The 69,302-nt window shown below is 54.9% G+C and overlaps 4 long non-coding RNA genes across 4 annotated transcripts; 2 read left to right on the top strand and 2 right to left on the bottom strand.

The window, feature by feature from the left end:
- Positions 1 to 23,014: 23,014 nt before the first annotated feature.
- Positions 23,015 to 23,793, bottom strand: LOC132318495 (uncharacterized). The gene is made up of 3 exons (XR_009484331.1): positions 23,758 to 23,793; positions 23,533 to 23,646; positions 23,015 to 23,052 (listed from the first exon to the last, which is right to left on the bottom strand). It is a non-coding gene; the product is annotated as an uncharacterized LOC132318495 (long non-coding RNA).
- A 2,094-nt stretch (positions 23,794 to 25,887) lies between these two features.
- On the bottom strand, positions 25,888 to 27,101 carry LOC132318497 (uncharacterized). Its single transcript, XR_009484332.1, has 3 exons — positions 27,012 to 27,101; positions 26,318 to 26,483; positions 25,888 to 25,915 (listed from the first exon to the last, which is right to left on the bottom strand). It is a non-coding gene; the product is annotated as an uncharacterized LOC132318497 (long non-coding RNA).
- An 8,922-nt stretch (positions 27,102 to 36,023) lies between these two features.
- Positions 36,024 to 46,972, top strand: LOC132318489 (uncharacterized). Its single transcript, XR_009484330.1, has 3 exons — positions 36,024 to 36,072; positions 38,961 to 39,131; positions 46,562 to 46,972. It is a non-coding gene; the product is annotated as an uncharacterized LOC132318489 (long non-coding RNA).
- Positions 46,973 to 59,655: 12,683 nt separating this feature from the next.
- On the top strand, positions 59,656 to 60,523 carry LOC132318557 (uncharacterized). Its single transcript, XR_009484334.1, has 3 exons — positions 59,656 to 59,692; positions 60,132 to 60,239; positions 60,446 to 60,523. It is a non-coding gene; the product is annotated as an uncharacterized LOC132318557 (long non-coding RNA).
- Positions 60,524 to 69,302: the final 8,779 nt, after the last annotated feature.

The following is a 69,302-nucleotide window of genomic DNA, read 5'->3' as shown; positions in this document are numbered from 1 at the left end:
AGAGAAGGACTCCTGAGGAGGAGAACCTAGACAAGGAGAAGTCCTGAGTAGGAGGAGGAGAAAAGGGTCCTGAGGAGGACGAATCATATAGAGCAGAAGGAGCACTCATGAGGACAAGCGGGAGGACTCCTGAGCAGGATAAGGTCTTCGGAGGAGAAGGAGAACTCTTGAGGAGAAAGAGGGAGTGGACACCTGAGGAGGGCAGGGAGGAGAATTCCTTAGGGGGAAGAGGTAAAGTCCAGAGGAGGAGGTGAAGGAGGACTTCTGAGGAGGAGGAGGTGGAGGAGGAAGAGGACTCCTGAGGGGGAGGAAGATAAGGAGGAGTTCTGAGGAGGAGTACTCCTGAGGAAGAGCAGCACTCCTGAGGAGGAGAACTCTGAGGAAGGAGGCATCCTGTGTAGGAGGAGAAGTCCTGAAAAGGAGGACTCCTGAGAAGGGGGAGGAGGAGGAAGAGAAGGAGGGCTCCTGAGGAGTTGAAGGAGGAATCCTGAGGAGGAGGAAGAGATGGACTCCTGAGGAAGAGGAGGACTCCTGAGGAGGACTCCTGTAGGTGGAAGAGAAGGACTCCTGAGGAGAACTCTGTTGAAGTCCTGAGGAGAAGTCCTGAGGAGGTGGAGGAGAGGAAGTCCTGATGAAGAGGTGGAGAACTCCTGAATGGGAAGAGAACTTCTGAGGCAGGACATAGGAGGACTCCTGAGGAGGAGGACTGCTATAAAGGAGGAGGAGGAGCAGGACTCCTGAGGAAGATGAGGACTCCTGAAGAGAAGGAGGAAGAAGAGGAGGACTCCTGAGCACAAGGGCTTGTGAGGAGGAGGAGGAGGAGGAGGGCAAGGACTGCTGAGGAGGAGGAGAAGTGGAAGAGGAGGAGGAGAGCGGGCAGGAGGCATCCTGAGGAGGGGGAGGACTCTGGATAGTCACGCCGTCGATGATGCAGTCGTTACCCAGCGCTCCTCTAGTGACGGGTGGCAGCGGCAGAGCCGCGGCAGAGGCCGTTTCTCGGTGCCGGTCCCGCTGCCGCACACGGCCCCTCCTCCCGGCGCACTTCGCTCCGTGGCGGCGGGCAGCAGCCCCGCTGCAGCGTGTCCCTGCGGGAGCCCCCGCCCCGCAGCTCCCCGCCCCTCCGCCCCTCCGCCCCGCGGCCCGGCCCGGCTCCGTCCCCGTCCCCGTCCCCGTCCCCGTCCCCCCACCGCCCCGTTCTCCCCCGGCCCCGCTCCCCGCCGGGCCGCGCTGCCGGGGCTCCCCGCAGTGAGCGGCGGCTCATGAATATTCATGATATCAATATATGACATTCATTATATCAATATGATATCAATATATGACATTCATGATATCAATATATGACATCAATATTCACGGGCGGGGCTGCGGCGGGGCAGGTTTTTGGTGTCCGTAAGGGTACGTTGTGTCCATACGGTTTGTCGGTCGGATGAACGGAGGGAAAGTTAATTTTCGCCCTTTAGGTCAAGTGTGGAAAAAAGGACACGTTTAATGCTTGCTGCTCTTTGTGGTGATGTGAATTGGGTGGTTTTAGGGTGATGAAGCAGCCTCAGAGTGGTGTTGCAGAGGGTGGGAGCTCCCGGAGCCAAGGTGCATCCATCAGAAGCCGCCATGAAGCCGGGAGGCGAGAACTGGCCCCGGGCGGGTTCTTGCCTTCTGCCTGCGGGAGGGGTTCCCACAGCTCGCGGGTGCTGGGAGAGGCTGGGGGTGGGCACGGGGGTGTCCTGGGGCCCAGCGCCTTTGCAGAGCCTTGCTGCTCCTCTGGCTTCCAGGATGGAGAGAGTTCCGTTTCTGCAGTGAGCTTTTCAGTTGCACGTTTTTCAAAAGACAAAGTCTGTTTTTTCGAGTTCGAACATTCAGAAAATAATCTCCTTACACCTGCGGATGGAGCAGAAACCTGAAGTCATTAATGTACAAGAAGTAATTGGAACGTGCTGAAAGTTTCTATGTGCTGGGAAGCTGGGAGTGCTTCTGATTGGGAAATATGGCAGCAGCACTTGCTCTGAGACTGGAAATAACTGCAGTAACGTTGTGGCTGTTGATGGCTATAAATGCGATGTCACTAATTGCCATCGTTTTTCTCTGCAAGCTTGTACCGCCTGATGTGCTGCCAGTCTGCCGGTTGTCACCTCGCTGCTGGGTGACCGCTCCTGGGTGCTTCTCTGGGGTCCCCTGTGCACCCAGGCTTTTAAGGCAGCCTTGCTGCTGCCCCTTCCCGGTACCCAACCCCTGACCCAGCCCTCCTGCCCCAGTGACACACATCCCTGGGCATCCTCGGCGAGTCCCCGGTTCCTTCCTTGCAGCGGCTCCTCTGCACTTGTCCTGCACCGTCCTTCTGCCCAAAGGCAGCTCCTGGGGCTGCTCCTCGTCCTAAGGAGACAACGGGGACTGTCACAGGCTGCTCTGTGCTGTGCGCTTCTCACAGCTGCATCTTCTTAAATGTTGAAAAAATGCCTGTGTGAAAATTAATAATCAGAGGAATTGATAAGGATTTACTAACCAAGAATTAATTGAGATTTAAACAAAATAGTTCTTCTTCCGAACACTTCTGTAGTTCAACTTGCCTATCTTTTCTTCACCTCGCCTTCAAGGTCCTGCTCAGTTCGGCTTTGTCCTGCATCTCTCGTTGTTTCTCGTACCGATCTCATGTAGCCAGGCAGACCGATTTCCTCCTCCTTTTCCCCCGTTTTCGCCCTCTGAATCTGTTCTGTCATCGCCTGGTCTTTGTGAAAAGACGTTTAAAAACTGCAGTTGCATGCTCTGGCCTTCCAGGAGGTGCCTGTAGCTGCAGGGATGCCGTGTGAAGCAGGTGGGACAGGCCTGGTGTCTGCTCCGGGTCGGTGTTTCCTCCCCTCTGGTGCTGCTGAAGGCAGGGTGCTGTGGACACGCAGCTGCAGCTCGGGTTCAGAGCAGAACCGGGTCTGCGGAGGGAAGAGCTGCCGGGTCCCGCTGGGTGAGCCGCCGTGCCGGGCTGGAGCAGCGCCGCAGTGCCGGCAGAGCTCTGGTCCCTGGCTGCCTCCTGCCCCGCAGCCCGGTCCCCCAGCAGCGTCCTCTCCCCTCTGCCAGCCTGCTTGCCCTGGGACTGAGCTTGGGCTCAACCTTTTGTTCCTCATTAGTGCGTCAGGGGTTTACCTGGGGTTTTTGTTTGTTTGCTTGCTTTTTCTCTGCTATGCTCTGTTAAAAAAAACCCCAAACCCAAACGCTTACTGTAGGTCTTTGGATTTCTGGCATTAAATTAGGTGGTGTTTTATGGGCTGAACTAAAGGAAGTCTGTAGGATTTCTACCCAGGAGTGAAGTGACCAGAAAGGACTGTCCTGGTACGCTGCTGCCAGCCTTCAGTCTAGTGAAATGGCTGGTCGTGGTGTATGTTTGTTGCAAATACTCTGCTTTTTAAATAATCAAGATTTGATCATATAGAAAGGTTAAGTTTGATTAATAAATAAAAGAATAAAATACAAAGGTATAAGTTAGGATTGTTACGTTTGAAACAATAACCATAGGAACCTCACCAGGGAGTCGCTGTTCCGTATTAAGGACCTACTTGTAGCGAGATGGAACGATGAAGAATCGAATAGAGCAGTTTTGTCGGGGTCCCGTAACAATGTGACCTGGCCAGTGATGCTGCTTGGAAAGTTCCTTACCTTTCCCACCTTGATTCGAATATCAAGAATGCCAATCAATAAATATTAATAGAAACAACCATTGATTATTTTAAGTATGGCTATTGATAGAACAGTATAATCCAGAGAGCGATTAATAAACATTAAATTATATATATTCTGTATGAAGGTAACAAGGTATGATTGATCTGTGATTTAATCATAAACTAACTGCTGAACAATGTAGCATTGTGAATAGGTAGGATTTGCTTGTCAAGAGAATGATAAGTTGTAGGCCTGGTCAGTAAACTGAGGAAAACTTAGGAAGATTCCAAGAATGGAATTTTGCAACCAACCTGAGCATGTGCAAAGATGGGGTTCGACTAAAGGACACCATGAGGAAGACTATGGACGACCACCAGAGGACCTTAGACGACCACCTGTGTACCTGGAGGCGCATGCGTCACGAGCATTTACATATATTAATGAGTTCTCGGAAACGGTATGAGTATGTTAATTGTTTCTTGGAAATGTGATGAATATGTATACTTTGATTGTATATAACTTTTGTAGCAGAGAAACTAAGCACGCACACGAGGTGGAGCGATCCCCTGTGCGTCCAGCGCTGCAATAAAGAAGTGTCTGCTCACCCTCGTACATTGTGTAGGTGAGTTTTTCTATTACAGATTTGTAACATGTTTAACAGTCACGTAACCCAAATGCATATTAAATATACAAGTTTTGCCCTTGTTGCTGATCTGTCTGGGAGATAATTCTCAGGAGGTCATAAATGGTATGTTCTGCTGTGCTTTAAAATAACCTGTCGCCAGAAATGTCTTCCTTTGTGCCTGCGCAGAGCAAGACCCTCCAGAAGCGAGGGCATGCTGACCCTCGGGCAGCTTCAAAGCAACGAATACTTGTAAATAGGTTAAAAATCCAGTCCCCTGGTAGCAGCGTGTCTAAGTCCACCTGACTCCACATTACTCAGCACTCAGTCAAAAGTTTTTGTGGGTAGGGGTGGATGAAGTCGGTATACTCTAGAGGGAGGTGCTAAAACTGGCCAGGCAGTTCATCTAAATAAATCAAAATTTACCTTTGAATGGAGTGGCATGCCTTTAGATGTGGGGGTGGGGTGTGTATTGCTTTTTCCTTCCTTGGTCTGAGCACAGCGCAGTGAGAGGTGTTTCCACCTGGGGGAGGGAAACTCATCCAACAGCCATCATCAGCCTCAGGGCTTGTGGTCCTTGATGGAGGCCTAAGTGCTTGGGATAGCTTTAGTTGTGTGGTGCTTCTCATTCTGCTCCCAGCTTTTCCCATTAATGTTTGCTCTTTGGTTAATTTGTCTGTACAGTGTTTAGTAAACATTCTCCATTCATAGCTCTGAGTCCCCCTTTTTTTTTTTTTTTTTTTTTTTAAAGGCAGGTAAACTACATGTGCCTTTCTTTGAAACCCCATGAATAGCTCTGGAGTTTACCTTGGGGGCAGGGAAAATAGGGACCCTTTAGAGTAGAGAAGAGAATTTAATAAGGGAAGCACTTCAGTGATATGCTGCTTGTGAGGAGGAAAGTACCTGCTTCAACTTCTTTTGGTAGCTTCTGCATTGTTTAGCAATAACTACTTAAAAGACTGACTACTTCAGCAAAAGAAGAAGAAATCACTTCTGATTTCTGTGTCTGACTGAAAGAACTAACCTGAACATACAGAAAACTGATGTGAAGAGCCATTTTTGTCATTATTGGGTCATCAGTGGTGGCCTTTGTATAAATTGGATGATGAGGAGAAATGGCCCTTTAATGCAACCTTGAATTATACCTTGGTGCAATTGATGTTGGTTTTGAACGGGAGCCGGTACCGCGTTTCCCGGATGGGGGGAAGCAGGGAAACGTCCCCGCGGCCTCCCCCGGCTGGGGATGGAGCTGGAGCCCAAAAAAACCGCTGTGACGAGGCCCGAGCGCGGTGCTGCGTGGTGTGTGCCCCAACCAGCGCCCAAGGGGGCCCCTCCCGCCTCAGCGGTGCTTCTCGGAGGCAGCAGCCCCGCTGCTCAGAATGACAGAGAAAGGGCAGACCCCGTCCTTGATTTTATTTTCTCAAGATGAAACCTATCAACCAAGCTTTAACACCTACGGATGATGATTTTGTAACGGTACAGGAGCTACTGGCCAAAGTGAAAAGGGGTATTTTTTAAAAACCTTTTTAATTTAGATTGGGAAAAGAATTGGGAATACACAAATTCTTATCTGTGTCTAACTCACCAAAACCTCTGTTGGGGTGAGACTTATTGGAACAACTAAAAGTGGAGATAAAATTTGAGAAAAGAAAAATAGAACTTCGAGTGGGGGATGACCAGCTAATTGAACTTCTGAGTCTGGCCCTCAGAGATACTCCTGTTAGCTCAGAAGTACCTGAGGAAATCCAGAACCAAGTATATCCAGGGGTATGGGCCTCAGAAATACCAGGAAAAGCGAAAAATGCCTCCCCAGTAATGGTCAGGCTCAAATCAGGGGCGCGGCCTGTAAGAATTAAGCAATATCCCCTCAGAACTGAAGGTAGGGAAGGAATCCGACCAGTAATCAACCGATTATCAAATAGAGTAAGAACAGAGGAGGGGATAGAGGGTCGTCAGTGGTTTCAGTTTTGATCAGTTTTCTTCCCAGGGGCGCTGGTGCTTTGTGGGCAGAAAACTCTCCCTGGAAGTCCTCCTGAAAGGTCTGTTACGCACTGTACCTCCTGCCTAATTTTTGATCTTTCTTTAATAAACCTTTTTTGTTGTTGTTGTTTGGGGTGTTTCCCCCCTCTCCAGGATGTGATATGCCCCTGTTTTGGAGAAAAGCAAGTAAAAGAGCAGAAGCTGGGACAGGACTAGGTAAGCCGGAGGAGTGGTAGAATATCATGGGCAAAAGTGCGTTTGGATTTTGGTCTGCTCCGAAATTTTCGTACTGGCCTTCCAACTCGCTTGTTACTAATGTGGAGGTGATTGTGAATGAAGAGAGGAGGGGAGAGACAAAGGAGTGGAGGGAGCGAGGAAGGGCTCAGGGGATTTGCAACACCTCGTGCTGCATTAATCCATTCAGCAAGAGATCCTCCCCACTGCTCCCGGAGCTGTAATGTGCTGCTCCTCTCGTGTCAGAAGGGGTGACTTGCCAGTGACACTGGAGCTGTCACTCCTCACCCCTGACTTCATGATTCCCTTGGAAGCCAGGGCTACAGCCTTCCTCTTAAGAACGTGTGTTAGAGGTGCGAGTGCACAGGGGCAGCAATGTGAACGGCGGGCAGTGCGAACAGGCAACGTCTCAGTCCATGGACAGGGAACTTGTTATTCCTGTCTTCTGGTGACGGGATGTCATGGGCTTTAGCATCTTGCAGAAGGTTGTTCTTGAGAGGATGAGAAACAGGGGAGTGCTCGTCCGTCTTCCTAAGGTGCGGCATTGGGGAGGCACAGTTGGGCTCCCAGCGTGTGGGAGAATCTGCTTTCATACTAATTAGTTAGTATGTATTAAAATGAATTTGTCCTATCCTGCCCATGTAAAACCAAAGTGGGGCTGGTCCCTGTGTGGAGCTGCTCCAGGCAATGCTGAGGCAGCCTAGTGACTTCATCCCCAAGGCTTTTCCTTATTTACCTTTTTGGTTCAGACTTCCCACCTTGTTTCCTGAAGTTTAAGACCCATCCCGAGACCGTGTTGCTGTAACTGTGGTTTGAAGAATACCCAGTGTTCTTGCAAGTGGTTGCAGAAATTGCTCAAGTGATGTCCAGCTTCCTCATTCAGGGCTGTTCTGGATGGAGTAGAAGGGGTGGAAAATTATGTTTCCTCTCCTGGAGTTTTCCTGGGGAAGGTTTCCCAAACCCCACATGTTAAGGTTGAAAATTTTCACGGTGGAAATTCATTTACAAATAATCTGGTTCTCCTGAAATCAGAGCGCTCTGTGTTATGCCTCAGTTTTGATGTTTTTCAATGTTGGTGAGTCACCACAACGTTAAAGACATATTTTGGTTTGTGGCACACTTGCTTCCCTCTCAGGCTTTCCCCTCCTGACCCCGGGCTGTACTTTCCTCCCTGTTACCACCTGCGTGAGGGTCCCTGCGGCAGTGTCCGAGGGAAAGGCTGTGCGGGTTTGTGTGTTGCAAGCCCTGCGGCTGGCCTGGCCCACAGCGGTGGGTCTGAGCCAAAAGTCTATTTTTCATAAGGCGATGGAGGTGATTTGGGAAAAAAACTCCACTTGTTCATGAGACTTGATATAAAATTTTTCAAGGTGTTTCAGGAAAGGAAGCAATTTGAGTTGGAGCTACTGTGTCAAGTATTTCTGATTGGTGAAAGTCTAATGATTTTCTCGCAAATACAAAACTTTCCTCCCAGAAAAAGCTTAAGCTTTGCAGAATATAAAATCTCTGTCAGGAAGATCTTACCGGCTGGTAATCTGCTCCCGCGCTGTGCGTATACACCCTCGTAGCACAGATCAGTTTATTCTATCATTCTGCAACCGCTAGTTGAGCGTTATAATCTCTGTCCAAGAGTAATTGAGCGTGCATTTGTAAGATAAGCGTAAGTGACAGTATCACATTTGTGACAGCAAATAACGCTGTCTTGGCCCTATTGCTGGCAGATGGGCCTGTTTGCAGGGAGATGTAATTTGAGATGGCAGACACCCTGCTTCAGAACAGGAGTGGTGCATGGTGCATGGTGGAAATGGTGGCAAGCTTTGTTTACTTCTTCATTTCTAAGCCCTGCAGCTGAGTTCCTACCTTAGAGATGGCAATTCCGGTCGCGGCAACAAATGCGGCACAAGGTTCTTGTTCTGGAGGTGCAGCGAGGTCAGTAAGGGACACAGCCGAGGAGCCTCTCTGGCCGTCTGGGCCGTCTTTCCCCAGCTGACGGCAGGGTCGTGGCCTTTGACAGATGTGGAGTTGTTGTCTTTGGCAATCAATACCTCCCCTGCTCAAAGTGTGAGGAGCAGCCAGCCTGCCTCTGTTACGATCCCAGGTGGAGCGGGTCTTTGCAGCTGAGCGGCCGTGCTGTAAATGCAGCTCTACCTCCTGCCCGGTCTGTCTGGCCGTGCTCTGGTCTGGGGCAGGAGCCTCAGTTCACATCTGGGGGGTTTGGGCAGCTGGGTGCAGGCTTTCTGTCCTGGCTTTGGGTGAGACGTGCTGTGCCGTCGGTTTCAGCCACTCTGTTTTAGTGTCTTGGAGGCTGCACCCCCACGAGCCAGCCCCGTTCAAGAGCAAACGTGTGCAGGTCCGTGCATCTGGACTCTGCTCTCCTCGCCTGTCCTCTTGCAGTGTGGAGGAAGGTTACTTTAATAAAGTGAGAAGCCTCTTCCATGGCTTAGTCTGCTCCTCTCTGGTTACGCCCAGGGATGATCTCCAGGGACTCCACTCTGCAGGGACCTCTCTCCCCATGTCTCTGGCTTCTTGGTCCTTTGCTTTCTTTCAGGAGATGCAGCTGAACCAAGGTGTCTGGTCCGTGCGAGCGGCAAGTCAGGGGGAAATAGGAGTTACCGGCAGGGCTGAGAAGCTCTGTGGGGTTGGGAGGAGGCTCAGACCATTTGAGGGCAGCGCAAAGCCCGATGTGCAGGGAGCCAGGGCTCACACGTGCCTCAGACTGACCTGCAGCAGTGGGGCAGGACAGGGGTTCCTCCGAGCCCCCCTCATACAAATGCCTGCTGCTGGAGAAGGTCCAGCTCAGTCGCTTGCCCCGTGCCTGGCACACTCACCTCCCAGGATTACCAGAGCCCTCAGCACTGCTGGTGCCCAGGGAAACCCCCAGCACCTCGGCCCTTGCTGGTGCCCCCTCCACAGCAGGACCCTCCCCAGGCCTGGTGTTCCACCCAGTCAGGGGCTTGACTGCCTCTTCCAGCTCCAGCCCCACCTCTGTCAAGGAACGTGACTGTGGCAAGGCAGGAGCACGTGTTTGAGCAATCTTTGCAGGGTCTTCAGTTAGGAACACAGGGATGGTGGGACTCCCAGGACAGGGGACCAGAGGCTTACATGGGCTCGCAGCGGGGCCAGGGTGCCCAGCAGCCTGAGGGACGAAACCGCATCTCTGCTGGTGGGCTCCCTGTGTGGAGCTGCCCCTGCCCCACGCAGATGTGCCCAGGCCTCCCAGGTGCTGGGGACCAGCACCAGTGGGGCCTGTGTTAGTGGGCAGGGGTCCGATGGGCCAGCCAGAGCCCTCTGCTACACTCTGTCCCTCTGCTCAGCCCCTGATCCATAGCTGACCCTTTAAGATCCCCCCGACATTCCCTACTTGTCCCCCAGTGCCCCCCTTCTGCCCCCTGACCACAGCCCTCTAAACTGCTGTGCCTCCCTTGGTTCTCCCCACCCATCCTCCAGTGCCCCCCTTTTCCCCTGATACCCCCCCACTCTGTCCCTGGGCAAGTGCTGCGGGGGGGCCCAGCATGGCAGGACACCGGGGAGGGCAAAGCCTGCTGTGGTGGTATGGTCAGGGCTCTCCTGGGCTGTTCCCTGCGCCAGCCCTTGCTGGTGCCAGAGGTGGTTGTGCCATGGTGGGAGGGGTGGCAAGGGGATCCCCACGGGCAGTGGGAGGGCACGGCAAGGCCCCAGGACCCCATGGGGAGACCCCTGCTCTGGGGTCTGTCCCAGCATGACTGCGTTGTGCCCAGCCCACGAAGATCCGGGAGGGGCCATGCAGCTGGCAGCCCCCAGCCTCGGTGTCACCCACATGTGGTCCCGCCAAGCACAAGGGTGCCATCGGGGGAAAAAAAAGATACACTGCCCTTTAGGCATCTTGTGCTGAGCTTTATTTAATTAACTCCTTGGTGCTGGCTGGGGACAGGTATCGTGGAGAGACTCCTCTAGCGCCTGCTTCACTCGCGGGTCCTTGTTGTGCTGCAGTCTCAAGAGAGCTGGAAGGACACAGGCAGTGCTGTGGGGACCTGGTCCTGGCCAGGCGCTCCCCTGTCTGCTCCGCTCCAGGGATCTTCCCACAAAAAAAGACATCCCAAGGAGCAGGATCTCACTAAAACCCTCTGAACCCTTCCTTCCCCACCCCCTGCCTTACCTCAGCAAAGAAGGCTGTAGCTGTCACCCGCAGCTTAACTGAGCAGGAATCCAGCCATGGCAAGAGGGTCTGCCTCAGACAGGGTGATAGAAGCCCAGCCTGGACCAGGACGCTGCGCAAGGGAGCACAAGCGAGGGACACACAGTTACCCAGGAAGGCCACAGGCCAGGTTGCCAAAATTCACGTACACCGATGCAGACACTATTCGTCAGCTCAGGACGGCTTCCCAGGCACACTGGAAGGGTCCCGCAGGCGTTTCCCTGGGCACAGCCCCGCAGGAGGCAGCCACGTGCATCCCTGGGGCTCTTACCTGGTCAGGAGACGCACCCCATCAGAATGGGTCAGGGGGTCTTCAAGGTGAGCCCACGCTGCCCGATTCATGAGCAGCCGCATCCACTTCTCTGCCATGCATTTGCCTAGCACCAACTCTAAAGCCATAAGGAAAACCCTGGCAAAAGAAACAAAACACAAAACCAGTCAAAACACAGTCAAACTAAACAAGAAAAAATCAAAACAGCAGCAACACCACAAAACCAAAGAAAGATCAAATCACTGCAGCTTAGGGGAAGATTTCTCCTTAGCAGAGCTAAATACCCCGGGAATGATGCTTCGTAGACTGCAGCTAACGACACTGGCATTTTCATCATGCCCCAAACCCACTGAAGCAGAAGAAACTCCACGCCCCTGGACTGACTCCATGCTGGAGAACCAAGGCAACACCTAATACCTCTTCCCACCAGCATTTTGTGAAGAATGATGCCATTGCCCGCAAGAGTCACGCTCCCCCCCCGGTGGGGGTCCGCTGAGGGAGTGCAACGCTATTGTGCATGCAAGGGTATGCAGAAGGCAAGATGACAGCCGTCCACAGCACGAGCTGCCTCAGACCTTCCTGCCTGGGAACTGGAGTTTCCCCATGAAGGAGCAGAAGTACACCCAACCACGACGAGCAGTTTGCTCATCTAGGAAGCGGGGCAGGCGAAGCCCTCCCTCAGCCCCACAAAGGCACGTGCCTTGGCGAGGGGAACCGAAGCCAGCCCCGCCATCTGCCCCTTCGGCTCCTTACCTGCATGGCTTCTCCTCAAGCACCTGGCCCTTGAGGAACAGCTGTCTCCAGCCTTCTCCCAGGGGGGAAAGCAGCCTCTCCTCGCCCAGGGTTTCGCTGGCCCACCTCAGGAGGCTGGGAAGGAGGTGGGGAAGCAGCTGCCTGAGCTCCTCCGTGCTCCTCAGGGCAAGCACCACTTTGGAGATGGCATGGGTGATCTGCAGAGAAACGTGACCAAGAAGCCCCTCTTCAGGCAAGGCCTTTTCCCACCAGCCTGGTTCCCCTGCCTGCCTGGGGCAGGGGGGTTACTGTCCGCAATTGTCACTTCTGCAACAGCCTTGTGGCTCAGGAGCAAAGGCTGTCCCAGCTCCCCACACTGCTTGAGGCTGGCCCAGCACAGCGCCCTGGGAGTCTCCAGGGGCATCTGCAAAGGGCACCTGACTCCCTCGTGCCGAAGTAGGAGTTACAAAGCAGATGCAAAGCTGCAGAAACGTGTCTACTGTTGAACGTACCATCAAAGTCTCCAGAGCAGTCTGATGGTTGTGCCGCTCACAAGGGGACGAGTCAGTCCCCAGGCAGTTGTTTCCTGCTCTGTTTAGTTTCTCCACTAGGCACCTCAGGACCTGAATCCCAATGGTGCTTCTCCCCAGGCTCCTCCACAGCTCCACCGTGTCACTGCAAGGGAACAGATGTTCACCCCTGAACCCCTATCTTCGCAGTCCTGCAGTGCCCTCAAACCTTCTCCTCGTCCGCAATGGGGCTTCCAACGCCCCACTCACGGCAGAGACACAAGCACGCAGTCTTGCAACACTCAAGACAGCTCAGGCAGAAAAAAGACCTGCTTCTTAACTGGACCACCCCAGTGCACGCAAGCTGTGGGGTCTCTGTTTGACTACAGTGGGGAAGTGGCTGGTGCACGTACCTGTCCATGGGCAGACCTTTCCGGAGGAGACTGCTGACGACGGGCTCCTGGTGAAAGTGGGCGAGGAGAAACACGGCCCGGAGCAGGAAGGGCCTGTGGGTGCTCTGCCGCATGTAGGTGCAAAGGGTCTTCAGGATTTTTGGCACCTGAATGGAAATGGAGGAGAAAGAAGGGCTCGGTGCATCCTTTACCCCCTCCTGCGGGGCCCAGACACAGTCATTCAGCACAGGAGCAGTGCCTGCTCCATTGAGACAGAGTCCAGACCTAGCTTGAAACCTCACCCCTTCCACCCTGCCTGGCCCTGGCTCACGTCTGGAGCTGGGTGTGCTCTTGGCAATTGTGCGCACATACGCACACATGCACGCGCTCACACGCACAGACTCAGTCACTGCATGTGCCTGGGCCCAACCGTACGAGCAGCTGCGCGCCCTTGTGCACACAGAGGACACGGGCACGTTTCACACCCAACACTTGAAGAACTCTCCCCACATATGTGTAGTGATGCAAGAGCAAAACCAAACACGCCCTTTGAGACCCTAAAGACGCCTTGCAGGGCCTCTGCAAGGGCACCTGACTCCTTCAGCAGCCCCTTGGCTCGACACACAGGTGGCATTTCTTGAGCCTGTGCCAACTGCACAGGGTGTCGTTAAACAGCCAACAGGAGCAAAGACAAAGTCAAATGGGAAAAAGGTCGCCTTTACCTCCTGGACTATTTCCTTCCTGCATTCCACCAGGAAGATGAACACCCACTTCCATAGTGGCTTCACACACGTGGGTGTGACGTGCAGCAAGCTGTCCAGGACCGCAGTCAGGAAGTCCGTAGCCTGCGCTGGAGGGATGCACTTGCAAACAGCCTGGAGAGAAGTCAGGAACAAGAGAGACCACGTCACAGCTCTGCTCCAGCAATTCAGAATGGAAAGGAAACTTGACAGAACTGTTAGTTCGGCAGTCGTGCAGGGGGCAATCACTTTTTCCTCCTGCTGTGCATACAGTGCTGTTTACATCTGATGCAGCTACCCGATTGGGAAGTGTCGCCCCCCATGTTGTTTGCTTATTATGTACCAAATTTGTATTCTGACAAGAGCAATCACACACGCACACATATACGGTATATACTCCAGCATGCCTAAAGGACAGTCTTGTCTCAGAGCCTCCTGCTACTTGCTAACAACAGCCATCCTGGACAGCTTGCTCTGGAGACAGCGAGACACTCTGGAGGGGAGCAGGGAGATGTGCAGGAGCCCAGGAGCTGGGCCCCCACCCCGCTCTTTTGGGGCCAGTTACCTTTGCTATTTTGGCACAGGTCTGCACGGTGTCTGGGCTGTTCAGCTCCTCACCAAGGCACCTGATCTCATCTGCCTGAGGCACCACCTCCATGGTCCTGGCTGGAACAAACACCAGGAGAAAAGGGGAGTCACGCCCACAGAAAGGCAACCTCTGGCCCTAGATACTGCTAAAGGAGAACGCAGGGGGTGGCAGTGAAAGCCACAGGGAAACCCAGGGCCCTCCTGAACTCGGTGCAGCAGGATTTCCCGAGCTGATAAATGGCTGACAAATCCCAGGCTGGAAAGAGCCCTCTTCCTCCTTCAACCATTTGTTGGGGCTTCAGGGTTTCAGCAGCTACTGGCCTCTGATCCCAGCAGCTGTGTCCCCTATTCCCACACAGGCCACCATCATCTCTGGGAGGCAGGAAACCTCCCCGTGACTGCCTCAGCACAGGCAGACCCTGCTGCCTGAAGAGGAAACGGTTCAAACACAACTCTTCGCGGCACGCCCCGGGCCTGCAGTTCAGATCCCTCTTCCCTGCCCAGTTTGCTCTGGGCAGCAAATTGTTTTCCTCTCTTGTGCTCGGCAGGAGATTTCTTCCCTGGCGGTGATGAGTTTGGATAGTTTGCCTGGGGAGCTGCCTGTCTCTCCAGGCTCAAGGCAGGGAGCAAGGGGGAAGGCACCCTCTGGAATGTCAGGGGCCTCATCCGAGCGAGTTGTCTGACCACCCTCTGTCTCTCCTGGAACGTGGAGGGGGGCAGACATGGAGGGGGACAGTCCCCAGCATTGGTGGCAATGTCCTGCTCTCAGACAGCAGTGGGGGATGGCCCTGACCAACCGCACACATGCGCTGCAGAGGTGGGCCTCAGCGACCCTCTCCCAGGGATCCTTCCTGAGATGGCCAGGGAGGCAGAGGGCTAACAGAGTGGGGACACAAAACCAGCCAAGCACGTTGCCTCCCCCTTCCCTCCTGGGGACAGGGCCTGGCCCTGCAGGATCCCAGTGGTGCCAGGCCGGGAAGGGAGGGAGGATCAGGCTGAGCAAGGCTGGGAAGCGCCCACTCTCCTTACCTTGCATTTGGAGAAGGTAGCCAAGGCAGACCCATGCCCTCTGGCGGGACGTGGCCAGGCAGTCGCTGGTCAGAGTCGCCAGCAATCCCACCAGGGAGCCGAACCGCTTGCAAGGACGTCCTCTCTGCAGGGGAGAGCAGCAGGAAAAGGGTCGCAGGCAGCCCCAGCACCCACTCCCCTCTATCGCCCATCCTGCTCCCTGAGCAGCGACCGGGCAGAGGGGCAGGCAGAAGGGCTGCCCCGTAATCCCTGGAGCCCCAAAACCCAGCACCCAGTTGGGCAGGGCTCCCTTCTGGGGCCATGAATGATGGGAAAAGGGCGCCAGGGCACGCGAGGGGGCTCTACTCACCATGAGCTTGAATCGCTCCTTGCAAGCTCCCAGCACGTGGGTGCAAACCTGCAGGGCTCTCTCCCGCTCCCATTCTTTGGCTGAGGTGAGCCAGCCCTTCAGGACCTGAGGCAGGGTGCATCTCTCTCACAACAGGCATCTTTCTCTCCCTGAGATCCCTCTCCAACTCCCTCCTTCTCTGGCCCCTTCCCAGTGCCATCCCCAGCCCCACCGAGCACTGGCACTGCTGCCTCCACCGCCTTGCTCCCTCCAGCCGCCTCTGCCCTGAGCCCGCTGTTGCTACCCTGCCAGCGTCTCCCCACTCCAGCCTTCCTCCAGGCTGCTCTCAGCCAGCTCAGGGCTGGCTCTGGGCTTTCCCTCTATCAGGGCCCACTGCTCTGCCTGGCCTGAGGCTGCAGTGGCCGGGCGCTCCCGTCCCCCAGCTCAGCCCCTCGCCCCGGCCAGACGCACAGCCTCAGAGCAAGGAGCCAAAGCCCCACGTTCCTGCAGGAAAGGTATCCACCTCCTAACACCCTCTAAGGCCTCCACTCTCTGCCCCTGCAACACTTTCCCTCTTGCCCCATGGCTACTCACATGGACCACGTCATCAAAGCAGGCAGAGGTCACCTCTGCCTCCAGAAAGGTTTCTAGGAGATGGCCCAGATCTTCCATGCATCTCCTGTGCAGAAGCTGAAAGCAGGAAAGCAGAGCTGAGGTTCTGCATCATGGGGGCTGCCGGGGCGCACTGAGGTGGGATCCTGACCCAGGGGTGGGCAGGCACTGGCCGGCGGGTACCTGCATGTTCACAGCTGCCCTCACTGTCTTCCTGCCCTTTTTCATCTGGTCCTCGGAAGGACAGGACAAGACACTCTGGCAGCACACTGACAGCAGCTTGCGATTTTCCTGCCGCCTCAGAGGTGGCCTCAGCTTGCTGGCCAGAGGAAAAAGGAAGAGAAAACACAAAGGAGATTTACTGTCTCCAGAGTGGCTCAAACCACACCTGGGTTCCTCCTAATCGAGGGCCCCAAATCCAACACCCCCGCCCATGCCAGCGAGCACTGCCTTCAGCGCCAGCAATTCCTGCCTCCTCCCAGGCAGCAGGCAAACCCCTGCCCCCAGGTTAAGGAACCCCGGGGGCTCCCTTCCTGGGGGAGACACCCGACATGGGGGACACCCTCCCACTCCACAGCCCCAGCAGCTCCCGGCCCCATGCTCAAGGCCACTGGGGCTGCCCCAGCCAGCTGGGATGGGGCACACGGTGGAACAGACCTCACCTCAACTCCTCCAGGGCCTGGAACACCCCATACACCAGGGAGTCCCAGGGCTCCCCCTTGATCCAGTCCTGCAAGTCCCAGAGAGAGAAGCACAGAGTTGGCAGGGGCACGGGACGGCCCTCCTGCCTCCCCTGGGGGGACACGTTCTGCTGCCAGGCCTGGGCAGACACTGCCCCGTCACCCCCACGCATCCCCAAAGGCACCGCAGAAGGGACCCTGCTCCCCAACCACAGCCACCCAGCACCAGCACTCAAGAGCCCCACCAGCTCCGGACACAGCTCCAGGAGCTCACGTGAAGCCCAGAGACCATCGTGCCTCTGGGGTAAGGAGTCCGATGGCACAGCCCAAAACTCCCCCGTGCGACCGCCCCGGCTACAGGCACTCACCAGCAAGGTCCACGTTGCCTCCTGCTTTAAGGACAGCTCAAAGCTGCCGCAGTCGCCCACAGCCTGGATGGCACAGCTGACCTCGGTGATGCTCTGCACCAGGGCGAGCTTGAGCTGCAAGTCCTGAGGCCAAAGACAGCAAAGCACCCCTTCAACTCTTTGAAGGGCTGAGAGGTAGAAGAAGAGCATGGGCAGGGGAAACCCATGGGGGGCTGGATCTGGACGTTGAGGACAAACCCTTCCTTGGGAGATCTTTAGAAAGAGACTGACCATCTCGGTACACCCCAGCCCCAAGGGGCTGGAGCTGGGACACCCTGCCCTGGCGCATCCCTGCCCTGCGCGCCCCATGCTCCTACCCTCTGTTTAGCTCTGGAGAGCCGCAGGATGTTGCCCACGATTTCTTTATCCACGCGGGTGAGCAGCTGCTCCTTGGGGGCACGCAGCGCAATGCCGCTGTAGGTGCGCATCAGAGCAGCACGAATGGCCTGGGCGCTCTCCATCTTCTGCCACCGCTGGACCTGTGTCAACAGAGACGCCCCGAGAGGTCAGCCCCGGGACTTTGGCAGGCTCCTGCAGCAGGCCCTGCCCCGCACCCTCACCAGCTCCTTGTTTCCCTGGGCACCTCCCAGCAGCTTCCCAAGCCACTCCTCGAGCTGCGAGCTCCAGGGCCAGAAGTTGTTCCCATCCCACAGCTTGGGATCTCGCATGGGGATGGGGACGAGGGGCAGCCAGCATCACACACTGCTGGCTCTTTTACCACTGATTTGAGAGGTCGAGGAGCTGCCTGGAACCTTTCTGTGGAAAGGTATCTGACATAGCCTGCCACGGTCCTGCTCAGAGACGCGCAGCCCGTGCGCGTCAGGGGTGCAGATGAGCCCACTCTGCTCACCTCCCCAGGCCAGGCTGCACCGCTCTCTCTGTAGGGCCCTGCCCTGCCCTGAAAGGCTTCCCCACAGCCCCCAGGTGGGGAGCAGAGCCAGCGAGACTTCACCAGGCTCCTGCTCTTGGCCCTCAGCTTTGGGGAAGGGTCAGAGTGTCGCACCGTGCCCACCCCCTTGTCGCCAGCTCCTGCTGAAGTTAAGTCAGGGGCAAGGTGGCTGCAAGCAAGCAACCGCTGCAGCTGCCCCAGCTGGGTGGCTCTGATCCACCCGGTGTCAAACCCCCTCCTCCCCAAAGACACCTCAGGGGCCCCAATGCCAGGACGTCCCCTCTGAAACAGAGGTCTCGGCTAGCTCTTACACGAATGCTTATCTAAAGGCAGCTGCCACAACTTGGCTGCTGCAGGTGTAGAAGTGAAAGAAGGCCAAAAAAGGAAAGCCAAACAGGGAAACCCTGGCTCCTTCACCTTCCAGCCCATGGAAGTCCGATAAAACCAGCCTCTGGTGAAAGCAGCGGAGAACATGGTCACCGTGTCCAAGACCAGATGGAAGTGGCTCTCAGCCGTGTGGGACACAACAGAAATCATTCCCTGCAACCACAGAGAAACAGGGAGTTGGCTCCAGCCCAGGCACTCGGCCATGGCCAGCAACAATGGCCAGGCAGGACATTGCGGCAAGGGGGAAATGGCAGCATGGGGGAAATCGAGGTCTGGAGCAGCCCTGCCTCTCCCCCAGGAACAGGTAGGGGATGCGCAGGACATGAACATCACCTCACCTGGGCTTCAGACAGCTGCACAAAGCTTGTCTCCTGCAGGAACCTCAGCACCTGCCCTTGGACGTGTCTGAGATCCTGACAAGCTGCCAGCACTGTTCCAAGGGCCTTGTACAGGAAAAGCTGCAAGAGAAGAGGCCACGTCCGAGATGTGCTCATGGCCCGACCTGTCAGGAAAGGTCTGGCCCCAGACAGACCCGACCACCCCTGGTGGTAGCCAGCCACTGGAGTAGCCCAGGGAGGTGCATTTTGGGGGCAAGAGAAGGGGAAGCAATGAAAAGCGCCTGCGTGGGCAGAGCCCCAGCCCTGGCGCGGGGCAGGAGACACACCTTCTCCCAGGAGCCGGGGGCAGAGCTGCCCAGCTGCTGGCTCAGCTCCTGGCTCAGGCCCATGGTCCAGGCCCTGTCCTCGATGGGCTCCAGTGACGCTCGCAGGAACTGTGGGGAACAGAGAGGAAGCGAGTGTTCCCCTGCCCTTGGCCAGGATCCTTTCTACGCTCGCATGTCCCGGGACACTGCTGGGAATGGCAGACTCTTCCCCTGCCCCACCCAGCCCTCTTTTCACCAGCCTCCCTCTTCTCCTAACACCTCAGGCGAGAGCCCCCCGGCATGCCAGACATAGAGGAGGAGGCAGTGCTAAGGCGTGTGCCACAGCGATAGAGGGCATTAGCCATCAGCCGTGGCACGTGCGCAGACAGCAGCTCCTCTGAGCGGGCAGGCACCCACTGTGGGGGGAGGCACAGGGCACTCAGGAGGTGCCCCCACCTCCTGCTGCCTACACAGGCAGCCCCGAGCTTCCTCCCACAACTTTGTCTGTTCCCTCTTCTCCCCCTCTATTTGTGACACCCCCCAAGGAAGCTGTACCTTGAGCACATGATGCTCCCACTCTGCAGAGTCCAGGGACCTCTCGGTTTTCCCTAGAAAGCAAGAGGAAGCAAAAGCCCTCGCTGCTATTTAAGCTCACACCAAAGACGAGCCCTGTGGTCTCCTCTGCGGTCAGACCTCCCACCATTCCCAGGCCATCACACTAGAAAGGGCCTACAAGTACCTACACCAAAGCCCTTGTGAGGCCAAAGACACAGGAGGGATCCCAGGAACATTTGTCAGGGCCACTGATTCAAGCTGGGCAAGGACGTGCTGTCCACAACAGATCCCCACTGCTTGACTGCAGCTCCCAGAACAACTCCGACCACTGCGTGCCAGCGTGCATTGGCAACACACATTTTCTCCTTAATGACCCACCACTTTCTGCCCATTTGCAGCTTTTCTCCCAGGCTATTGCCAAGGACAGCTGCTGCAAACCTGGCCTGGCCTGGCAACTTGGTTCTCCAAAGCCAGGGGCTGCACCCCCTCCAGGAGCACCAGTCCTGTCCCTCCCCCAAACACCGTCCCGGCCAGGACATGGGGGTGCCGCCAAGACCTGCCCTCCAAAAGGACATCAACACCCCATCCATCCCCTGGGCCAAATCGACACTGGGGGACGGCTGCCCCCAGCCTCAGCTTTGGCTCCCTGGAAGGGGAAAGGCTGCAGAGCAAGTGCTGGGGAACTGGGGACAATTCTCCTCCATCACGCTGGGAAGCTGCATTTTCCTGACCCCCTTCCCTCCCCCCAGCCTCTCCCTCCCCACCCGCACTTTACCTTCCAAGTACTGCAGCAGGAGGGGGATCTCGGTAGTCCACACCACCCCCAAGGCTCGGTGTATCCTGCCATGCAGGGCCTGCAGCAGCTGCAAGGCAGCGACGGCACGTTCGCCGCTCTTGTGAGGAGCTGCTGCCACCACCTAGGCGAGGGCAGGAGAGAAGGGTCACTCCTGCCACCAGAGCTGCAGTTTTTCCCGGGAGGGAGGGAGGGATGGAGGGATGGAGGGAGCTCGATGCCGCTCCTGCACCCGGGGTGCTGCTAGCCCCAAGAAAGGAGTGGGATACCCGACGGGCCCAGGCAGTCTCAGGCACACTGCCTCCTCCTTGGGGGATCCCGGCACTGGCCTCAACAGCATCTCTGCCCTGGGCTCCCCCACCACCCCTGGCCAGAAAAGCTCTTTCCCCCGGGCCCCACTACTCACCAGCAATCGAGCCAGCAGGGCCTGGGGAGCCGGCAGCCGGGCTGTGGGGAGGAAGAAAGGCTGGGTGAGCCAACGAGCCCCTGCCATGCCCTGCCCATCGCGCCTCCGATGCCCCGCACAGGGCTGAGAGCAGCTGTGCTGCCATGGCATTGACCCGGGAGAAATCCCTAGGGCTGCCCAGCACGGGACAAAGGCAGCTCCAGCATGGCCAGGAACAAGCCCCAGCTCGCCAGGAGAGTGCTGCGAGCAGGAGAGGCAGGCCTCTGCGCTGGGCAAGGGGCAATGCAGGGCAGAGCCCCTCGTGCCCAGCAGCAGAGCCTGGCTCCGCCCTTTGGTTCTCCCAGGCTTCTGCTGAGGGCTGGCAGGGTGCATGTAGACACAGACTGGCCAAGCCCCTGGCTGAAACCATTAGCTTCTACCTTGCTCCTGGGAGTCCACGGCGTCAGGCTCCTCCTCGTCTTCTTCACACCCTGCACTCTCCCGTCTCTCAACTAGGGCTCGGAGACAGCGGGAGAGCGGGATCAGCATGCCGCTGTACTGCGCTGGCACCACATACTGCAGCAACCTCGGCCACAGGAGCTGCAGAGAAGAACCGGACAATTCACCACATCAGCATTTCTATTCAGCTCAAAGACAAAAGTGACGGTCTGCTTTTCCCTGAGCCTTGTGTGCTTCAGCACATGTGAGGGGAGAGGTTCACAGCATGGGGAAGCACGAAGAAAAATGTCCTGAAGGCAAGAAGCGGCCACAGCAGCAGGGCACAGGGCGACTTACTTTGGTCATCCCTCTCAGAGAGACGTCCAGCGAGCCCAGGATGTCCACACACAGGGCTCGAAGAGCTCCTTCCTCCGGTGTTACCCAGGCAAAAAGGCCTCCTGCCACCTGTAAGACAGAGTTGGCAAAACCCATGTTACTCTCAGCTCCTGACCGACAAGGCTCAGGCATGGCCTCACCAGTGCTCCTGCGCCAACCTCCCAGGAGCACTGACCTCCAGAAGGAGGACAAGAATGGCCAGACCCAGCTCAGGAACCACTTCCCAGACCCTGGGAAGGACTAGGAAGCCTGGGAGCAGAAAGAGACACTGCTTGTCTGCACGGTCCCCCAGGGCCCAAATGCTGCTGTCGTGCCATGGTGAGGAACGTGCCCTTCAGCAGGGCTGTGCTCGATGCCAGCCCTGGCAGCAGCACGCCCAGCCCGACAGATGTGGAGGAGAACCTGGCTCTTTCCTTTGCCCTGCTCCCAAAGCAGAGCCTCCCCGAGCCCTGGAGCAAAGCAACACCCACAGATCCCCTGGTTGGAGGGAGGCTCTAGCCAGAGGGAAGATCCTCAGCAAGTCAGCAAAAGGCTCAGCCATGCCCATCCTTCATCTCCTGGGCACCCAGCTGGAAACACTCACCAAAGGGACTGCCAGACGGCCTGTCCCCTTGCCAGAAGGGATGCGGGTCCCCAGACTGCTATTGGATGGGCAGGGCATGCTTTGGAGGACCAGAGTATGAGACCACCACAGAAAGATCCTCTAGCCAGGCCCATCTGGCTGCAGTGGCTGTGTTTTGCTGATTGTCTGTGAGCACTTAAGGATGGAGGATGTCCTGTCCCTAGAAGACCCCTCCCTTTGCAAGGCAGCTTTGCTGAAGGTGTCTGTGGGCACAGCTCAGCCTGTGGGGTGCGCAGGCAGCCCCACAGTCCCAGGTGGCACGCCCGGGTGCAAACCCTCATCATTCACTGACGTCTCCACCAACATCAGCACACACACACAGGAGGAACAGCCATTTGCAGGTCATTCCAATGGCAGCGCCGGCGCTGATGGCCCTGCAGCGTGGAGCTCTCCATGCTCAAGGATGCCTGCAGAAGCTCTCAGCACAGGCCAGGCACCGCTGGAAGCCCCAGGTGTCCCACTCTGCCCTTACCAGTCTGCCTGAGGTCCGGCTGAACTCGCTGAAGATGTGCCCCACCACATCCCATGCCCAGCAGCTCTGGGAGCCGGAGCTGAGCAGCTCCCGGATGAACTCCAGAACTGCCCTCCGCACCTGCCAGGGGAGAGCGTGGTTACGGTCCTCCTGTTCAAAACCCAAAGGGAAGCCGCCTTTGCTTGGGGGCAGCCTCTGTGGCTCGCAGAGAGATGACAAGCTCACGGCAGAAGCTTTCGCTCCTGCCATCAGGGCTGGGCTTTAGCACCAGGCTGGATGGGCATTTGCCCCACAGAGCACAGCGACCTCCCCGCTCCACTCTGCCAGCTCTCCCCGGGGAGGAGCCATCACCCACTGCCTGGGCAATGCGCTGGCACTTCCCCAGGCACCCCAGCTCTGCCCTGAGGGAAAGGCTTCCTCTGCCTCCCCTGGTGGCACTGTCCCTTCCCAAACCAGCTCACCTGGGCACTGGGGTTGTTGCACACTGACCCCATGGCCTCCATCACCTGGGGCAGCTTCTCTCTCACTGCAGGTGCTGGAAGAGATATGCAGAGGTGTGCATTGAGGCAGAGCCCCAATGGCAGAAGCTTCCAAGTTTTTCGCACACCAACGGGACAGAAAAGCGGGGCCTGACACTGACTTCACAGGAGGCAGCGGCGTAGCCAGAGCGACTCCATTTCTAGAGGCACAGCTGTTTTATAGGGACTGAAAGCTATGGTAATATGGTAACACAGAGCACATGAGAAACAGCATGGGTACAAGCAGCTCCTGTGCACCAGCCCACCCGCCCACCCACCAGCCTGCCCGTGTTACTGAGCTTGGAGCATCATCCCTGGTGTGCCACCATTTCTAACTGCCGGGGGAGAGCTCGAGCCCTGTCGCAGGGCATCAGCTCGGCTGGGGGACCCGCTCTTTGCAGCTCCTTTTGGGTGCAGGTGCACCGCTTTCAGCCCGTTCCTGCTCTCAGCCCAGCAGCCCCAACCCCTGCCTTCTGTCCCTGGCCCATGGCACTGACCGTCAGAGTGGGCCAGCGCTCCCAGCAGGCCCAGGGCTGCCACGCGACCGGCCTTGCTCCCACTGCTCTCCGGGGAGTGCAGAAACATGCCCGTCTCCTCAGGGCATATTCGTGCTGCAGGGAAGAAATCGCATTCTGCACTAGCAGGCAGCTGCCTCTGACTGCCGAGGACAGGGAGAGAGCCGCCACAGCACGACGGGGGATCGCCCAGTCTCCTCTCCTTACCCTGCAGCGCGATGCAGCGGGGAAGTTCTGCCTTAGGAGCCAGGCCAGGCTCTTTGGTCACGTCAGGGAGCTGTGGGAACAAGGTCTGTTTTAAAGAAATCTGCATCAGCATTGAGGGGGACTGAAAAGAAAGGGTGCTCTCTGCCCTCCTCTCCCAGAGTCCTGCTGCGACTTGGCTGAGAGGGAAATCACTGTGGGAACAGGGCTGCCCCTCAGGCCCATTCCGAACAGCCAGGATCAGGCCTCCTGCAGCCTTAAGAACCTACGTGGCACCTGTCTCACAAATCCTGCCATGTTCCTGGCCTGCAGGAAGGTCTGTGAGACAACGGGGGAGGAAGCGGAGGCTAAAGCTACTTAAAGGCACCTGGGAAGGGAGAAATCCAGCACATCTGTGAGAAGGGGAGTCCCTAACAGCAGCTCCCAGGGAAAACCACAAACCCTCCTGGATGGGGCTTCTTGTTTGCCCTCCCCTCAGAGCAGCATCGGCAAGGTCTCTTTCCTCTGAACAGAGCCCGCTGTTGACAACTCCATTTCCCGGCACTTCCCACTCATCAGACCTCAGCCCTCACTGGACGGGACTGGACACGGCCCTGGGCATTAGGGCAAAGCTCTTCCCACACACAGAGCCCTACAGAGATGGCAATGCCTCCCTTCCTGAGAAGACGAGCCCCGGGGACTCTTGCCTCCCTTCTGGCCCCTCCCCGCATTTCTCTTTTCTTGCCCAAAGAGCGCGGGGAAGTCTCAGGCCTCCTCTGCTCTCCCCCTCCCTGTTCCTTCTCTAAGGCCTTCCCAGCTCCTCCTGGCACCCCACAGCTCCCCAGTGCCTCGTGGCACTCGCGCAGACCCACCCCAGCAGCCACGCCGGGCCCTGCGCAACACCTCACCTTGTTGACCCGGGAGGTGTCTCGGACCTCCTGAGATTGGTGCAGCAGCCAGAGGAGCTGCTCCCAGGCATGCTCGCGGTGCTGCTCCTCACGCAGCAGGACCTCCATCATGGCAGCCACCGCCCTGAGCACAGCCTGCTTGTCCTGAAGAGGGAAGGGAGAGGCTCTGCTTGGAGGGCTGAAGGTCTGCCTAGCACTCAGCATCGCCTGCACACCAGTCTGCCCTTCCCACTGGGAGGGGTTTCCCTTTCCCTTCTGCCCTGCAGCAGAAGGGCTCACTCCAGAGGAGAGAGAGCAGTTCCCCACGCTCGCACCCCAGCCCTCCCTGCAGAAAGGCCCCAGGACTCGGCTGCTTCCTGCCAGAGAGCCTCCAGCCCCAGGCACAGTGACAGCAGGCTCCCGGCCTGGGATGCTTTCTCATTCAGACCGCTCCCTCCCCTCACCCCTCTGCTCGCACCCCACCAGCCACAGACAGACCCACCAACGTGGACATCCCCGCTGTGGCCCCAGGCGTGGAAAGCAGCACTTCTTACCTCTTCTTCCTCGCAGCCCAGCCAATTTACCAGCGCGTAACGGAAGACTGGGTAAATGTCTTCACAGAGCTGCGCTTCCCCGTTGCGAGGGAAGGGGCATTGCTCCCGGCTGCTGAAGTACGTATTGACCCCTTTTGACCATTGCTCCAGAACTGCACCAGGAGAAAGGGAAGGGCAGCACATGAGAGTCTGCAGCAGGGACGGTACCTTGCACCCTCACCCAAGCCTGCTCTAAGGACGGTCCCAGGCTCGGCAGGGCTCAGCCCAGGACCAGATCTGCATCTGAGGCCAAGCTGTGCCCTTGAGGTGTCTGGTTTCAAACACCCCACTGTTTCTCTCCTCCTCCCCATCCTTTTCCTCCTCAATGGCCTGTTCCCCTCCAGTATTTCCCAGGGGAAACAGGGGAACAGAAGCCATGGGAAGGGACCCAGGAGTTCCCCTGTGCAGCACCGTTGCGTCCTGCCCACAGAAACCTCCGGGGCTTCTCCCGCTCCTTCTGCACACTCACAGCGGTTTGGGATCGCCAAGGCCTGACCTCGCTGTGGGCTGACTCCTGCCATGTTCCCTCTGGGATCACATGGAGGCATCAAAGGCCACCCCAGCCCCTGACCCTGGGACCCCAGCTAAGGAGCCGACACTCACCACTGCAGACGGCGCGCAGGATCCGGCCACTCCCCACCTGGCTCAGCATGGCACGCAGGGCAAGCAGCGTCATTCCCACGAAGGGGATGCACCGCAGGGCTGCAGAGAAGGCAGGGACAGAGGGACCGAGAGGGTCAGTGAGAGACACGGGAGACCGGGGTCGATCCCTGGCAAGGCTGGGGCTGCTGGGCCATGCGGGACATGCCAGAGGGTGTGGGGAGGGCTGCCTTCCCCAAGGGGGACACAGGAAAGCCCTTTAGGGAAATGGGGAGGACAGTGCGGGGCAGAGACCCTGCAGGTTTGTCTCCAGTGGGTTCCCACCCTCCAGGAACCAGGACTGGGCTAGTAAGGCACAGCTGCCGGCCAGCCCTGGCACAGAGCAAGGAGGCATGGCGACTTCATAGCCCCCCAGTTCAACACAGAGCCTTCAGGAAGGGGGAGGGTGCTTCCTCCCCGTTATCACAGACCCCTACCCAAACCAAGAGGCCCAGGGTGCCGTACCGTAGCTGCGGGCCATTTTGCCCAAGGTGAGGAGCACGATCTCATCAGGGACCTTCCCCATGGCCTTCAGGTGGCTCTGGAGCTCAGACATGACAAAGTGGAAGCGGGAGCGGGCCAGAGCCACCAGGACGTCGCTAGCAGCCATCTTCACATCATCTGTCACACCCTGAAAAAGTGCCACAAGTTAAACACTCCTGAGAAAAAGGCTGAGGCACTCGGACAGGCTGAATGTCCCTGTCTCCCCTGCAACACCCCACGGGGCAGTTTGCTCAGGCCGGGCGCCTGCTGCCTCTTGTACCCTGGGGTAGGCGAGCAGCTCCCCGGTGAGACCAGGGAGGCTTTTCCCTAGCACAGCCCTGTGCTGCTGCCTTCTCTCCCTCTCTGCAGAGATGCCAGGAACAAACTGTCACAGACTCAAGGACCCCCTGGGGCCTCTCCACGGGGCTGCTGAGTTCCCAGGGCTGTTCCTCAAGTGAGCTTGAACCCAGCTCTCGCTCAGTTAGAAACAGCCCCGCGTCCACCTCTCTGCACTACTCTCTGCATCTCCTCTTCAAATGCCCTATAAGAAGGAGTCCCCTTCGGACCTCCACTGGGTCTGAATAGTTGAGGAACATCTCTGTGCTGCTCTGGATTTCCCCAAAAACCAGGGCCAGAGGCAGGCTGCTTTGGCGGCCTTGAAAGAGAACAAGCTCACCTGGGCTGCTCGCATGTCACTGGACACCTCTGCTATCAGGCGGTTCACGACACCGCTCTGCAAACTGCCATCGTCTCCTTGCAAGAAGCTCTCCAGCTCCCAGTATGTCTCCACTCGGTCACCCTGGGGACAGACCACACATGGGAGTGATGGGACTTGCTTTGCCCTCGTTGCCAGGGACCCACGAGAGAGACCTACTGCCCCCCAAATCATCTCTCTGCCATGGGCACGAGGTACGAGCTGCAGGCATCGGTCAGGACAGCCACGGGGAACGGCAAGATCTTCCACGGCACCTCTGACACTACCAGAGAGCCAGACAGGGAGGTTGATTCCACCAGGGTAAAAGGCCATGCGGGAGCCTAGGAAGTCGTTCCTGAGGATGGGGGATGGTGGAGGTCAGACGGACAGTGCCAGGCGAGGAAGGGGAAGATGTGGGAATGAGACCAGTCCCTGAGGAGGGGGAGCCATGAACTCCCTGCACCTTGGGGCACAGTGTCGCTCCCCTCGCACAGGCAGGAGCCCAGGCGCTGGGACAGTTCTGGAACCAAAGCTAAGGTGGGGCCTTGAGCACTTGGGCAAAGGTGCTGGAGAGATGCTGGGATTTATGCCCGAGGCTTTGCCTTGTCCAGGAGAGCACTGCAAGCTCCCAGGGAAAGGAGGGAGGGAGCAGTGGCATTAGTCCAGCTGGAGCGGCAGGATCGGCGCTTGGGGACGAAGCGCCTGCAGGAGGGCAGAGGTGCCATCACGCGAGATCCCCCTCTGCCACGGCACCTGGGGAAGTCAAGGGCTTGGAGGGGAGCCCTCGAGCCCCCTTGTCTCACCTCATGGTCTTGCAGCCGCTTTAGCAGAGAAGCCCCGCTAGCCACAAAGGTAGTGACGGCTTTAGGGACAGCCTTCTTTGCCCTGCCTCCATCCTCAGGATGTGCAGGTCTGGACTGAGAACCAAAGCACGGGCAGAGAGCTGGAAGAAAAGAAAGAAATGGTTTTGCTGGCTGCAGGGCTTTGCACCAGGGAGGGGAGAGGATCTTCCCAGCCTCTCCCAGCACTAACAGCCCGTGCTGGGCTGTACTGGCAAGAGGGCAGTCACTGGGACGAGGGAAGGGAGTCTTCCCCTCACTGCGGCACTGGGAAGACCGCACTGGGAATACCACACTGGGGGACTGGATCCATTCTGGGCTCCCCAGTGACAGAATGGCAGCAATGCGCTAGAGCAGGTCCAGCACGGGGGCCCCGAGCTGGGCGGGACATGGACATGGGGCCCTGCAAGGAGGCGCTGGGAGGGCTGGGGCTGGGCAGCCCCGACAAGAGTCGGCCGGGCCAGGTCGTCTTTGAGCAGTCCCCAGCTGCCCCACGGAGGGCAGGGAGAGGATGGAGCCAGAGCCCTCTCGGAGGTGCCTGGCAGCAGGATGAGAGGTGACGGGGACGCAGCCCCCAGCAGGCATCAGCCCCCAGCCTCCCACCACCCCCTCACCTCTGAGTGCTCTCATCCTCCTCAGGGCAGCAGGATCCCCCAGATGGACGCACTGCTCTCTCTGGGTCCTCCTCCTGCGAACGCCATGAGAAACTGGGGCAGCACCAGCCCCTTGGGAAGATATAGAGCCTGGCCATTGTGACACCCGTGCGGGGCACGGCGCCTCACAGAGGGCTGCTGTGACACAGGGACACGTGCTGGGGACACGCCGCGGGGCGGGGACCAGACACGCAGCACCCTGCGGATCCCCACAGGCCCCGAAATGCAGGATTTCCCCATTCTCCATCACTTGAACTCACTCATGGTCCTCGAACAGTTCTAGCAAGGACTTTCTCCCGAGAGCCCTTCCCAGCTCCGTCCCCGATCCACGTCCCCCTCCAGGGACCCGAGGCCACCGGAGCAGTTTGTGCCACCGCTCACATCCGCACGGCGTTACTCAGCCATCTGGAAAGCCTCGCTGGCACCCAGGGCCTGAGAGCATCAGGCCACAAGCCTCCAGTAAACATGCACGGCAGTTATTCCCCATTTTCCCATTTTCAGCCCAGAACATCAGCGCTGATGGGGGGCCCCAGCCCAGCCTGTCTGGGCCCTCGGGGCACAGCTGCTCCTGGCCCATCCCGCCCTGCGGGCCGTGCTGGGCCTTCTCAGGGGAAGGCGCGGGCCCTCGCCCTGAGGCCTCGCAGCACGAACAGGCGGAGGGTGCCCAGCCCAGCCCTGCTGCAGCCCAGCCCCGGTCGGGCGCCCTCCTGCTCCCTCCCTCAGTGCCAGTGTCACCGAAATCGGGAATGAAACCCCTTCACACTGGTCTATTAAAGAGCAGGCATTACTTCATTCGGCGCCGGGTGCGTGGGGGATCTCTCCAGCCAGCATGCACCCCGGGCTGAAATCATGACAGGGATTTAAAACAGGTGACAAAGTTAGTTACGCCTACTGCTCCTACCCCTTAACTATTGGTTAGTACCTTTCTTACTTCATCTTACAGATACAGTTCCAATTCCCTACGCATGCCCAGAGGGGAGGGGGCTTATTTGGGTTGGGGACGTTTTCTAGCTAGGAGGTGTGGGTTTCACATGACAATGAGGCAGGTCAGCCTTAAAACAGTTTTGGCACTCTCTTCTATTTTCCTAGACTTTGACCTTGTGGTAATCCTTACTGTTAGTTAGTGGAGACAGTTTTTAACTGTAATTTTATGTCTAAATACCAGGTGCACGCATTACAAAGTATCTTCTTCACTCTGGGTTGGAAAGGGCAGAGCCAGCCATCAGAGGGATCCCTCTCTCTCCAGCCAGGTCCCCCACAAAAAGCCAATTCAGGTGCCCAGCAAGCCCCTCTCCCTCGTCAGGGAGCTCCAGTCCAACGCCAGGCTCCAAAACCTGCTTCTGTCTCACGAGGAGTGTCAGAGAAGTCCCCTCTTCCCCGCCCCGGGCTGGCCCTGCAGCCGGGGGAAGCACCTTCCCTGTTTGGAGGTACTTACCAGGGCGGCTGCCTCTGCAGCTCTTGCTGCTGCCTGTTGGTCTCAGTGACGTGCTTGAATATGTCCCAGCCTGCTTGATGCGGCTCCAGCCTTTCCAGGACCCGGACCGCTCCTGGAGAAAGGTGGCTGCAACAGCAGGGAAAAGTCATCCCTCAGCTTCTGCTGGAGACCCCTTCTGCCTCCACGCCCGTCCGGCCTCTGCACCCACCCACTCCTCCGTCCACCCGCACTTTCGCCCCGTGGTGAGTTTTAGGCCTTGGCTGTGGGGGGAACCCTGGTCATGCCCATGTTAGGAGGAATTAGGTACACTTGCTTACTCTTTTATTACAGGAGCAATGAATCACACAGACACAGAATCACCGAATCACCAAGGCTGGAAAAGACCTGTAAGATCATCAAGTCCAACCATCAACAAAAAAAACCCCAAACCAACCAAACAAAAAAACCCAACACACACCACACACCGCCATGCCCATTAAGCCATGTCCCGCAATGCCACGTCCACACGTTCCTTGAACACCTCCACTGAGGGTGACTCCACCACTTCCCTGGGCAGTTTATTCCAGTGTGTCACCACTCTCTCAGGAAAGACATTTTTCCTAATGTAGATGAACAGCAGAAAAGCTTTGGAGAAAAGCACCTCTTCAAATCTGTTATAAAGCTGTTATCTTCGAAAGCTACATACTTATTGGGAAGAGTTGAAGAGATGATTTAAAGGGAATACGTGAAGGAGAAAAAATAGTCTGTAAAGACTTACACCTCCTGTGCTTTCCAGTATAAACCTCCCCTGGCGCAGCTTGAGGCCATTTCCTCTCATTCTATCGCTGGTTACATGGGAGAAGAGACCAAGACCCACCTCACCATAACCCCCTTTCAGGTAGTTGTAGAGAGCCATGAGGTCTCCCCTCAGCCTCCTCTTCTCCAGGCGAAACAACCCCAGTTCCCTCAGCCGCTCCTCACAAGACTTGTGCTCCAGACCCCTCACCAGCTCTGTCACCCTTCTCTGGACACGCTCCAGCACCTCAATGTCCTTCTTGGAGTGAGGGGCCCAAAACTGAACACAGTATTTGAGATGCGGCCACACCAGCGCTGAGTACAGGGGCACGATCACCTCCCTACTCCTGCTGGCCACACTATTTCTGATACAGGCCAGGATGGCGTTGGCCTTCTTGGCCACCTGGGCACACTGCTGGCTCATATTCAGCCGGCTGTCGACCAACACCCCCAGGTCCTTTTCTGCCGGGCAGCTTTCCAGCCACTCTTCCCCAAGCCTGGAGCGTTGCATGGGGTTGTTACGACCTGAGTGCAGGACCCGGCACTTGGCCTTGTGGAACCTCATACAATTGGCCAGGAGAAAATGCAAGGAAAGGATGAGGAGAAACAAAAGGAAATGGATGAGGAGAAAATGCAAGAAAAGTTGAAGGAGAAAGAGAAGGAGGAACACATGAAGGAAGATGAGGATAAGGAGGAGGAAAAAATAGGATGAGGATGAAAAGGAACAGAATGTGGTGGAGGAGGAGAAAAATGAGAAATGAGCAAGCGGTGGAAGACGAGGTGGTGGAGGAGGAACAGGAGGAGAAGAAATAGGAAAAGGAACAGCAATAAGAAGAGGAGGAGAAGGCGAAGGAAGAAAAAGTAGGAGGGGGGATAGGAGGATGAGGGGGAAGAGAAAGAGGAAGAGAGGAGGAGGAATAAGAGGAAGAAAATGAAGAAAAAGAACAGAAGGAACAGGAGGATGAGGGTAAGGAAGAGGAGTGTTAACAGCATAACTGCATAACAGGAAGAGGAGGAAGAAAAACAGAAGGTAATAGAAGCAGGGAGAAGGATGGAGGAGGAGGAAGGAGGAGGAGGAGGAAGAACAGGAGTAAGAGGAATGGGAGGAGGAGGACGATGATGATGACGAAGAACCAGCAGAGGAGGAGGAAAAGGAAGAGGAGGAGGAGGAAGAAACACCTCCACATTCACACTAGAGTGTCAGCACATCAAAATTCTTGGATGGAGCACCTGCTACATCCCTTTGTCCATGGGGATTCACTAAATCCAAGCCTACTGGTGAAGCCATTACTCACAGGAGTTGTTCCATGTCGTGGCCATCACTCCTCTCGGGAACAGACGGGATAGCTCTGAATGACAATGGCTGTCAGGACGCGATCCAGAAACAGAAGACGAGTGCAAGAAGATTCCCATCACCTAATGGCATAGAAATAATTCTAGCTCAATGCAATGATTATTGAAAATGAAACACACAGAACAGCATTCGCCATCAAAATTCTTTCAGTGAGCTGCAGGCTGATGACCTTACCATCACTGTCACAGGACCCCAAAAGAAATAATAACTGGCAAAGAGTAACTCTACCCATAGCCCATACCTATCTAGCCTTCAAAGGTAGAGTAGAATAGCTCAGCCTACAGCTCTGAAGGTATAGACCAGCCCATACTTATATCTTGTGTCTGCCTATGCGATGATCTGTCCAGAAAGTCAAATCATAATTACCTTTGAAAGAGGGTGGAACTGAAGGGGGGGAAGGGGGGGAGAGAGAAAGAAATTGCTGAAAAAAAGGGAAGTGTAGGCACCCAATTAAAAAAGAAAGGAGCCGAGTTATCCCAAAGACCATCTCAGCCCAACTCACTTTCGCTGGCAAAAAGCTGTGCAGCTTGGAGGAAGAAAACCTGACTTGGTGCTGGGATGCACACAAATGTCTGAGTTCAGATCTGAAACAGCAGAAAAACCTTGACGCAGCTCCTTTTCATTGTCCTCATACATGCCTTCCTCGTTTCCCTGAAGTCCTCTCAGACTAACAGGGAAGTGGCTTCTGTCCAGTCCGTGTGCCATGAAGAGAAGCAGTTTTGACCACTAAGGGGGCAGCAAGTAACTGCATCCGCAGAAGCAAAGGGGCAGCCGCACCTTGGCTTCGGAGATGCCCAAACCTGCCCTGAGCCCCAGGAGCCCCCAGCGCTCCGGCATTTGCTTGGCCCTGAAGTTCTGTGGGGCCTGCCAGCACGGGGGAGCTTCGGGAACAGAAGCGAAGGACAGCGGCCAGTCCCCGCGGGGAGAGCGACGGGGGCTCTGTCCTTCCTTCTGGCCACAGGAGGATGTCCTGGGCCGCGCCAGGACGGGGTGTCTCTCCTCCTCATTGCCCAGAGGAAGGCGAGGCCTGAGGAAGGCCCTGGGCTCAGCGCAGAGCCCTGCCTCCTGCCAGGTGCCGGCCTGGCCGATGCGAGAGGCTCCCATCACGCAGCTCCTCCTGCCCAGGGCTGTGGCTGGCAGCACAGGCACACCTGCTTTTCTGGAGAGACTGACCACGCCAGAGCAGATCCAAGGGAGCGCCCCTCCTGCCCCGCTCCCTCTCCCCTCCCCGAGCAGGCCCAGACCCCTGAGAGCACTCAGGGACAGGGAGGGCAGAGCTGTGCACGCGCCTCGTGCTGCGGAGCGAACAGCCCCCGGTGCAAGGGCCCTGCTCGAAGGGCCCTGCTCGAAGGGCCCTGCTCGAAGGCCCTCTCCCCCAGGCCCGGCGTCCCGGCCGGCTGAGCACTGCGCTGCAGCACAGCGGGGCAGCAGGCACGGGGCAGCTCGGCGAGGAGCCCGGGCTGCCTGTGCCCACCCAACAACAGCCACGCCATTGGCCGTGGCTGAGCCAATCAGCGGAGCTGGCGGCAGCCTGTCAGCCCCAGGCAGCCTGAGGCGGGGCCGGAGGGGGCAGAGGCTGAGCAGGCTGAGGAGGAGGAGGGGAGGGCGGGGCCCTCGCCAGCCCTGGGCCCGAGTGCTCAGCCCCACAGCCAGGGTCAGAGCGGTTCCTGCTGCTGCCCCGGGGGTCCCCAGCTGGAGCCCGGACAGCTGGAGGTGAGTGTTGCCTGTCGGCAGGCCAGGGGAGGGCAGAGTTGCCTCCTCGCCGAGGGGCGGCTCCAAGCTGTGGAGCAGGCGTGCTCTGGTGGGGACAGACCGGGTGCCTTTGCTGTCCCCAGGCCTTGAAGCGGGTCTCATGCTCATGGACAACCCCATCGCTGTTGACAGCCTTTCATAAAGGGGGCTTTCCAGACGTGGAAGCTGTTTCTCGCTCCTGGTGAGACCATGCACCGGGGCTTTGTTGTCAGAGAATTCGGTGGGGAGCGGCCCTGGTTGGAGGCAGCTCCCTTTGGCAGATGTTGGTGCCTCTCTCTCAGCCCCAGGTTCTGATATGTGCCTTTCCCCCCACCGACGCTGTGCTGCCGGCTTTTGGGAAATGGGGGTACAGAGGGTGGATGGTTTTACTGGAGCCAGGAGAGGCCGTATTAACTGTATGTGCGAAGTGACGGAAACAACTTGAGGGTTTTAAGGAGACTGTCAGTTGTGATTAAGGCAGCGAGTGAGATAATCCCTGTAGGAGCTTTCTGAGAGGGCCAGAATGGGGCAAGACTGCATGTAAGGCCAGAAAAGGCTGTGGCAGCAGCTGAGCTGATCAAACTCAAATAGGAGATGATTTGGGCAATATCTGGTGGAGTCATCCTCTTGTACGTGTTGCGCAGACTGCGTAAGGCCTGCCTGCGGGCAGGGAAGAGAGTGTGAAAGGAGTGTTGGAGTGCCAAGGAAGGGGGTGGGAATTACTCATTTCTCAGTTTTCATTGGGCTGTCTGTGTAGCCCATGTAACTCATCTTGCATTCAGAAAGAAGTGCCATGCTTCTGGTGAAAAGAAAAAAAGAAAAAGGTAATTTGTGACAGAGCTAGAACTTGGAGTGAGATTCCCATGCTTAGTCTTACCATTCTAGAGTGTTAAAAACATTTCCTTGAAACACTTTCCCAAAATCACAAGGCGTGACTTTCTGAAAGAGCTGTTTTCCTAGGAGCTGCATCTCAGCTAAGGCAGATTAGAGATTGTTGCTTGCTGTTAGTCACTGGGGCTGATGACAGGTCACCCAGCAGTTCTGGCAAGGACAGAACAAGATAGATACATCTGGTTCCCTGTGCTGACTGTAATTTCTGGAACGTGTCTTGCCTAAGTTGGTCTTCACATTTTGCAGGTTGTAGGTTTGGCAGGATCTATTGTGTCATTAGCAGGATGGTAATAACAAAATCTGGTGCGATGGGGTTGAGAATCAGAAGGGTAAAAGTGAGAAAGAAACTTGTGAGTTGAGATAAAAAGTTTAATAAATAAAAAGAAATTAAAAAAAAAAAAAACCTAAGGAAAAAAACCCCCAAACAACAGAGAGAGGAAAATAAAACCCAAGAAAAACAAGTGATGCAAATGAAAAGAATTGCTCCCCACCAACTGACCGATGCTCAGCCAGACCCAGAGCAGTGGCCCCCCTGCCACCCTCCCCCCCAGTTTTATTGCTGAGCACGACATCCTATGGTATGGAAAATCCCTTTGGTCAGTTGGGGTCAGCTGTCCCAACCGTGTGTACCCCCCCAGCTTCTTGTGCACCCCCAGCCTACTCGCTGGCGGGGCACTGTGAAATCTGAATTTACTACCTTATGAACAAGTGCATAACTGCCACTGTGAACTGGCACCTATGCGTGTAGCTTTAATGTTCTCCGCATGTTTACTACTTCCTTGCCCTCTTGAAAGCCAGAATAAAGAGAAGGTAAGTACAGTGACGTGGATTTCTTAATCTCTAATACTTGATACTTTCTACAATAGTGGGAAAAAATAGATGAAGGCACGCCAAACCGTAGAAACAGAAGACCTGAACTCTCAGCTGACAAATAGAGAAAGCTTTTCTGAACACACCGCTGCTAATTCAGCATGGCAAATCTGCAAGAAGCAGGATAGTTAGACTTCAGTTTGTGGTTGGAAGTAATAATGTATATGCAAAGAATCAGAATTCTGTTACGTACAGATTATTTATTGTGGGGTTCTTAAAGAGTAAATTGGGCGGGGAGAAAACATAGAAGACTTTAAAATCTCTAATGTGGAAAGCATATGCAATTTTGGTGTGCCATCCAATCGATCATCTCGTTGTGTCCTATCTGAAACATGTTTTAACTTCGAAGCATGTTCAATTTTATCGTACTGTTTTAACTTTTTCAGACTTCCAGCAGCACCTTTGATATTCCTCTCACTTTGTCTGGAGCAGTATTCTATGGGAAAGACTAAATTACGAAGAAAAGACACATTATTTTGTCATTGTTCAAGCAAATGTAAGTATAGCTCTCTTAACGACCATTTGTGCCACTGATTTAGGGGGGGTTTAGTTTAGAGATTGAGATTTTTCAAAGGAAAGGAAAAGTCTCGCTGAACTACCAGGTCTGATAATACTCTTCTCCTGAAGATCTTATTTAAGATTTATCTGGGTTGCTGAAAGCTTAGACATATTATTACTGGTTAAAAAAGCTTGCTCAGTGTGTGTAACAAGACAACCTTTTTGGCACAAGGAGCAAGTTGCAAATTCATAGTACAGCCCATGCAGAAAAGTGCCTTCTGGTGTCACTAAGTGTTCATTTTCTAACAAATCTAGCGATGCTAATTTGATCTCAAACGAGTTTAATGGATATAATTTAGTTGTATCCTTCAGGTTTGAAATGCATTTTTCTATGAAGGTATGATTTTTCTTTCAAGTTGTCTTGCAAGCGTATGTGGAGGTTTTGATAGAGTGGCTGGCAGTGGATAATGCATACGGAGAAGAGTGATGTTTAAACTGTATCTTATGTATCTGTCATCAGGGAAGTTTTTTGGTGCCCTTGAAGGCTGTGAAAGCTTTTTTCCCTTTTTGTCCTTCCGACAATAGCCGAAACGAAAACTTCTCCTCTGTTGTTTACCTCTGTTGTGACACTACTTCGTTTGTGGGAAAATGAGAATGCTCTGAAGCAACTTTAGATAGCTTGCTCCTGAATTCACGCATTTATATTACTGTCATCCTTCTGATACAGAATTGTAAATACATTTTACAATCCACTTCCCTACATATTTTGTGGCATGTTCAGCATTCCCCCAATAGAAGACAGGCTCCGGGGCTGTCTCAGTGCTTCTCGCACTCAGATATATTTAAAGATGCTTCCTGGCCCACACAGTTACGGCTGTTGGAACAAGTCGTTTTACCCGGGTAACGTAACTTGCTGATCTCTTGAAAAGGAATACGTGAAGGCTCAGAACTGATTTGCCTTGTTGTTTTATCAATAATTTATTCTGCATTTATTCTGCTCTTTTCCTTTGATGTCAGAGCTGTGAGTTTCATGAGACACAGCACTCCTAGCAAAGTAACTGGGGTAGTTGAGCAGGTCGTGTTTTTCAAGAGAAGGGCATGGCGTGCAGCAGTGCGAACCCCTCGCGTGAGGAGGGAAGTCTGTCACGCTGCGGGAGCAACTGGTGAAGGCACAGCTTGGGATCCATGGTGGCAGTACAACAAAGCAATCTCATCTTAATTTGTTCGTTCCTTTGAATATATGTCCTTAGACAGTAAATTGTCACCTTTGTGGTACTGGGTTTGGGACTAGAGCTGTGCTGATAGCCTCTGTATCGTGTTTTTTTATCATAGGGCAGCTTGCATGATGGAAATGTCTTGCAAGGCCATGTGTTTTCTTATGAAATCAATAACTCTGTATCTGTGCTTTGACCCAGTATTACTCAAGAGCACATATTGGGGGAATGTAGAAAAGATTGGTTGATGATGAAGGCTGCTCCTTGTAGCTGTTACTGTTTTTCATCATTGCCCATGAAGAAAACTGAATTCAGAAATTCACGTATTTAGTAACTGTAAAGGTAAAGGGGTTCCAAGAACTGAGTGGACTCCAAAATAGGGAAAAAAATATAAGTACCCAGTCTGATTCAGAGCAATGACCTATTCGTCTTACGCAGATGACGATATTAAACAGCATAAATACTTAAAAAAAATTGCTTTTTTCTGTCAGTGTTATCCTCGGATAGGAGGGCAAGACTTAGCTAATGGCCCATACTCCCTCCGCAAGATTTTCTTTTTGTAAAGAAAAGCTATCACAACAGTTGCTTCATGAAAATGGAAATATTTTTGACTATTTAAAAAAAAAGTATTGGAGAGTCATGCTGGTTTTTTGCTATGATAACAAAAGAAGAAAGAAAGGAACGGTGAACTGTTGATAGCGTGTACATTGTTCAGCATATAAAAATAATCCGGGTGGTTCCCACAATTCAGGAAAGTATAGTTTTATTCTGTACCACCTGGAAAGAGAAAAAAGAGACAATAAAGAAGTTGCAGTAGTCAATGGTGTCTTGTGTACCCAAAGAGTTAAAAAAACCCAAAACAAACAAACAAACAAAAAAAGTGAAACCATGATAGATTGAAAAGAACCTGTCACGCAGCATGGAGACTTTTTTGGGATGCAGCATTGTAGCTGCTTTATTGTGGACAGAAGTGTTCTTCAACCTTTAAACCATGAGCAGTATAACTCATTCTCTAGACAAATCAGCTTTCCACATGGAGTACAGTTTGGAGATCTTAGATCAATCTCATTGCTGTCCTCTGGCTGGTTATTTTTTTTGGGGGGGGGAGGCGGGGAAGGAGGTGCTAAATCTTTCCTAAAATGTGGCATGCAGAGGTGGATTGAGCATTACAGTCCATGGCCTTCCCACTGCCAATTAGAAAAGTAGCTGTTACTGCTTATGCTTCTGTAAGTGAAAGTCCTTTTACTTACAGATAGGATCCGGTAGAGCTACACAAGGCAGCATAAGAGTACATTTCAGATTTTAAGTAAGGCACGAGGGACTCTCTATGTCATACAAATACGCTCCATTTTTATATATATTTAACAAGACATGTATCTTCATCTCACACATTTCCTGAGAATTAATTTCTCAAAACTGTATTATTTCTGAGTAATAGATGTCTCACACCATTTCTTAATTCAAGAGGTAAATTTTTACCTCTTAATTGTATTTCTGAGCCTTTATGAAATTAAAGGCTGTAGCTTGGAGGCGGAAGTTTCTGTAATTAGCTATTTCCTAGAACCTGGATAATTATGGTGCTTATATGTTTTGCCCTTCGCTTTAACTTCAAACTTTTTTGTAGATTCTGAGTTCAGAAAGTCTCACCAGATGTAACTCGTTTGCTCCACAGGACTGAGGACAGAATCTTAATGAGCGAAGGACAAGTACAACCAGCCTGACAGTAGATGTGCTCGATGGGGACGATGTGGGACCAATGTTTCTTCCCTGTGTCTTGGTGAATAATACTTGTGACTGTAGACCTCTCACCTACCAAGCGAGCTTGCCAGAACTGACTGATCCTGTAAGTCCTCTTGATTTTTTGCGAGTTTTATATGTTTATTTTTTATGTTATTTTTATTATATATATATTTTTAATAGATATAAAATGTATATAAAATCCATTATTATATTATATATATTGTAAAATGCATATATATAGTTATAAAATACATTTTATTTTTATACGTTTATTTTGCAAGCGACTGTCGTCTTTTTCTGTGGACACAGTTGAGAACTGTAACTAGAAAGGTCACGTACGCTTTATGCCACATTTTATGTGCTAAACAAAAGAAAACCGTGGTAAGAGGTATGTAGGACTAGATGGTGCAGTTCTAGCTTTGATACAGTGGCAAACTGCTTGTTTCCTACAAGGGCTGAGTCTCTCTGAAATTTGGTAAATTGTGGAATTGCCTTTCCTGATGTGTCCGTGTTTTGCTCTCGAAATACCCTGAAGAAGCACCTTTGAGAAGGGACTTGACACATTATTCCATTCAGGCTTGTTACAGACCTTAGGAGAAAGATTTTTGGAAGAGGAAGCATTAGTCACTAGTCCCTGAAAAGATTGTGTGTTGCTACGGTCTGGTTTCAATCGAGAGGCACTAAAGAGCAATGTTTTTTCTCATGTAAATGCTTGCACTAAGTAGATCCCTTAATGCGTCAGTTAGGATAGGGATAAAGGTCAGCGTAAGGCTCATTTCACACTGGAACGTGCGCAATGAATCACAAAAAGGGGCAGCTGAGAGCTTTATAATTTCTTGATGAAAGATGGTGCCAACTCCCCTTCCTTACAGGAGAACTGCTGCTTGGTATAATGGAGATGTGTGTCTCTGTGGTGGGTGAAGCAGAAGAATTAATTTCCTGACTGATATTGATATATGACCTTTGATTCATGTATTTCAGAATAAGAAAAGGGAGAACCAATTGAATCACTAGGTATTACCCCTCCGGATTGACATTGACATTAAGAGAACATTGAGTATTGACATTAAGATCATGACTTCCCTTGTTCATTGCAGGACACGCTCTCCGTTCTGCTTCCTCCAACCAGGAGACGGGGGAGGTTTAGGCTCTAAGTGTGGAGGTTCTTGCTATCCTCTGCCTTACTCATCCTTGCCGTCCTGTGCCTCGTAGTCTTTTGCCAACCTGCACGTTACGGTTTCCTGCTTTCTCTGGCCTCAGGGTCCCGCTGCAAATATGCTTGAGCAGGATCACCAAGCACTGCTGCCACTGTGCTTGGTTGATTCAGATGATACTCTTAGCGAGTTTCAGAATCTCCCACAGTTGTTTTATTCATTTTAGGACCAGCTGAAATTGTGTCTAATATACAGCAGTTGATCAATTGCTTCTGCACAGGTTAACAGTACAGGCTCTGGTTTAATAACCAGTACAATCTCAAGGAGGTAAGACAGGGCTTATTGTAATCAAGGTGTGTGATTAGTGTGCCTTCTGGATAAGGGAGGGCTGGAACAAGCTTCAGGGAGGTGGTATGAGTCTGCCTGGACCCTTTGGGAAACTTCTGGGAGAAGATTGGGTCTTGCAGGGCACGTGCACCTCCAACAGAGGTGATTTCTCTCTACTGGAGAATCACTTCCTAACAGCTGCAGCCTGATTTGTAAGGTGTAGCAAGACTGGAGCCTTGATATTCAGCTTGTAACAGCAGCAAATCAGCTGTGAAAGGGAAGGGGAGAGATGTTCCATATTTAACCTTGTTATATTGACTTACACTTCTTTTTTTGCACTTCTACATGTTGGCATTTGATAACCCTTTGTAACTGTGTTGTTTGTTTTTGACTTTGTGAATAAATGCTTTTCTTTAAATTTTGCATTAATTTGGCTTGGGCTTAGTGTCATTTTAAGGAAACTGGGCAACCACAAGTTACTGTCCAGCTGAGTATGCGGCCTCATCAGGGTTACTAGGGCACCCAAACTATGCAGGATGACAAGAGTATGACCCCATTGTATCTGCGCAGATCTGATGGAGTGCCCAGTACAGAGGCAGTGAGGCAGAAATTATTAATAACCGCTGTTTGGTCGTTACCTTGCTTTTTGTCTGGTTATCTTAAGGTATAATGCAGATCATAGAATTTTCCTGATACAGCTCTCACAGATGAAAGGAATCCAGCTCTGTATCCATTCCTGCCCTTCGTCAGGCACATACACTGTGCTGGGAGACAAAGCAGTGTCTGCCAAGGAGCGTGTCTAGGCTAGGAAAAATCTGACTAGTGATTTAGGTGCTGAGTTGCCAAATGTATTCGTTTAACTTCATAAGCTACAATCTGTTCAGGTGTCGGCTTTTTGTGTTTGCTTTTTGGCTTTTTTGTGTCAAACTGCACTTTGAGAAATCTGATCTATGAAATGAGAAACCGGTTCTGTTGATAAACTACCGGCTCTTTGCTGTTTATCTATTTGGAGTGCTGTAGCAATTTTGATAAACTGAAGTGGAAGAAGGATGTTTGAACTCAAAGTTTTACCTTGGTACCTCAAATCTTTACCTGACTTGTAAATGATAATTCCTTTAGAAGATATGGATGGTACCTAAAAAGATTCAGCTAGTAAATAAATGTAGTACATTTGTGCTGCAAAAAGCAGTGTGATAAAGTGCAGAGAAGCCTGAGCATCTGGACTAGCCAGGGGCTGGCAGTGGACTCCTGTGATGCTCTAATCTGACAAAGCAGCCTGGGCAGAGGACCTCGTTCAGAGATAGGTTGGAGCCTTCTGCGTGATGTGAAACAGCTGCATTGCACCACATAGACAAGACCCATCTGAGTCCGTGATGCTGTAAGACTTTAACTACGATGTCAGGTTATATAGAAGCTGATAGTAGCCAATACGCTTCTCAGAATGATTTGTCTGAAGTGACTCGCACCAGTTGTTTTGGTTTTTTTAAAGATCAAAATTTACTGCACTGTAGGTGTTGAACCTCCAGTGTGTGTAGCAAAAGGAACAGAATGCTGATTGCTGAGGGTTTTTTGATGGTAGCCACTACATAGGCCAAAGGACTATTTTTAGTCCAATACCATCTTTTTTTTTTTTTAATTTGCTTTTTAATTTTTCAATGAACATGAGAAGGAATATTAATGACTCTAGAACAAAGTTGAAGTATGAATTATTCAGAAGCAGTAGCTTGAAAAAGAAGTCCTGCTTTACAGGGCAAGACATCTACTCAGCTGACCCCTAAAGTAAAGCATTTCATGTAACTGGTAAGAATAATATTTTTGTTCAGTCTTGCGCAATTACTTACCTTTAGCTGGCATCTATCCATGAATTTACTGAGGTCAGAATCATATTTCCTTTCCAAGCTTCTTTCCCTTCGACGCTCTAAAGCAGTTGGATAGATTGGCAATGAAGAATCCGTACAGCGTGAGCTTTGTTTATGGTCTTTGGTGTGCAGAGATGGAAAAGGCCGGCAAAATTAATGGATCTCTTTGTTACCAGAGAAGCAATTTATTTTCCTGAAGAACAATATCAAGGTTTACACTATGCCCTCTGAGAGTTGGTCTGACTCATGGCAGTATTAATAATATTATTAAATCTGCTCCAGGCTGGGCACAGTGCTGTATAATTACAGTTTATACACTTGTAAAAACCTGTTTTGCAGTTCTGCCATTTGCACAGACAGTGTAAATTCCCCCGAAGCTGCAGGTCTTCCAAGCAGAGCCAAAGGTCATCTCATGGTCCTCTCTGAGTGTGCATATAGGGTGAAATGTTGTGAGAGTCCCTTCTCGGTCAGCTGGGTGCTGCCTGTAACCGACCGAGCTTTGCCACAAGGTGCGACGATCTTCATTGGTGGTTGCCTGGTTTTGTGAGTGTCACTTTTGCAGTGCCACCAATGAGCTACTGTAATTGATTGCTATCATGGCCTTATTAGGTCTAGGATCACAGCTAAGGTCATATAAACATCAGTGCCTCTGGTATCAAATGCTTGTGAGGTGCTTCTGCAACTTTGTAGAGGAGGCAGAAACTCGTAGTTCAGAGTAAACAAACTTTGGATGTTTTTGCAGCACGTGAGCTATTCTGAATGCTTAATCCTGCGGTAGGTGAGTGGTAAGTGTGGGCTAAACTGCCTCACCGCTGCTGAAGCGCGGACACAGAGCTAAGTTAACAGCCTGTGATCCGCACCTTAGATTAGGTATTGCTTCCCTGGGCAGAAATTTGCTTGTGAAGTGCTACCTGTTGAGTCCGATTCAGTGCCCATGACAGTGATGGAGTAAACTGCTTTACAAGTTCCCAGACCAGGAGGGAAAAGAAATAAATCTACTGAGTTTTGAGTCCTCTAATAATCATTGCAAAAATTATTATCTTGCAAAAAAGTCACCAAAGCCCACGATAAGACAGCGTTCAAAGTCATTGTTCAAAGTTCTGTCTCATAATACACGTGCAAATCCTTTCACTTCATTTCCGTTAGGGGAATGCAAAGCACAGCTTCAGTATTGTCTTACAATGAGCTAGCATAAACCTTTCAAAAATTCAAGTGTCACAAACCAAATATATTGCCTTATAACAACAGGAAAAACCATGTCCCATGTCTTTGCTAGATGAAAGGATGCATGTATGAACTCCTGTGTCTGCTAATTGCTCTGTATGCTTCTGTGTGCGTTCCCTAGTTGTTGCCATCTTGCTTTCTCTCTGGGAATGAATTTACTGTTGTTAGATAAATTCTGGTTTCCAAGAAAACCTGTGGTGTTTGTTGTTTGGGTTCTTCTTTTGTTGTTGTTACATAGTTTTATATTTACCTTAGTGTTTCTGTGTCTGATCAAATCTGGTAAGTTGTTTTTTTTTTTCCCCCATTGTCTCAGGAAGCATTCAATAAATTAGCATTTATTATCAGGATGTGCAAGTCATCAAATGGAGTTAAAAAAAGACAACCTCGTGAATGTCTCATAACATTGGAAAGAAAATTTCTCCTCCCTCTTTCCCCTTCGGTCTGTTCCTGGCATGCTCACTTTGTGAAGGTTTTGTCCATTTCTATACTGAATTTTTTCCATCATCATGCAAAGAAGAAAAGCCAATTAGCAGTAAAATGTAGATTAGGTTTATTTAATCAGTTGCTGGACTAGTTTTGCAACGAACAGATTCATTATCAGGTTCCATGGGGTAATTATCAGTCCACATGAACACTAATATACTCCATGACACCTCAGAGGCTTTCTTTGTACCAATTCAAGATTCAACACTTTAAACACGTAGCTGCATTGTGAGACATCGCTTATTAATGCACCACTGAAGTATCTTTTTACATGAAAAGCATTTATTTTTGTACTAATTATCCTCAGTATCCTTAGGAGTTGTGTCAGCAGGGATCTGACAAAGTCTGTGGGCTCAGCTGCCCTGTTGAGCAGAGACTCAAGGAGATGGGTAGACAAAAGGCTAAAAAAGAAAAATAAAAAACTTCTGCTAAGAACAGTGTGGTCGAGGGGGGTAAAAAAAGACATTGAGGAGCAGGAAGCACCCTCAGAAGCCCTCAAGCTGTTGTTAGCAAGAAGGACCTCTTTAGTTAGATGAGTTTGGATTCAGGGGAAGAAAACTGAACTTTTAAGAGGTGGAATTGTAATCCTGCTGGTTAAAAGCCTTGCTCGATCAGTCAGGGAGCGAGTCCTCCCTGAAGAGCACTGCGTGCGTCCTGCAACACATAGTTTTGAAACTGTGGAAACTGCTGACTTTTGATGGTAAGGTGAAGTGAACGGTTTGGCTCTACTGTCACGGAAATCAAGAGTTACAGTATTTTTTTATTGCAGAGTTTAGGCCATTGTATATTCTATATTTAAAACTGAGCAGAGTCTTTTCTGATCACTTCAACAACCTTTTTTATTTTATTTTATTTTTTTTACAAGGAGAAAGGTTTTGACTACTTCATGCAAGGGACAAAAAAGTTCATTGACTTTCACATATGCAAAGCAATATAAACCATCATAATCTGAAGAATTGTGGCTATACAGTAAACTCATCAAATCCTCAATATATCTTGACAGAAGGTACATCTTACTTGGAATCCAGAATCACTTGAAGAGTTTCCAGTTAGCAGTGAAAAATTGTGTTTTGCATCAGACTGATAGTTATGTCAAAAATGGCAGGTGCTTTTTAAAACTCACCTTTCATCTTTGCCTTTCTTGCTGAAGCTCTAGGGGCAATCACAAGAGTTTTTCTCCAAGCCATTTCCCATTCCCTTGCAGTGTTCTAGCTCAGCATCGTACGGTGACGTACTGAAGCGGCTGCAGTAAAATAACTTTCATACCACCTTCTGTGGTGTATTGCTGTCCAGCAGTTATTTGCATTTATTGTTTGGGGAATTGGGAACTGCCCCTTTATGGTACCTTCTGGGCCCCAGCACCTATTGCAGTAGGGAGACCACGGCGTATGGAGGGAAACGGGTTATTCTCTGGGTGGGAGAAATGGATGTGCCGTAAGGGGGAACGAAGGTTACAGCAGTACAGGAAAGGCTAGTTTTATTGTGGTGGAGAAGAAAAAAGGAGTTTGGTGGAGGACTGAAGTCAGTGGCGGGGCCGCTGTTGGGAGCACAGCACGCTTCTGTACGCCGCCAGGTTTAATCACCTCTGTACAAATCAGTTTTATGCTTATTATTGATAGCTAATTAACATCGCAGAGGATGCGCTGGTTTTTCAGTACCTCCAGGCCTGAGGATGACAACCACTTAACAATTCTTTCTGAAGTAATTTCATTGCAGTTCCTTCCTATGCGACTGTACAAATCCCAATTCCTTCCAAACAGAAAACCTGGAAATTTTCTTAAAGACACACATTAGTATAAAACCTGCTGCAAACCAAATAAACAAATCTCAGATTAATGAAACTTAGCTAACTGTACTGAAAAATGTCTGAAAGTTTTGGAAACAACATCTCCCGATCTTAGTTATAGCAACAGCTATTAGTCAAAGAATAAAGTTCATCAAATGTTCTGGGTATTTTTTAGATTTTTTTAGGTTGTTTTTCTTTTTCCTTTTTAATTTCTATTTTTTGCTGCGGGAAATACCTACCCATAGAAGACTTTTTATACAGGTATCTACTATGCAAACTAAAAGCAAACAACCTTCCCTGAGTTTTGAGAGTAACTTGCTAGTTCAGCCTGAGCTTCCATACAGATGCTAAGTAAGATTTTTGTGGCACCGAAATCTTCAGTCTTTATAATTTGGCAAATGAAGACGTTAGTCTGAGTTGAAATAAATGTGTGTGGTTAAAATCAAGTGCAATAAAGACCTTACAATGTATAAGGAAGGGGCCTTTTTTTTACCTGTCTGAAGGATAAAATTTCACAGAAAGGCAGGAATGCTTCCCCCTGATGAAGGTGATTTCTTTCTTGGCTTTTCTTGTAAGCATGACTGCTTAAACGTGCGTGGGGGTGAATTTACCCCTGCAGACAGTCAAACTGCATGCAGCTAAAAAACCAAGTTAGATTGCCAGTTTTTATTGCCAAATCAATTTTTTTTCCACTCTCCAGGCCACCCAAGACGGTCTTGAATCGCTCCACTCCATCCATTTCTGCTCTTCCAGTAAAAGGCTCCAGCACCTGCTCACAGCTGCAATGAGAGAGGATCAGCAGCTACCCCACAAGCCAGGACAGGAGTGTGCAAGTGCAGACCCGTTGTAAAACAAAGAGTGGGACTCAGAAGAAAGACTCCACTGAGAGGCCACTAACAGTCAAAAGCTCAAGAGCAGCAAAAGGCAGGACTTCTACCACCGTGTACACGGGTTGAGGCAGGACACAGGGCGTACACAGACCCTTCACAGCATCTATCATCATGCAAGGGAGTTTTGATACCAACAGCTCTTGCCGGGAGCAGCATCCTCTCTTTTGTACCCAGCGGTGTTTTGCACCCAAACTAAGGAGCAAAGAAAGTTGCAATCAATGTCTGAGACGAGGCCAGCTCTGAAGAAGAGGGTGATGGGAATGCGTCGTGACTGAGGGTGCTCTGAGGAATAACCATGAGAAAACACTTGCTCCAAAACCTTGTCCAAACATCTACGTGACCCTTCTTTCTGATGGGACAGAGGAGTGACAACAAAGGGAAAGATGCATCTGAAACCACACGCTGCCAGCAAGAGAAAGGCTTTCGGTGAAACTTAAGGCCCCAAGAGCCACCAAAGGAATGTGAGGACTTGGGAGGCCACAGAGACTCCGTTTACCCAAGGAGAGCGGGGAATGGCACAGACAGGGACAAGGAAGTGCCCCAGCTCATTCAGAGGGAAGGGAAGAAAGGTGTCCACTGCACAGGAGTGTAAAATAATAAAAATAAAAAAACCCCACAGATGCAGAGAAAGACAAAGAGGAAAAAATACGGAAGCGCATCAAGCCCTCAGAGATAAGTTAAGAGGCACGATCAGAGAGAAGCAAAATAAGCCGTGCAACAGGGCAGAGCAGCTGAAGTCTCACAGGCGTGGACAAACAGAAGAAAAGTATTTTGTAAGTCCCAGAAAAAGTGTATGATGGTGGTGGTACCAGGAAATGTACAGTAGGGGAAAAAGCAAAACAAGCAATGTGACGATAACAAGGATTTACTAGAGAGCAGGAAACTTCCACCACCATTTTCCCTCCCCATTCCAGCAACTGTCCCGAGATATCTGGGCACACGTCACGCGGCCGGAGCTGTGGCTGTGTGAAGTTGTCTCTGGACACTGGACAAGGCTTTCACCTGGTCGTGCATAAAAGCCTTGAGGCATCAGATGGTCTCCTGCCTGCCCTGTGTACCATATAAACTGTGAGGAAGCAAATCAGTAAGCTGCCAAACTTTTGGAAGAAGACACCTCTCCTGTCTCCTCCAGAGCTCTCCGACTAGGCTATGATGAGAACTTCAGCGCCAACAGTCACAGTGAGATTCCACCTCAATTGGCTCTTACCTCCAGAAGACAGCAGAAAAGGTTGTTGATGCAGGAAACCACCAGACTCAATTCCAATGCAGCCAAGATTCACACTGCAATCAGTTGCCCCCCCTACTCACAGGAATCCCTCAGCTCAGTCTCAAGCACACACAGCCCCATCTCCATCTCAGAAGAGATCTTTAAGCCCCCAAACAAACAACTGCCTCATCCCCACATGAGCGACCTGCCCTGATCCTCGTTCCTTTTCCCTCCCTCCCTGGCCGTACCACACTGAACCGGTATTTCTCTCCCTCCTCACATAACCACACCATATCCAAACACAGTAATAATCCTGCATAGGAAAACCGTCTGCAGTGCCCAGGGACTGCTCTTCCCCAGTTGCAGCACAGTGCACCACAGTGTCATGGTGTCATCACTGATGTAGTGCTGCACACTATACAACAATCAGCAGAAAGCACAGGAGGTGTAAGTCTTGACAGGCTATTTTTTCTCCTTCACATATTCCCTTTAAATCATCTCTTCAACTCTTCCCAATAAGTATGTAGCTTTTGAAAATAACAGCTTTATAACAGATTTGAAGAAGTGCTTTTCTCCAAAGCTTTTCTGCTGTTCATCTACATTAGGAAAAATGTCTTTACTGTGAGAATGGTGACACACTGGAATAAACTGCCCAGGGAAGTGGTGGAGTCACCCTCACTGGAGGTGTTCAAGGAACGTGTGGACGTGGCATTGCGGGACATGGCTTAGTGGGCATGGCGGTGTGTGGTGTGTGTTGGGTTTTTTTGTTTGTTTTGGTTTGGGTTATTTGTTGATGGTTGGACTTGATGATCTTACAGGTCTTTTCCAACCTTGGTGATTCTGTGATTCTGTGTGTGTGTGTGTGATTCATTGCTCGTGTAATAAAAGAGTAAGCAAGTGTACCTAATTCCTCCTAACATGGGCATGACCAGGGTCCCCCCACAGCCAAGGCCTAAAACTCACCACGGGGCGAAAGTGCGGGTGGACGGAGGAGTGGGTGGGTGCAGAGGCCGGACGGGCGTGGAGGCAGAAGGGGTCTCCAGCAGAAGCTGAGGGATGACTTTTCCCTGCTGTTGCAGCCACCTTTCTCCAGGAGCGGTCCGGGTCCTGGAAAGGCTGGAGCCGCATCAAGCAGGCTGGGACATATTCAAGCACGTCACTGAGACCAACAGGCAGCAGCAAGAGCTGCAGAGGCAGCCGCCCTGGTAAGTACCTCCAAACAGGGAAGGTGCTTCCCCCGGCTGCAGGGCCAGCCCGGGGCGGGGAAGAGGGGACTTCTCTGACACTCCTCGTGAGACAGAAGCAGGTTTTGGAGCCTGGCGTTGGACTGGAGCTCCCTGACGAGGGAGAGGGGCTTGCTGGGCACCTGAATTGGCTTTTTGTGGGGGACCTGGCTGGAGAGAGAGGGATCCCTCTGATGGCTGGCTCTGCCCTTTCCAACCCAGAGTGAAGAAGATACTTTGTAATGCGTGCACCTGGTATTTAGACATAAAATTACAGTTAAAAACTGTCTCCACTAACTGAGGATTACCACAAGGTCGAAGTCTAGGAAAATAGAAGAGAGTGCCAAAACTGTTTTAAGGCTGACCTGCCTCATTGTCATGTGAAACCCACACCTCCTAGCTAGAAAACGCCCCCAACCCAAATAAGCCCCCTCCCCTCTGGGCATGCGTAGGGAATTGGAACTGTATCTGTAAGATGAAGTAAGAAAGGTACTAACCAATAGTTAGTTAAGGGGTAGGAGCAGTAGGCGTAACTAACTTTGTCACCTGTTTTAAATCCCTGTCATGATTTCAGCCCGGGGTGCATGCTGGCTGGAGAGATCCCCCACGCACCCGGCGCCGAATGCAGTAATGCCTGCTCTTTAATAGACCAGTGTGAAGGGGTTTCATTCCCGATTTCGGTGACACTGGCACTGAGGGAGGGAGCAGGAGGGCGCCCGACCGGGGCCGGGCTGCAGCAGGGCTGGGCTGGGCACCCTCCGCCTGTTCGTGCTGCGAGGCCTCAGGGCGAGGGCCCGCGCCTTCCCCTGAGAAGGCCCAGCACGGCCCGCAGGGCGGGATGGGCCAGGAGCAGCTGTGCCCCGAGGGCCCAGACAGGCTGGGCTGGGGCCCCCCATCAGCGCTGATGTTCTGGGCTGAAAATGGGAAAATGGGGTAAAACTTTGTCGTGCATGTTTACTGGAGGCTTGTGGCCTGATGCTCTCAGGCCCTGGGTGCCAGCGAGGCTTTCCAGATGGCTGAGTAACGCCGTGCGGCTGTGAGTGGTGGCACAAACTGCTCCGGTGGCCTCGGGTCCCTGGAGGGGGACGTGGATCGGGGACGGGGCTGGGAAGGGCTCTCGGGAGAAAGTCCTTGCTAGAACTGTTCGAGGACCATGAGTGAGTTCAAGTGATGGAGAATGGGGCCCCTGCATTTCGGGGCCTGTGGAGATCCACAGGGTGCTGCATGTCTGGTCCCCCCCCCGCGGCGTGTCCCCAGCACGTGTCCCTGTGTCACAGCAGCCCTCTGTGAGGCGCCGCGCCCCGCACGGGTGTCACAATGGGCAGGCTCTATATCTTCCCAAGGGGCTGGTGCTGCCCCAGTTTCTCATGGCGTTCGCAGGAGGAGGACCCAGAGAGAGCAGTGCGTCCATCTGGGGGATCCTGCTGCCCTGAGGAGGATGAGAGCACTCAGAGGTGAGGGGGTGGTGGGGGGCTGGGGGCTGATGCCTGCTGGGGGCTGCGTCCCCGTCACCTCTCATCCTGCTGCCAGGCACCTCCGAGAGGGCTCTGGCTCCATCCTCTCCCTGCCCTCCGTGGGGCATCTGGGAACTGCTCAAAAACGACCTGGCCCAGCCGACTCTTGTCGGGACTGCCCAGCCCCAGCCCTCCCAGCACCTCCTTGCAGGGCCCCATGTCCATGTCCTGCCCAGCTCGGGGCCCCTGTGCTGGACTCGCTCTAACGCATTGCTGCCATTCTGTCACTGGGGAGCCCAGAATGGATCCAGTCCCCCAGTGTGGTATTCCCAGTGCGGTCTTCCCAGTGCCGCAGTGAGGGGAAGACTCCCTTCCCTCGTCCCACTGACTGCCCTCTTGCCAGTACAGCCCAGCACGGGCTGTTAGTCGTGGGAGAGGCTGGGAAGATCCTCTCCCCTCCCTGGTGTAAAAGCCCTGCAGCCAGCAAAACCATTTCTTTCTTTTCTTCCAGCTCTCTGCCCGTGCTTTGGTTCTCAGTCCAGACCTGCACATCCTGAGAATGGAGGCAGGGCAAAGAAGGCTGTCCCTAAAGCCGTCACTATCTCTGTGGCTAGTGGGGCTTCTCTGCTAAAGCGGCTGCAAGACCATGAGGTGAGACAAGGGGGCTCGAGGGCTCCCCTCCAAGCCCTTGACTTCCCCAGGTGCCGTGGCAGAGGGGGATCTCGCCTGATGGCACCTCTGCCCTCCTGCAGGCGCTTCGTCCCCAAGCGCCGATCCTGCCGCTCCAGCTGGACTAATGCCACTGCTCCCTCCCTCCTTTCCCTGGGAGCTTGCAGTGCTCTCCTGGACAAGGCAAAGCCTCTGGCATAAATCCCAGCATCTTTCCAGCACCTTTGCCCAAGTGCTCAAGGCCCCACCTTAGCTTTGGTTCCAGAACTGTCCCAGCGCCTGGGCTCCTGCCTGTGCGAGGGGAGCGACACTGTGCCCCAAGGTGCAGGGAGTTCATGGCTCCCCCTCCTCAGGGACTGGTCTCATTCCCACATCTTCCCCTTCCTCGCCTGGCACTGTCCGTCTGACCTCCACCATCCCCCATCCTCAGGAACAACTTCCTAGGCTCCCGCATGGCCTTTTACCCTGGTGGAATCAACCTCCCTGTCTGGCTCTCTGGTAGTGTCAGAGGTGCCGTGGAAGATCTTGCCATTCCCCATGGCTGTCCTGACCGATGCCTGCAGCTCGTACCTCGTGCCCATGGCAGAGAGATGATTTGGGGGGCAGTAGGTCTCTCTCGTGGGTCCCTGGCAACGAGGGCAAAGCAAGTCGCATCACTCCCATGTGTGGTCTGTCCCCAGGGTGACCGAGTGGAGACATACCGGGAGCTGGAGAGCTTCCTGCAAGGAGACGATGGCAGTTTGCAGAGCGGTGTCGTGAACCGCCTGATAGCAGAGGTGTCCAGTGACATGCGAGCAGCCCAGGTGAGCTTGTTCTCTTTCAAGGCCGCCAAAGCAGCCTGCCTCTGGCCCTGGTTTTTGGGGAAATCCAGAGCAGCACAGAGATGTTCCTCAACTATTCAGACCCAGTGGAGGTCCGAAGGGGACTCCTCCTTATAGGGAATTTGAAGAGGAGATGCAGAGAGTAGTGCAGAGAGGTGGACGCGGGGCTGTTTCTAACTGAGCGAGAGCTGGGTTCAAGCTCACTTGAGGAACAGCCCTGGGAACCCAGCAGCCCCGTGGAGAGGCCCCAGGGGGTCCTTGAGTCTGTGACAGTTTGTTCCTGGCATCTCTGCAGAGAGGGAGAGAAGGCAGCAGCACAGGGCTGTGCTAGGGAAAAGCCTCCCTCGTCTCACCGGGGAGCTGCTCGCCTACCCCAGGGTACAAGAGGCAGCAGGCACCCGGCCTGAGCGAACTGCCCCGTGGGGTCTTGCAGGGGAGATAGGGGCGTTCAGCCTGTCCGAGTGCCTCAGCCTTTTTCTCGGGAGTGTTTAACTTGTGGCACTTTTTCAGGGTGTGACAGATGATGTGAAGATGGCTGCTAGCGACGTCCTGGTGACTCTGGCCCGCTCCCGCTTCCACTTTGTCATGTCTGAGCTCCAGAGCCACCTGAAGGCCATGGGGAAGGTCCCTGATGAGATCGTGCTCCTCACCTTGGGCAAAATGGCCCGCAGCTACGGTACGGCACCCTGGGCCTCTTGGTTTGGGTAGGGGTCTGAGATAACGGGGAGAAAGCACCCTCCCCCTTCCTGAAGGCTCTGTGTTGAACTGGGGGACTATGAAGTCGCCATGCCTCCTTGCTCTGTGCCAGGGCTGGCCGGCAGCTCTGCCTTACTAGCCCAGTCCTGGTTCCTGGAGGGTGGGAACCCACTGGAGACAAACCCGCAGGGTTTCTGCCCCGCACTGTCCTCCCCATTTCCCTAAAGGGCTTTCCTGTGTCCCCCTTGGGGAAGGCAGCCCTCCCCACACCCTCTGGCATGTCCCGCATGGCCCAGCAGCCCCAGCCTTGCCAGGGATCGACCCTGGTCTCCCGTGTCTCTCACTGACCCTCTCGGTCCCTCTGTCCCTGCCTTCTCTGCAGCCCTGCGGTGCATCCCCTTCGTGGGAATGATGCTGCTTGCCCTGCGTGCCATGCTGAGCCAGGTGGGGAGTGGCCGGATCCTGCGCGCCGTCTGCAGTGGTGAGTGTCGGCTCCTTAGCTGGGGTCCCAGGGTCAGGGGCTGGGGTGGCCGTTGATGCCTCCATGTGATCTCAGAGGGAACATGGCAGGAGTCAGCCCACAGCGAGGTCAGGCCTTTGGGAATCCCAAACCGCTGTGAGTGTGCAGAAGGAGCGGGAGAAGCCCTGGAGGTTTCTGTGGGCAGGACGCAACGGTGCTGCACAGGGGAACTCCTGGGTCCCTTCCCATGGCTTCTGTTCCCCTGTTTCCCCTGGGAAATACTGGAGGGGAACAGGCCATTGAGGAGGAAAAGGATGGGGAGGAGGAGAGAAACAGTGGGGTGTTTGAAACCAGACACCTCAAGGGCACAGCTTGGCCTCAGATGCAGATCTGGTCCTGGGCTGAGCCCTGCCGAGCCTGGGACTGTCCTTAGAGCAGGCTTGGGTGAGGGTGCAAGGTACCGTCCCTGCTGCAGACTCTCACTGTGCTGCCCTTCCCTTTCTCCTGGTGCAGTTCTGGAGCAATGGTCAAAAGGGGTCAACACATACTTCAGCAGCCGGGAGCAATGCCCCTTCCCTCGCAACGGGGAAGCACAGCTCTGTGAAGACATTTACCCAGTCTTCCGTTACGCGCTGGTAAATTGGCTGGGCTGCGAGGAAGAAGAGGTAAGAAGTGCTGCTTTCCACGCCTGGGGCCACAGCGGGGATGTCCACGTTGGTGGGTCTGTCTGTGGCTGGTGGGGTGCGAGCAGAGGGGTGAGGGGAGGGAGCGGTCTGAATGAGAAAGCATCCCAGGCCGGGAGCCTGCTGTCACTGTGCCTGGGGCTGGAGGCTCTCTGGCAGGAAGCAGCCGAGTCCTGGGGCCTTTCTGCAGGGAGGGCTGGGGTGCGAGCGTGGGGAACTGCTCTCTCTCCTCTGGAGTGAGCCCTTCTGCTGCAGGGCAGAAGGGGAAGGGAAACCCCTCCCAGTGGGAAGGGCAGACTGGTGTGCAGGCGATGCTGAGTGCTAGGCAGACCTTCAGCCCTCCAAGCAGAGCCTCTCCCTTCCCTCTTCAGGACAAGCAGGCTGTGCTCAGGGCGGTGGCTGCCATGATGGAGGTCCTGCTGCGTGAGGAGCAGCACCGCGAGCATGCCTGGGAGCAGCTCCTCTGGCTGCTGCACCAATCTCAGGAGGTCCGAGACACCTCCCGGGTCAACAAGGTGAGGTGTTGCGCAGGGCCCGGCGTGGCTGCTGGGGTGGGTCTGCGCGAGTGCCACGAGGCACTGGGGAGCTGTGGGGTGCCAGGAGGAGCTGGGAAGGCCTTAGAGAAGGAACAGGGAGGGGGAGAGCAGAGGAGGCCTGAGACTTCCACGTGCTCTTTGGGCAAGAAAAGAGAAAAGAGGGGAGGGGCCAGAAGGGAGGCAAGGGTCCCCGGGGCTTGTCTTCTCAGGAAGGGAGGCATTGCCATCTCTGTAGGGCTCTGTGTGTGGGAAGAGCTTTGCCCTAATGCCCAGGGCTGTGTCCAGTCCCGTCCAGTGAGGGCTGAGGTCTGATGAGTGGGAAGTGCCGGGAAACGGAGTGGTCAACAGCGGGCTCTGTTCAGAGGAAAGAGACCCTGCCGATGCTGCTCTGAGGGGAGGGCAAACAAGAAGCCCCATCCAGGAGGGTTTGTGGTTTTCCCTGGGAGCTGGTGTTAGGGACTCCCCTTCTCCCAGATGTGCCTTTAGGTAGCTTTAGCCTCCTCTTCCTCCCCCGTTGTCTCACAGACCTTCCTGCAGGCCAGGAACACGCCAGGATTTGTGAGACAGGTGCCACGTAGGTTCTTAAGGCTGCAGGAGGCCTGATCCTGGCTGTTCGGAATGGGCCTGAGGGGCAGCCCTGTTCCCACAGTGATTTCCCTCTCAGCCAAGTCGCAGCAGGACTCTGGGAGAGGAGGGCAGAGAGCACCCTTTCTTTTCAGTCCCCCTCAATGCTGATGCAGATTTCTTTAAAACAGACCTTGTTCCCACAGCTCCCTGACGTGACCAAAGAGCCTGGCCTGGCCCCTAAGGCAGAACTTCCCCGCTGCATCGCGCTGCAGGGTAAGGAGAGGAGACTGGGCGATCCCCCGTCGTGCTGTGGCGGCTCTCTCCCTGTCCTCGGCAGTCAGAGGCAGCTGCCTGCTAGTGCAGAATGCGATTTCTTCCCTGCAGCACGAATATGCCCTGAGGAGACGGGCATGTTTCTGCACTCCCCGGAGAGCAGTGGGAGCAAGGCCGGTCGCGTGGCAGCCCTGGGCCTGCTGGGAGCGCTGGCCCACTCTGACGGTCAGTGCCATGGGCAGGGACAGAAGGCAGGGGTTGGGGCTGCTGGGCTGAGAGCAGGAACGGGCTGAAAGCGGTGCACCTGCACCCAAAAGGAGCTGCAAAGAGCGGGTCCCCCAGCCGAGCTGACGCCCTGCGACAGGGCTCGAGCTCTCCCCCGGCAGTTAGAAATGGTGGCACACCAGGGATGATGCTCCAAGCTCAGTAACACGGGCAGGCTGGTGGGTGGGCGGGTGGGCTGGTGCACAGGAGCTGCTTGTACCCAAGTCATTTCTCACGTGCTCTGTGTTACCATATTACCATAGCTTTCAGTCCCTATAAAACAGCTGTGCCTCTAGAAATGGAGTCGCTCTGGCTATGCCGCTGCCTCCTGTGAAGTCAGAGTCAGGCCCCCCTTTTCTGTCCCGTTGGTGTGCGAAAAACTTGGAAGCTTCTGCCATTGGGGCTCTGCCTCAATGCACACCTCTCCATATCTCTTCCAGCACCTGCAGTGAGAGAGAAGCTGCCCCAGGTGATGGAGGCCATGGGGTCAGTGTGCAACGACCCCAGTGCCCAGGTGAGCTGCTTTGGGAAGGGACAGTGCCACCAGGGGAGGCAGAGGAAGCCTTTCCCTCAGGGCAGAGCTGGGGTGCCTGGGGAAGTGCCAGCGCATTGCCCAGGCAGTGGGTGATGGCTCCTCCCCGGGGAGAGCTGGCAGAGTGGAGCGGGGAGGTCGCTGTGCTCTGTGGGGCAAATGCCCGTCCAGCCTGGTGCTAAAGCCCAGCCCTGATGGCAGGAGCGAAAGCTTCTGCCGTGCGCTTGTCATCTCTCCGCGAGCCACAAAGGCTGCCCCCAAGCAAAGGCGGCTTCCCTTTGGGTTTTGAACAGGAGGACCGTAACCACGCTCTCCCCTGGCAGGTGCGGAGGGCAGTTCTGGAGTTCATCCGGGAGCTGCTCAGCTCCGGCTCCCAGAGCTGCTGGGCATGGGATGTGGTGGGGCACATCTTCAGCGAGTTCAGCCGGACCTCAGGCAGACTGGTAAGGGCAGAGTGGGACACCTGGGGCTTCCAGCAGTGCCTGGCCTGTGCTGAGAGCTCCTGCAGGCATCCTTGAGCATGGAGAGCTCCACGCTGCAGGGCCATCAGTGCCGGCGCTGCCATTGGAATGACCTGCAAATGGCTGTTCCTCGTGTGTGTGTGTGCTGATGTTGGTGGAGACGTCAGTGAATGATGAGGGTTTGCACCCGGGCGTGCCACCTGGGACTGTGGGTCTGCCTGCGCACCCCACAGCCTGAGCTGTGCCCACAGACACCTTCAGCAAAGCTGCCTTGCAAAGGGAGGGGTCTTCTAGGGACAGGACATCCTCCATCCTTAAGTGCTCACAGACAATCAGCAAAACACAGCCACTGCAGCCAGATGGGCCTGGCTAGAGGATCTTTCTGTGGTGGTCTCATACTCTGGCCCTCCAAAGCATGCCCTGCCCATCCAATAGCAGTCTGGGGACCCGCATCCCTTCTGGCAAGGGGACAGGCCGTCTGGCAGTCCCTTTGGTGAGTGTTTCCAGCTGGGTGCCCAGGAGATGAAGGATGGGCATGGCTGAGCCTTTTGCTGACTTGCTGAGGATCTTCCCTCTGGCTAGAGCCTCCCTCCAACCAGGGGATCTGTGGGTGTTGCTTTGCTCCAGGGCTCGGGGAGGCTCTGCTTTGGGAGCAGGGCAAAGGAAAGAGCCAGGTTCTCCTCCACATCTGTCGGGCTGGGTGTGCTGCTGCCAGGGCTGGCATCGAGCACAGCCCTGCTGAAGGGCACGTTCCTCACCATGGCACGACAGCAGCATTTGGGCCCTGGGGGACCGTGCAGACAAGCAGTGTCTCTTTCTGCTCCCAGGCTTCCTAGTCCTTCCCAGGGTCTGGGAAGTGGTTCCTGAGCTGGGTCTGGCCATTCTTGTCCTCCTCCTGGAGGTCAGTGCTCCTGGGAGGTTGGCGCAGGAGCACTGGTGAGGCCATGCCTGAGCCTTGTCGGTCAGGAGCTGAGAGTAACATGGGTTTTGCCAACTCTGTCTTACAGGTGGCAGGAGGCCTTTTTGCCTGGGTAACACCGGAGGAAGGAGCTCTTCGAGCCCTGTGTGTGGACATCCTGGGCTCGCTGGACGTCTCTCTGAGAGGGATGACCAAAGTAAGTCGCCCTGTGCCCTGCTGCTGTGGCCGCTTCTTGCCTTCAGGACATTTTTCTTCGTGCTTCCCCATGCTGTGAACCTCTCCCCTCACATGTGCTGAAGCACACAAGGCTCAGGGAAAAGCAGACTGTCACTTTTGTCTTTGAGCTGAATAGAAATGCTGATGTGGTGAATTGTCCGGTTCTTCTCTGCAGCTCCTGTGGCCGAGGCTGCTGCAGTATGTGGTGCCAGCCCAGTACAGCGGCATGCTGATCCCGCTCTCCCGCTGTCTCCGAGCCCTAGTTGAGAGACGGGAGAGTGCAGGGTGTGAAGAAGACGAGGAGGAGCCTGACGCCGTGGACTCCCAGGAGCGAGGTAGAAGCTAATGGGTTCAGCCAGGGGCTTGGCCAGTCTGTGTCTACATGCATCCTGCCAGCCCACAGCAGAAGCCTGGGAGAACCAAAGGGCGGAGCCAGGCTCTGCTGCTGGGCACGAGGGGCTCTGCCCTGCATTGCCCCTTGCCCAGCGCAGAGGCCTGCCTCTCCTGCTCGCAGCACTCTCCTGGCGAGCTGGGGCTTGTTCCTGGCCATGCTGGAGCTGCCTTCATCCCGTGCTGGGCAGCCCTAGGGATTTCTCCCGGGTCAATGCCGTGGCAGCACAGCTGCTCTCAGCCCTCAGCCCTGTGCGGGGCATCGGAGGCGCGATGGGCACGGCATGGCCGGGGCTCGTTGGCTCACCCAGCCTTTCTTCCTCCCCACAGCCCGGCTGCCGGCTCCCCAGGCCCTGCTGGCTCGACTGCTGGTGAGTAGTGGGGCCCGGGGGAAAGAGCTTTTCTGGCCAGGGGTGGTGGGGGAGCCCAGGGCAGAGATGCTGTTGAGGCCAGTGCCGGGATCCCCCAAGGAGGAGGCAGTGTGCCTGAGACTGCCTGGGCCCGTTGGGTATCCCACTCCTTTCTTGGGGCTAGCAGCACCCCGGGTGCAGGAGCGGCATCGAGCTCCCTCCATCCCTCCATCCCTCCCTCCCTCCCGGGAAAAACTGCAGCTCTGGTGGCAGGAGTGACCCTTCTCTCCTGCCCTCGCCTAGGTGGTGGCAGCAGCTCCTCACAAGAGCGGCGAACGTGCCGTTGCTGCCTTGCAGCTGCTGCAGGCCCTGCATGGCAGGATACACCGAGCCTTGGGGGTGGTGTGGGCGACCGAGATCCCCCTCCTGCTGCAGTACTTGGAAGGTAAAGTGCGGATGGGGAGGGAGAGGCTGGGGGGAGGGAAGGGGAGCAGGAAAATGCAGCTTCCCAGCGTGATGGAGGAGAATTGTCCCCAGTTCCCCAGCACTTGCTCTGCAGCCTTTCCCCTTCCAGGGAGCCAAAGCTGAGGCTGGGGGCAGCCGTCCCCCAGTGTCGATTTGGCCCAGGGGATGGATGGGGTGTTGATGTCCTTTTGGAGGGCAGGTCTTGGCAGCACCCCCATATCCTGGCCGGGACGGTGTTTGGGGGAGGGACAGGACTGGTGCTCCTGGAGGGGGTGCAGCCCCTGGCTTTGGAGAACCAAGTTGCCAGGCCAGGCCAGGTTTGCAGCAGCCGTCCTTGGCAATAGCCTGGGAGAAAAGCTGCAAATGGGCAGAAAGTGGTGGGTCATTAAGGAGAAAATGTGTGTTGCCAATGCACGCTGGCACACAATGGTCGGAGTTGTTCTGGGAGCTGCAGTCAAGCAGTGGGGATCTGTTGTGGACAGCACGTCCTTGCCCAGCTTGAATCAGTGGCCCTGACAAATGTTCCTGGGATCCCTCCTGTGTCTTTGGCCTCACAAGGGCTTTGGTGTAGGTACTTGTAGGCCCTTTCTAGTGTGATGGCCTGGGAATGGTGGGAGGTCTGACCGCAGAGGAGACCACAGGGCTCGTCTTTGGTGTGAGCTTAAATAGCAGCAAGGGCTTTTGCTTCCTCTTGCTTTCTAGGGAAAACCGAGAGGTCCCTGGACTCTGCAGAGTGGGAGCATTGTGTGCTCAAGGTACAGCTTCCTTGGGGGGTGTCACAAATAGAGGGGGAGAAGAGGGAACAGACAAAGTTGTGGGAGGAAGCTCGGGGCTGCCTGTGTAGGCAGCAGGAGGTGGGGGCACCTCCTGAGTGCCCTGTGCCTCCCCCCACAGTAGGTGCCTGCCCGCTCAGAGGAGCTGCTGTCTGCGCACGTGCCACGGCTGATGGCTAATGCCCTCTATCGCTGTGGCACACGCCTTAGCACTGCCTCCTCCTCTATGTCTGGCATGCCGGGGGGCTCTCGCCTGAGGTGTTAGGGGAAGAGGGAGGCTGGTGAAAAGAGGGCTGGGTGGGGCAGGGGAAGAGTCTGCCATTCCCAGTAGCTCCCCCCAGCAGTGTCCCGGGACATGCGAGCGTAGAAAGGATCCTGGCCAAGGGCAGGGGAACACTCGCTTCCTCTCTGTTCCCCACAGTTCCTGCGAGCGTCGCTGGAGCCCATCGAGGACAGGGCCTGGACCATGGGCCTGAGCCAGGAGCTGAGCCAGCAGCTGGGCAGCTCTGCCCCTGGCTCCTGGGAGAAGGTGTGTCTCCTGCCCCGCGCCAGGGCTGGGGCTCTGCCCACGCAGGCGGTTTTCATTGCTTCCCCTTCTCTTGCCCCCAAAATGCGCCTCCCTGGGCTACTCCAGTGGCTGGCTACCACCAGGGGTGGTCGGGTCTGTCTGGGGCCAGACCTTTCCTGACAGGTCGGGCCGTGACCACATCTCGGACGTGGCCTCTTCTCTTGCAGCTTTTCCTGTACAAGGCCCTTGGGACAGTGCTGGCAGCTTGTCAGGATCTCAGACACGTCCAAGGGCAGGTGCTGAGGTTCCTGCAGGAGACAAGCTTTGTGCAGCTGTCTGAAGCCCAGGTGAGGTGATGTTCATGTCCTGCGCATCCCCTACCTGTTCCTGGGGGAGAGGCAGGGCTGCTCCAGACCTCGATTTCCCCCATGCTGCCATTTCCCCCTTGCCGCAATGTCCTGCCTGGCCATTGTTGCTGGCCATGGCCGAGTGCCTGGGCTGGAGCCAACTCCCTGTTTCTCTGTGGTTGCAGGGAATGATTTCTGTTGTGTCCCACACGGCTGAGAGCCACTTCCATCTGGTCTTGGACACGGTGACCATGTTCTCCGCTGCTTTCACCAGAGGCTGGTTTTATCGGACTTCCATGGGCTGGAAGGTGAAGGAGCCAGGGTTTCCCTGTTTGGCTTTCCTTTTTTGGCCTTCTTTCACTTCTACACCTGCAGCAGCCAAGTTGTGGCAGCTGCCTTTAGATAAGCATTCGTGTAAGAGCTAGCCGAGACCTCTGTTTCAGAGGGGACGTCCTGGCATTGGGGCCCCTGAGGTGTCTTTGGGGAGGAGGGGGTTTGACACCGGGTGGATCAGAGCCACCCAGCTGGGGCAGCTGCAGCGATTGCTTGCTTGCAGCCACCTTGCCCCTGACTTAACTTCAGCAGGAGCTGGCGACAAGGGGGTGGGCACGGTGCGACACTCTGACCCTTCCCCAAAGCTGAGGGCCAAGAGCAGGAGCCTGGTGAAGTCTCGCTGGCTCTGCTCCCCACCTGGGGGCTGTGGGGAAGCCTTTCAGGGCAGGGCAGGGCCCTACAGAGAGAGCGGTGCAGCCTGGCCTTGGGAGGTGAGCAGAGTGGGCTCATCTGCACCCCTGATGCGCACAGGCTGCGTGTCTGAGCAGGACCGTGGCAGGCTATGTCAGATACCTTTCCACAGAAAGGTTCCAGGCAGCTCCTCGACCTCTCAAATCAGTGGTAAAAGAGCCAGCAGTGTGTGCGATGCTGGCTGCCCCTCGTCCCCATCCCCATGCGAGATCCCAAGCTGTGGGATGGGAACAACTTCTGGCCCTGGAGCTCGCAGCTCGAGGAGTGGCTTGGGAAGCTGCTGGGAGGTGCCCAGGGAAACAAGGAGCTGGTGAGGGTGCGGGGCAGGGCCTGCTGCAGGAGCCTGCCAAAGTCCCGGGGCTGACCTCTCGGGGCGTCTCTGTTGACACAGGTCCAGCGGTGGCAGAAGATGGAGAGCGCCCAGGCCATTCGTGCTGCTCTGATGCGCACCTACAGCGGCATTGCGCTGCGTGCCCCCAAGGAGCAGCTGCTCACCCGCGTGGATAAAGAAATCGTGGGCAACATCCTGCGGCTCTCCAGAGCTAAACAGAGGGTAGGAGCATGGGGCGCGCAGGGCAGGGATGCGCCAGGGCAGGGTGTCCCAGCTCCAGCCCCTTGGGGCTGGGGTGTACCGAGATGGTCCGTCTCTTTCTAAAGATCTCCCAAGGAAGGGTTTGTCCTCAACGTCCAGATCCAGCCCCCCATGGGTTTCCCCTGCCCATGCTCTTCTTCCACCTCTCAGCCCTTCAAAGAGTTGAAGGGGTGCTTTGCTGTCTTTGGCCTCAGGACTTGCAGCTCAAGCTCGCCCTGGTGCAGAGCATCACCGAGGTCAGCTGTGCCATCCAGGCTGTGGGCGACTGCGGCAGCTTTGAGCTGTCCTTAAAGCAGGAGGCAACGTGGACCTTGCTGGTGAGTGCCTGTAGCCGGGGCGGTCGCACAGGGGAGTTTTGGGCTGTGCCATCGGACTCCTTACCCCAGAGGCACGATGGTCTCTGGGCTTCACGTGAGCTCCTGGAGCTGTGTCCGGAGCTGGTGGGGCTCCTGAGTGCTGGTGCTGGGTGGCTGTGGTTGGGGAGCAGGGGCCCTTCTGCGGTGCCTTTGGGGATGCGTGGGGGTGACGGGGCAGTGTCTGCCCAGGCCTGGCAGCAGAACGTGTCCCCCCAGGGGAGGCGGGAGGGCCGTCCCGTGCCCCTGCCAACTCTGTGCTTCTCTCTCTGGGACTTGCAGGACTGGATCAGGGGGGAGCCCTGGGACTCCCTGGTGTATGGAGTGTTCCAGGCCCTGGAGGAGTTGAGGTGAGGTCTGTTCCCCGGGCTGTGGGGACTCCCAGTGTGCCCCATCCCAGCTGGCTGGGGCAGCCCCAGTGGCCTTGAGCATGGGGCCGGGAGCTGCTGGGGCTGTGGAGTGGGAGGGTGTCCCCCATGTCGGGTGTCTCCCCCAGGAAGGGAGCCCCCGGGGTTCCTTAACCTGGGGGCAGGGGTTTGCCTGCTGCCTGGGAGGAGGCAGGAATTGCTGGCGCTGAAGGCAGTGCTCGCTGGCATGGGCGGGGGTGTTGGATTTGGGGCCCTCGATTAGGAGGAACCCAGGTGTGGTTTGAGCCACTCTGGAGACAGTAAATCTCCTTTGTGTTTTCTCTTCCTTTTTCCTCTGGCCAGCAAGCTGAGGCCACCTCTGAGGCGGCAGGAAAATCGCAAGCTACTGTCAGTGTGCTGCCAGACTGTCTTGTCCTGTCCTTCCGAGGACCAGATGAAAAAGGGCAGGAAGGCAGTGAGGGCAGCTGTGAACATGCAGGTACCCGCCGGCCAGTGCCTGCCCACCCCTGGGTCAGGATCCCACCTCAGTGCGCCCCGGCAGCCCCCATGATGCAGAACCTCAGCTCTGCTTTCCTGCTTTCAGCTTCTGCACAGGAGATGCATGGAAGATCTGGGCCATCTCCTAGAAACCTTTCTGGAGGCAGAGGTGACCTCTGCCTGCTTTGATGACGTGGTCCATGTGAGTAGCCATGGGGCAAGAGGGAAAGTGTTGCAGGGGCAGAGAGTGGAGGCCTTAGAGGGTGTTAGGAGGTGGATACCTTTCCTGCGGGAACGTGGGGCTTTCGCTCCTTGCTCTGAGGCTGTGCGTCTGGCCGGGGCCAGGGGCTGAGCTGGGGGACGGGAGCGCCCGGCCACTGCAGCCTCAGGCCAGGCAGAGCAGTGAGCTCTGATAGAGGGAAAGCCCAGAGCCAGCCCTGAGCTGGCTGAGAGCAGCCTGGAGGAAGGCTGGAGTGGGGAGACGCTGGCAGGGTAGCAACAGCGGGCTCAGGGCAGAGGCGGCTGGAGGGAGCGAGGCGGTGGAGGCAGCAGTGCCAGTGCTCGGTGGGGCTGGGGATGGCACTGGGAAGGGGCCAGAGAAGGAGGGAGTTGGAGAGGGATCTCAGGGAGAGAAAGATGCCTGTTGTGAGAGAGATGCACCCTGCCTCAGGTCCTGAAGGGCTGGCTCACCTCAGCCAAAGAATGGGAGCGGGAGAGAGCCCTGCAGGTTTGCACCCACGTGCTGGGAGCTTGCAAGGAGCGATTCAAGCTCATGGTGAGTAGAGCCCCCTCGCGTGCCCTGGCGCCCTTTTCCCACCATTCATGGCCCCAGAAGGGAGCCCTGCCCAACTGGGTGCTGGGTTTTGGGGCTCCAGGGATTACGGGGCAGCCCTTCTGCCTGCCCCTCTGCCCGGTCGCTGCTCACGGAGCAGGATGGGCGATAGAGGGGAGTGGGTGCTGGGGCTGCCTGCGACCCTTTTCCTGCTGCTCTCCCCTGCAGAGAGGACGTCCTTGCAAGCAGTTCGGCTCCCTGGTGGGATTGCTGGCGACTCTGACCAGCGACTGCCTGGCCACGTCCCGCCAGAGGGCATGGGTCTGCCTTGGCTACCTTCTCCAAATGCAAGGTAAGGAGAGTGGGCGCTTCCCAGCCTTGCTCAGCCTGATCCTCCCTCCCTTCCCGGCCTGGCACCACTGGGATCCTGCAGGGCCAGGCCCTGTCCCCAGGAGGGAAGGGGGAGGCAACGTGCTTGGCTGGTTTTGTGTCCCCACCCTGTTAGCCCTCTGCCTCCCTGGCCATCTCAGGAAGGATCCCTGGGAGAGGGTCGCTGAGTCCCACCTCCGCAGCGCATGTGTGCGGTTGGTCAGGGCCATCCCCCACTGCTGTCTGAGAGCAGGACATTGCCACCAATGCTGTCCCCTTCCATGTCTGCCCCCCTCCATGTTCCAGGAGAGACAGAGGGTGGTCAGACAACTCGCTCGGATGAGGCCCCTGACATTCCAGAGGGTGCCTTCCCCCTTGCTCCCTGCCTTGAGCCTGGAGAGACAGGCAGCTCCCCAGGCAAACTATCCAAACTCATCGCCGCCAGGGAAGAAATCTCCTGCCGAGCACAAGAGAGGAAACCAATTTGCTGCCCAGAGCAAACTGGGCAGGGAAGAGGGATCTGAACTGCAGGCCCAGGGCGTGCCGCAAAGAGTTGTGTTTGAACCGTTTCCTCTTCAGGCAGCAGGTTCTGCCTGTGCTGAGGCAGTCACGGGGAGGTTTCCTGCCTCCCAGAGACGATGGTGGCCTGTGTGGGAATAGGGGACACAGCTGCTGGGATCAGAGGCCAGTAGCTGCTGAAACCCTGAAGCCCCAACAAATGGTTGAAGGAGGAAGAGGGCTCTTTCCAGCCTGGGATTTGTCAGCCATTTATCAGCTCGGGAAATCCTGCTGCACCGAGTTCAGGAGGGCCCTGGGTTTCCCTGTGGCTTTCAGTGCCACCCCCTGCGTTCTCCTTTAGCAGTATCTAGGGCCAGAGGTTGCCTTTCTGTGGGCGTGACTCCCATTTCTCCTGGTGTTTGTTCCAGCCAGGACCATGGAGGTGGTGCCTCAGGCAGATGAGATCAGGTGCCTTGGTGAGGAGCTGAACAGCCCAGACACCGTGCAGACCTGTGCCAAAATAGCAAAGGTAACTGGCCCCAAAAGAGCGGGGTGGGGGCCCAGCTCCTGGGCTCCTGCACGTCTCCCTGCTCCCCTCCAGCATCCCTCGCTGTGTCCAGAGCAAGCTGTCCAGGATGGCTGTTATTAGCAAGTAGCAGGAGGCTCTGAGACAAGACTGTCCTTTAGGCATGCTGGAGTATATACCGTATATGTGTGCGTGTGTGATTGCTCTTGTCAGAATACAAATTTGGTACATAATAAGCAAACAACATGGGGGGCGACACTTCCCAATCGGGTAGCTGCATCAGATGTAAACAGCACTGTATGCACAGCAGGAGGAAAAAGTGATTGCCCCCTGCATGACTGCCGAACTAACAGTTCTGTCAAGTTTCCTTTCCATTCTGAATTGCTGGAGCAGAGCTGTGACGTGGTCTCTCTTGTTCCTGACTTCTCTCCAGGCTGTTTGCAAGTGCATCCGTCCAGCGCAGGCTACGGACTTTCTGACTGCGGTCCTGGACAGCTTGCTGCACGTCACACCCACGTGTGCGAAGCCACTATGGAAGTGGGTGTTCATCTTCCTGGTGGAATGCAGGAAGGAAATAGTCCAGGAGGTAAAGGAGACCTTTTTCCCATTTGACTTTGTCTTTGCTCCTGTTGGCTGTTTAACGACACCCTGTGCAGTTGGCACAGGCTCAAGAAATGCCACCTGTGTGTCGAGCCAAGGGGCTGCTGAAGGAGTCAGGTGCCCTTGCAGAGGCCCTGCAAGGCGTCTTCAGGGTCTCAAAGAGCGTGTTTGGTTTTGCTCTTGCATCGCTACACACATGTGGGGAGAGTTCTTCAAGTGTTGGGTGTGAAACGTGCCCGTGTCCTCTGTGTGCGCAAGGGCACGCAGCTGCTCGTACGGTTGGGCCCAGGCACGTGCAGTGACTGAGTCTGTGCGTGTGAGCGCGTGCATGTGTGCGTACGTGCGCACAATTGCCAAGAGCACACCCAGCTCCAGACGTGAGCCAGGGCCAGGCAGGGTGGAAGGGGTGAGGTTTCAAGCTAGGTCTGGACTCTGTCTCAATGGAGCAGGCACTGCTCCTGTGCTGAACGACTGTGTCTGGGCCCCGCAGGAGGGGGTAAAGGATGCACCGAGCCCTTCTTTCTCCTCCATTTCCATTCAGGTGCCAAAAATCCTGAAGACCCTTTGCACCTACATGCGGCAGAGCACCCACAGGCCCTTCCTGCTCCGGGCCGTGTTTCTCCTCGCCCACTTTCACCAGGAGCCCGTCGTCAGCAGTCTCCTCCGGAAAGGTCTGCCCATGGACAGGTACGTGCACCAGCCACTTCCCCACTGTAGTCAAACAGAGACCCCGCAGCTTGCGTGCACTGGGGTGGTCCAGTTAAGAAGCAGGTCTTTTTTCTGCCTGAGCTGTCTTGAGTGTTGCAAGACTGCGTGCTTGTGTCTCTGCCGTGAGTGGGGCGTTGGAAGCCCCATTGCGGACGAGGAGAAGGTTTGAGGGCACTGCAGGACTGCGAAGATAGGGGTTCAGGGGTGAACATCTGTTCCCTTGCAGTGACACGGTGGAGCTGTGGAGGAGCCTGGGGAGAAGCACCATTGGGATTCAGGTCCTGAGGTGCCTAGTGGAGAAACTAAACAGAGCAGGAAACAACTGCCTGGGGACCAACTCCTCCCCTTGTGAGCGGCACAACCATGAGACTGCTCTGGAGACTTTGATGGTACGTTCAACAGTAGACACGTTTCTGCAGCTTTGCATCTGCTTTGTAACTCCTACTTCGGCACGAGGGAGTCAGGTGCCCTTTGCAGATGCCCCTGGAGACTCCCAGGGCGCTGTGCTGGGCCGGCCTCAAGCAGTGTGGGGAGCTGGGACAGCCTTTGCTCCTGAGCCACAAGGCTGTCGCAGAAGTGACAATTGCGGACAGTAACCCCCCTGCCCCAGGCAGGCAGGGGAACCAGGCTGGTGGGAAAAGGCCTTGCCTGAAGAGGGGCTTCTTGGTCACGTTTCTCTGTAGATCACCCATGCCATCTCCGAAGTGGTGCTTGCCCTGAGGAGCACGGAGGAGCTCAGGCAGCTGCTTCCCCACCTCCTTCCCAGCCTCCTGAGGTGGGCCAGCGAAACCCTGGGCGAGGAGCGGCTGCTTTCCCCCCTGGGAGAAGGCTGGAGACAGCTGTTCCTCAAGGGCCAGGTGCTTGAGGAGAAGCCATGCAGGTAAGGAGCCGAAGGGGCAGATGGCGGGGCTGGCTTCGGTTCCCCTCGCCACGGCACGTGCCTTTGTGCGGCTGAGGGAGTGCTTCGCCTGCCCCGCTTCCTAGATGAGCAAACTGCTCGTCGTGGTTGGGTTTACTTCTGCTCCTTCATGGGGAAACTCCAGCTCCCAGGCAGGAAGGTCTGAGGCAGCTCATGCTGTGGACGGCTGTCATCTTGCCTTCTGCATACCCTTGCATGCACGATAGTGTTGCACTCCCTCAGCGGACCCCCACCGGGGGGGGAGCGTGACTCTTGCGGGCAATGGCATCATTCTTCACAAAATGCCGGTGGGAAGAGGTATTAGGTGTTGCCTTGGTTCTCCAGCATGGAGTCAGTCCAGGGGCGTGGAGTTTCTTCTGCTTCAGTGGGTTTGGGGCATGATGAAAATGCCAGTGTCGTTAGCTGCAGTCTACGAAGCATCATTCCCGGGGTATTTAGCTCTGCTAAGGAGAAATCTTCCCCTAAGCTGCTGTGATTTGATCTTTCTTTGGTTTTGTGGTGTTGCTGCTGTTTTGATTTTTTTCTTGTTTAGTTTGACTGTGTTTTGACTGGTTTTGTGTTTTGTTTCTTTTGCCAGGGTTTTCCTTATGGCTTTAGAGTTGGTGCTAGGCAAATGCATGGCAGAGAAGTGGATGCGGCTGCTCGTGAATCGGGCAGCATGGGCTCACCTTGAAGACCCCCTGAGCCATTCTGATGGGGTGCGTCTCCTGACCAGGTAAGAGCCCCAGGGATGCACGTGGCTGCCTCCTGCGGGGCTGTGCCCAGGGAAACGCCTGCGGGACCCTTCCAGTGTGCCTGGGAAGCCGTCCTGAGCTGAAGAATAGTGTCTGCATCGGTGTACGTGAATTTTGGCAACCTGGCCTGTGGCCTTCCTGGGTAACTGTGTGTCCCTCGCTTGTGCTCCCTTGCGCAGCGTCCTGGTCCAGGCTGGGCTTCTATCACCCCGTCTGAGGCAGACCCTCTTGCCATGGCTGGATTCCTGCTCAGTTAAGCTGCGGGTGACAGCTACAGCCTTCTTTGCTGAGGTAAGGCAGGGGGTGGGGAAGGAAGGGTTCAGAGGGTTTTAGTGAGATCCTGCTCCTTGGGATGTCTTTTTTTGTGGGAAGATCCCTGGAGCGGAGCAGACAGGGGAGCGCCTGGCCAGAACCAGGTCCCCACAGCACTGCCTGTGTCCTTCCAGCTCTCTTGAGACTGCAGCACAACAAGGACCCACGAGTGAAGCAGGCGCTAGAGGAGTCTCTCCACGATACCTGTCCCCAGCCAGCACCAAGGAGTTAATTAAATAAAGCTCAGCACAAGATGCCTAAAGGGCAGTGTATCTTTTTTTCCCCCGATGGCACCCTTGTGCTTGGCGGGACCACATGTGGGTGACACCGAGGCTGGGGGCTGCCAGCTGCATGGCCCCTCCCGGATCTTCGTGGGCTGGGCACAACGCAGTCATGCCGGGACAGACCCCAGAGCAGGGGTCTCCCCATGGGGTCCTGGGGCCTTGCCGTGCCCTCCCACTGCCCATGGGGATCCCCTTGCCACCCCTCCCACCACGGCACGACCACCTCTGGCACCAGCAAGGGCTGGCGCAGGGAACAGCCCAGGGAACACCCTGACCATACCACCACAGCAGGCTTTGCCCTCCCCGGTGTCCTGCCATGCTGGGCCCCCCCGCAGCACTTGCCCAGGGACAGAGTGGGGGGGTATCAGGGGAAAAGGGGGGCACTGGGGGGAGTAGGGGGCACTGGAGGATGGGTGGGGAGAACCAAGGGAGGCACAGCAGTTTAGAGGGCTGTGGTCAGGGGGCAGAAGGGGGGCACTGG

Source organism: Gavia stellata, chromosome 17 (assembly GCF_030936135.1).
Source record: "Gavia stellata isolate bGavSte3 chromosome 17, bGavSte3.hap2, whole genome shotgun sequence".
In the NCBI taxonomy this organism is placed as follows: Eukaryota; Metazoa; Chordata; class Aves; order Gaviiformes; family Gaviidae; genus Gavia; species Gavia stellata.
This window is presented reverse-complemented; position numbering and strand designations above follow the sequence as displayed.